General features: G+C 37.7%; 1 protein-coding gene across 1 annotated transcript; it reads right to left on the bottom strand.

Annotated features, from left to right (window-relative positions):
- Positions 1-24,766: 24,766 nt before the first annotated feature.
- Positions 24,767-56,304, bottom strand: CNST (consortin, connexin sorting protein). Its single transcript, XM_010004579.1, has 10 exons — positions 55,917-56,304; positions 48,254-48,459; positions 46,127-46,157; positions 42,203-42,289; positions 41,635-41,749; positions 39,090-39,111; positions 38,813-38,909; positions 33,980-34,854; positions 26,619-26,754; positions 24,767-24,972 (listed from the first exon to the last, which is right to left on the bottom strand). Exons 1-10 carry the CDS (start codon positions 56,302-56,304, stop codon positions 24,767-24,769), a joined length of 2,163 nt encoding a protein of 720 aa, XP_010002881.1.
- Between the last annotated feature and the right edge of the window lie 6,627 nt (positions 56,305-62,931).

Raw genomic sequence — 62,931 nt, forward strand, 5'->3', positions numbered from 1 at the left:
CTAACTAGCTTCTGTTCCACTTGGAGCCTCTGGCAGGATCTGAGGAACCCATGTAAGTGTTTGTAAGAGCACTTCCACGTCCTTTCAGAGAAGCCACTGTTCTGATAAAATAATTCCTATCAATAGATTTTTATTTTTATTGGACATCAATAAACCCTGTGGTGAAGTTTTTTATACTCATTAATAACTTTACAGTAATCTTTGTTTATTAGAGTGGAAATGCAGATGTTGCTCCATGACTACCTTTTAAATAAAATAAGGTAGCAGGACTAGTGCAATACCATGTCAATTGCACAATGCTTTATGAAGACAATTTTGTAAAATGCAGCATGGTAATTGTCTTGAACTCTGAAAGATGAAATAAGATCACTGGCTTGCATAATTGCAAAAGTTACTAAAGATCACAAGAAAAACAGAGCATATGTGTAGGCAGGGGTATTGGGAAATAAGGTTGATTAACAATGCATGGATAATTCACTGCAGGGTATGAAGAATTATGTGGGCGACTATGTAAGGGATTTAAAAAAAAAGCAAGCATCTATATACCTGCTACTATTAGTCAGTAGTGTAAAACCGTGAGAACAAGTATGTTTCTGGAAAATAGCCCACAATTCTTACTGACATTGTGTATTTTATCCTTAATTTATATGAAGAATATTACACTATAATCAAGAAACCATAGGGTCCAAAAAGCCATCCCATACAGAGCTTAAGAATTTCTAATAAACCAAACCATTTAGACTGGAACAAAAAGAGGAGACTGAAATGAAATGCTACAGGGAATCCAGCAGGCAGCTGCTTGCCACATGTGGCAATGTAGTAAGGCCTTATTATTTGTATTTTGTTTTACAATTAAAAAATAATTTAACCTTAAAAAAAAAGTAAGTCCAACTAAACAGAACACCTGCATGTCCTTCCATTTTATTTTTTAATAAGCTGTATACACATTCCCATTCATACACAACTCCAAACAGTCCCTTAAAAGATGAAACAAAGGCATCATGCCCCCTTAGATGTATAGTAGAGGTCAAAGCTTTAGATTGCCACTGGAGTTCAGGCTTGTCATGCAATGTTACTGTAGTTGTCACTTATCACACTGAATTTGAAACATGGGTATGAAAACACTGGTAGCTTTTTCTTATGACACTAAATATTAACCAATGTTACATTAGAATACACTATGATAAAAGTGGATGAGCAGTAAATTAATACATAAAGAATTGAACACCAGAGTGCTCTTACTGGGTATTACAGGGCTCTGCCCTTTATCTCCCAGCTCGATAGTCATTTTGATGACAACAATTAAAGATTTGAAACTTGTTCCCGTAGATTCAGGGAAATAATTTAAAGGCAGCTAAGAAATTAAAAGTGAAAGTTTGAATTCAGAAAATGCAAACTGATCTATACCAGAGAAGTAAAAATCTGGAATGCAGCCATGCTAGAAGAAACACGAATAGGTGTTTTGCCCAGTAGATGGCAAACGTAGGAGATACTAACAATGTAGATGCATCAGATTGCAAAGAAGGAAATAAAAATATGCCTCCATTTGACAGTCTGATCTAAAGCATTCTGGTTCAGCCACTTCACTACAATGAGTAAACTGACAAATTGCCAACACTTCCAAGAAAATAATCCAGAAAGCAATGAATTATCCTGGAGTTGGAATCAAGACACTTTACAGGAAAAATCAAAGCTCAAATTATGTATTACTAGCTACAGAGACATGATAATGCTTTGCAAATTTCTAAGGATGGAGGGTAAAGGGCTTGAAATACAGAAAGAGGTGCACACAACATGGCTGACAAGGGTGATTAGTGCAACCCAGTCCTGACAGCAAGGGAGGTGTCAACAGGCGAATGAGAGCAGTGATCTGATGAGTGCCAATGGGCAGGACATGTGAAACTGAGTGTATAAGCAGGTAGGACAAAGCACCAGAATGTTAACTGTGAGGAAGCCATACCTTGCAGCAAGAGTTAGTAGATGGCTATATTGACTGCCGGTTCTTTCCTGGCTGGAATTGTCAGTAATAGATTGAATTGTAAAATTCTCTAGCCACCTTTCCCTCAAAGGCAATCCAGTTCCTCAATAGTCTCTGTACTCTAATGACTTTAGTTGCCTACAGAATTTCTTGGGGGCCAAAACCTGGGCCCACACCCAGATGCCTCTGTTCAGTGCATTTGGATGCTCTGTCAGAGTTTGTGCAAAAAATCCTCAAGTATTTGTCTTCTTTCCTGTTGTATACTGTCTGCTCACACACAATGAAAAGCTCCAATTGTCCAGTTACACACATTGGTAAAACCACAACCACTCAATTTTGCCATATCTGTAAAGCACAGCTGAACTACACAGGTATCACTGTTCTCAAATCCTGTTTCCTTTATAGTAGGGGCAGTCCATAAAACTCTGATTTGCATTCCAGAAACTGTAGCAGCTGAGTGCAAAACACTCCCCACCACACATTCTGCAAGCAGACCACATAGCTATTGCTTTAGCAGTTTTAAAACTGTTGCACCACCATAACTTCCCTTGAAGCCACCTTTTCTCACTAATGCTACATCCTCATGACCTGAGAGCATAATGCCAAAAAACATGTGCTGTCAGCTGCCAAAACCCGCAGAGGTATTTCTATGCTGAAATACAGGTGAGAAGCAGCACTTCAAAGATGCTGCTTCTGTGTCTTCCATGTAGATACTATTCAATAGCCCATAATGGAGCTTCTCACAGGTTAGCTGCACCCGAATTTAGATTTGTTTGTGATACGGCAAAGTCAAGATATCATCATCCATCTTCCTCATAGGAAAGACCCTAACAGAACTCTAGTGTCTATAATGTCAGAATGAGGTACAGTTTCAAACATCTGCTGCTGCTCACAAACACATTTAATTAAGGAACTTTTCTGATCATTGGCACAAGAGTATCCTTTTGTTCATTCTGTAGAAAGTAGCAGTTTAGCTTTCAGACTGCTTGCCTAGGACTGACTTTAGAGCAGAGCAGTCAGCATATGTAGTAGCATTTACTGTGGGAATGGAATGAACAAAAACACATAATGTAATGCAGAGACAGCAAATTCCCCTCATTTTATAGGGCTGGCCTACTCAGCAGCGTGCAGGACCAGAAACTGAACTTGGAGAAATACTCAAGAACCAAGTGGTCCTATAATATGAGGGATATCTGCAGTGCAGCACATTTGGTTATGTTCTTTGACATACCTCCAACATCCCAGGTGACTCTTTGCAAGGCCTGTGTGAAGAGCCCTGTATCGGCTTGTGTCAAGACAGAGTGTCATTACCAACATGGAGACAATTCTCTTCCACCAAATACCTCCACATGAACAGAGTGTGAGACACTTGGAGTACTGCCTGATGGCTGATAACTACCTGACCACAAGGGAAGCACATTTATAAAGGTCTTTATTCATTAATCACTTCCTGAATGTTAGATAAACACTTTCACAACCGCACTTACAGCCAGTCAACAGAACATCACCGCTGTACATAGCACATTCAACTGCTCTTCTCAAAATGCCTCCAGCAGCAACCTGGTTGATGCCTGAACCTGCACTAGCAGCTCGGGATGATGGAGCACAGGGAGAGAAAGGGAAAGAATAAAGTAAATCACAGAGCACTAGTGAAACCTACTGTGCTTTAAGTCTGCAAGTGGATTGGGTCGGGCATGCAGTAGATGGGCAGAGGCGAAAGGTTGGGATCTGAGTGAGGTAGTAGAGCATCTGAGGTAGATACATTGGCTTGTAGGAGCAGGACACGCAACAGAAGGATGTCAGTACATGGATCTGAGGATGTAATAAAGGGGAAGGAATACATGAGGAGGAAAGGAAGGCAGGAGGGGAAGCAAATGTCTTCTGCCTAATTTTTATGATATGGAAAAAAGTATTCTGGTATTGTCTACAAAGGCAGACAAAGTTTGAGACCTTCCTGCCCCAGTTCAGTATTTAATTGCAAATTCTCTGCTACCGAAAGCTCAGTGTACTTTTCATAATGCAGGCTACGCAGATGCCTGCACAGAAGCTGCAAGTTAATCACCGGGAGATTTGCCGACAAGACACCGGGCAAGTAGCAGGGTGAGGTACAGTAGCGCCTTGCTAGGCTGAGCAGCTGTGTCTGAGCTCCCTCTAGTGAGTTGTGCCGGTTTTATGCGCTCGAAGATCACTGCCGGCTACCGCGTGCCTATTGATTGAAGAGCTAAGTTTAAACTCAGGTACTTTAAAACCAAACAGGCCAAAGTTCTTTTTACCTCTCTTGTAACAGTTCACATTAATTCTGCTAAGTTATTTTCGGATTTTTCCTGGAAAGGACAAAAGAAGAAATGGAGTGTTAATGGTGTTAAAGACAAACTGAAACTAGACTGTTTCCCAAACACTTGCAAAACAAAAGCAGCAGGCTTGTCTAACTTCTTACTGCAGGTAACAGAAATATTTTCTCAAACACAGAAGGACTTTTGCCATCATGACCATGAAACAACTGTCAGAAATAAGGCTGGCATATTGATCTTGATAGCTCGTGGAATAAGCAGATGGGTGAATCAATAACTTTTTAAAGAACTCAGGCTGCTTGATTTTCTACATGATGTATGATTTCCAAAACATGGCCACCGCAAGCTTCAAAATTCAAGTGTGAGAGTTTGGGGTCCTCCTCCAATAACATTCACTTTCCAAACTTTAAAAGACATCCAAGATTGTTCAGTTTTTAAGTAAATTTTTAAAAGAACTAAAACTGACTTTAAAAAAACCCAAACAAACAACACCCTCTCATGGAACATATGGCTTGAGACATGTACGTTCATCCTCAGGGCATTTCTCTGCCTGACAGTTTATTTCCTTCAGGAATGAGGAATGGAAGGGACATTTTTGTATGCAATAAGCTTAAGCTACAGAAGCTACAAAGTGTTGGCCCAGCTCCTTCATGCAGGCCCACACATCTACCCACAATGGGAGGAAAAAAGGAATACTTTTACCAAAACAATACTCAAGCGAGTTGTGGTCATCGTAAGGGTGCCCTTGAGCTCCACCGGTGATTTGCTGTGAGGCTGTACACAGTTCAGTTCTCCTGTGTGTGTAGCATTTGGGACCCCTTTTATTGGTTATAACCTCTTGTCCAGACACTGCTGCTACAGCAAGCTGTGGACATCAGCATTACTCTTTTCTGACATTGCTGTCCTCTGGCATGTTACCAGTTCTGCTGTTCTCATGGGAACTGCATTTTGTTGCATTGCTTAGCCATGATCACAAATTAACTTCTGTTCACATATTCATACTTTTTCAAAATTGGTGAGGTACAGTAGCGCCTTGCTAGGCTGAGCAGCTGTGTCTGAGCTCCCTCTAGTGAGTTGTGCCGGTTTTATGCGCTCGAAGATCACTGCCGGCTAACGCGTGCCTATTGATTGAAGAGCTAAGTTTAAACTCAGGTACTTTAAAACCAAACAGGCCAAAGTTCTTTTTACCTCTCTTGTAACAGTTCACATTAATTCTGCTAAGTTATTTTCGGATTTTTCCTGGAAAGGACAAAAGAAGAAATGGAGTGTTAATGGTGTTAGAGACAAACTGAAACTAGACTGTTTCCCAAACACTTGCAAAACAAAAGCAGCAGGCTTGTCTAACTTCTTACTGCAGGTAACAGAAATATTTTCTCAAACACAGAAGGACTTTTGCCATCATGACCATGAAACAACTGTCAGAAATAAGGCTGGCATATTGATCTTGATAGCTCGTGGAATAAGCAGATGGGTGAATCAATAACTTTTTAAAGAACTCAGGCTGCTTGATTTTCTACATGATGTATGATTTCCAAAACATGGCCACCGCAAGCTTCAAAATTCAAGTGTGAGAGTTTGGGGTCCTCCTCCAATAACATTCACTTTCCAAACTTTAAAAGACATCCAAGATTGTTCAGTTTTTAAGTAAATTTTTAAAAGAACTAAAACTGACTTTAAAAAAACCCAAACAAACAACACCCTCTCATGGAACATATGGCTTGAGACATGTACGTTCATCCTCAGGGCATTTCTCTGCCTGACAGTTTATTTCCTTCAGGAATGAGGAATGGAAGGGACATTTTTGTATGCAATAAGCTTAAGCTACAGAAGCTACAAAGTGTTGGCCCAGCTCCTTCATGCAGGCCCACACATCTACCCACAATGGGAGGAAAAAAGGAATACTTTTACCAAAACAATACTCAAGCGAGTTGTGGTCATCGTAAGGGTGCCCTTGAGCTCCACCGGTGATTTGCTGTGAGGCTGTACACAGTTCAGTTCTCCTGTGTGTGTAGCATTTGGGACCCCTTTTATTGGTTGTAACCTCTTGTCCAGACACTGCTGCTACAGCAAGCTGTGGTCATCAGCATCACTCTTTTCTGACATTGCTGTCCTCTGGCATGTTACCAGTTCTGCTGTTCTCATGGGAACTGCATTTTGTTGCATTGCTTAGCCATGATCACAAATTAACTTCTGTTCACATATTCATACTTTTTCAAAATTACAGTGCCACAATAACCCTCCCTGTCTCCTAGATACATGGCACTAACAAACTTGTGTTCCTACCCCTTTCTGGTTACAGTAGAGAAATTGTTCCCTCACAGTTCCTGTCCTCAGACTGCCCTGCCTCACTGAGTTCTGGAGTTTTCAAATCCAGGTACACATTGAGAAGTGGGCATGACAGCAGCCATACAGTTAATCAGAGCAGGGTTAGAAGTTGTTAACAGCCAAGAATGAATGAAAGCAGTAGAGGAAGTTAATTTACCCAAATGAGGAAGAGAACGAAGAAGTGGAGCTTTGCACTTAACATTATGGAAGAGCAATACTTCCCTGTCCACCACATCAGTCTCGTCATAGGTTCATCAACAGGAGGTTTGTTCACTTGTTTTTATGAAAGATCTCAGGAGAGGAAGCATCCAAAGGCTGTGGTAGTAGAAACCACTGTGCTGTCTCTCTTCCTCCCAAGCTAGTTCCCCATTGATCATGCACTAAGGGTGTGAATGGAATTGTGCTCTATCCTGTCCTACAAATCCTGTGGTACTTGAGGCTTTCAAGGAGAGTAACAGCCCCGTTGTGCTCAGTCACCAGCTCTCCATGCTGCCTACAACATGCAAAAGGTTCTAGGCTTAGTTTTATCGGAAGTGAGTAATGCTGGAGGCACTGTGACACCTAACAAGAAATGTAGCAAGTGGAATGAAAGGTACCTTTCAAGTAATTTGGAGCACTGTGGTCAGATTCCATATCAGAGGCAGCATATAATGCTGAAGCCATCTGGCCTGAGTCTGTAAAAGCGCAAGAGGCATAAAACCAAGTTAATGGCAGCATGCCAGGGTCTTGTTAAAAAACAACACATCACTAAAAGTAAGTGCTGATGTAGCACCACCCAAGTCTTTTTAATTGGACTGGAGACACGGTGCCCCTGTACTTTATGGTTTATGTAACAGTAATACATGCCTATGTAGAAGAAAAAGTGTTTTTAGTGATCACTCTCATATGTCTTATAGTGGTTCCATACCTGTGGTAAACATTAAGAGCTCTACTTCTCATTGCCCTTTTTTTTTTTTTTTTTAATACGACACACTGGAATTTGCCTTTTTGTGAGAAATGACCAATCTTTGTAGGCATAAATTAGAAGATCCACCAGGTGAAGCTGAAACTGAAAGTAGAGACATTTTAGCTTAAAAATAACTCATTGAGATTTTAGAGATTTAGCCATACATGCTCATCAGAAATACCAGTTAAAAAGACACTAAACCTGCCTGTCTGGTTCAAACATTACCAATAACCTGGTATTTACTCCTAAGCATTAATGAGATAAATTGTTGATCATATGGTTATGCACTGGAAACAGCCAGAGCAGAGAAATCACTAAGGATCACTTGGATCTGAGGAACAGACCCTCCCTATTTCCAGCTAATACAGCCCTGGACAGTGGACTCTAAGGACTTATTTTCCTCTTCTTAACACTTCAGTCTTTTTTTGTATTCCTGTGTGGCTGATTTGTAACATGTGCAGACAGAAAGAATGCATATCGTTACGTCAAACAGTTTTGCTTCAGCAGTAGCCATTAGTCTGCGTCACTAAATACAGGACATCTCGCTGGTTACTGATCCTGGAGGACACGGCTCCCGGCACCGCAGAACGGAGCCCGGCCGCGGCGGAGCCAGCAGGTGGCACCGCTCGCTTGTGCCATCCTTGGTTTTTGACCGTTTACCCTTTATGCTGCTGACGGTGGTGTGTGGACCGCACGTGTGTTCTGTCCTATTTAGGATAGCTTTCCCTCTTTGGGGTTAGGACTGCAGAGCTGTGGGTATTTATTTTGATGTAAGTAGGGAGGGAATTGGAAAACTCCAAAGAAGGGCAAAGTGTGTAAAAGATTCTATTTCTGAAGCAGCAATCTGGAAAGTACTAGCTGCACAGAAGTCAACATTTGTTTTGAAATACGAATCTGGATACTTGTTTGGTTTTGAGGTGTCTGCTTAAAACCAAGTGTTAGTGTTTTAGTTATCAGTCTTCTCAGAGATTATAGTTAACCTTATTTTTATAGGAGTTTCAATACTTTGCTCTCAAATAATCAGTCCACACATGTGCCCTGTTTTCTCTCTCTTGAAGGGACAGCAGAGAAGATGGGAGGAGAGAAAGTGAAAATAATAATTTCTGCCAAAAATAAGATTGAAGATCTACACACATCTAGACTACACACAATGAGGAGGCACTACTATATCTGGCCTCTTGCTTATATAAGATTGTTTCTATTTTTCCTCTCTTGCTTCCTGCCCAGAAGCCATTGAGCTGTGGTCAAAGCTCACTCCCTCTGTCTTCATCCACCACTTCTGTCCTCTTCTAATTTCCTTCCTCTTTGCATTCTCTCTGGTGCACCTGAGATCTCCACATTTGCAGATGGAGAATGGACCACATGACCTCACACATTTACCTGCATTTTACAGATGGATGAGGAGGGAGAGAACATCTCCTCAGTTTGATGTTGCAACATACTACGAAGAACTAATTTTGATTCTGCACAAGTGTCTGTTAAAAACTGGAAGCACGAATCTTTGCTTGCAAAACACTAAAAAGTCCTCCTGTGAGCATGGCTTTTATCTTCCTCAGATAATACTTGGAAGATTTCCCAAGAGCTTTGGTGTTAGGATTTGAAGCAAGACATCTTAATAACCTCTTAATCTGAGCAGTGTCTGTTAAATCAATCTGGGTGGTTGATTTAACACTATTTTATGGATATAAACAAGTAGTATCTGTGTACACTGTAATGTCAGTAAATATTGACTCTGAAATATTAAAATACAATTATTAGGTAGTAAAAACAATCAAATCTAGTGAAGGTGAGGAATTTTATATTAAACTTATAGTTTCTGAGTCTTTAACCTTCTTAAAACATTTGTTTCTCCATAGCCACAAAGGACAGAAATTTATATATTAAAAAATTCAGACTCCAATAAGAATATACACCCATTAGCTGAGACTACAAAAATACTGTTGGATCTGGGATAAACCTGAAGAGTTGGAAATACAACACACACAAAGGGGCCTTCAGCTCTGCTTATCAGTCTCCTAGAAGCAACTGATTACTAATATTGTGTAATTGCTTAGCAGCAGATGAGGATTCTGGGCTGCAAAAAGGATATCCCTAAATGACCCTTACAAGTAAGGCCCATGAGGGTTTTCTCTCTCATTCAATTCCAAAAGCCATAGTTGCAATGTTTTCGGTGTTACACCCTCCCATTCCCCTGGGCCCTTTTGCTTTCTTCCCAGGCTGAGCTAGCTTTACTGTAAGTACAGCTGCCTCTCTCACACTCACATGGTTCTCCCAGCTAAACAGAATAGGAAAGGATTCTCATAGGTATGGATGGCACAAGGGTCTCAATGGGCTGCTTCTAAATACATGCTTAGAAGGGAAAATAGCAGAAACATTTATAGTTAACATGTTATTACAAACTCCAACACTAATCACTAAGGGGATCCAGGAATGTTGGATCTTGCCACCCTAGAAACCTCCTGGAGGCACTTTGGGAATTTGTCCAAGATTCCACCAAACTTCTGGATAAGCAGCAATACCTTGGAGCTGCATTTAAATCTCAAGCATAGTCACAAAAAGCTGAACTTACCTTAAGTCCCTGGAATTTATAACTAGTAACAATTTAGCTTTCCTTACCTACCCCAGTGGTTTATGCTGGCTTAGCTGTCCAGGAAATGAGTCACATATTGATGGAACTGGGGCAAATTCCCATTATAGGTGGAACCAAAAAAATCCTAGGCATCACCCTTGCAGCTGCAACCTCTTGTCTAAGATCAGTTGGATCCAGCTCCTCCCCAAAACCTGTTAGGAGTCAGACAAATTGCCAAGAAACTTTGAGAGAACTGATGGCTCTTCCCAGGACTGCCAAGGTGAGAGCAAGCAAACAAGAATCAGTTGCCTAGAGGGGATGGCAGGACAGGCAGTGAACTAGCAGGAATCACTCAGATAACCTGTTTTTCTGTCTTCCACTTCTTTTAAAAGGGACATTCATTCTGTGCAGTGTAGCAGAACCAATTACACAACAGGTTTCAAAACTCTAATTACAGTGGATGCTTCTGTGTCAATATTGCTGGAGGGAAACATTAATGCAATGAAGCCATGGTATCTGTGACAACATCATGTGCCATGCTGATCAATTATTAGTTCATGGCTAATCTTTAGTGTCATCCTTCCTGGTGCTAATAACACCTTACAATTAAAAAAGAATAATCATCAAGGCTGTGTACAGACAAAACATTTCCATATGAAACAAGGAACTCTCTAAGCAAAATATCATAACATTATTAATAATATATAGCTTATACTTCCAAGAAGTCTAATTATTCTACGTGACAAAGGAGGAAACTTCTGTGATAATGAATAGTCTAATCTTTCATAACTGGAACTAGGTCAACAACAAATTATATTACCCAGACAGCAGGAAAAAGATGAATTGCAGGAAAATTAAAAACTGCTATTATTTCCAGCTTCTCTTGCTAGCCCACCTGGAAGGGAAAAACCAGTAACATCAGGAAGTCAGTGAAAAGGAATGTCATTAAAAGGAATTAGGCAATATCATGCTGCTTTCCAGCTTCTGAACTGTAGTGTTTTAAGAATCAGAGATAAAATTTACACCAGGATAGTAAGATATAGAAACAACAGGAAACACATTGAGTTACAGAATTCTTTCAGTATGTCTTTTATTGAAAAAATATGAGCTATAGAGCTTGAAATTAATTAATATTCATGTCAAATCATAACAGTAAAACCTTTTCCTCTTTTTTAGCACTTTTTAAAGTCGGGAGTGTCTCAAAGCATTTTACTAGTTTTCAGTAGGTTTCAAACCTACTGGAAATGAAATTCCTCTGAAGGGCTGCACTGCAATGGTGGGAGGGAAATTAACCACCCTTAAACCCCAGTCACGTCCTGTCAAGGTATGATTCAGAAGTGCAGTGCCTGTGGAGCAGGGTGGCTCTTACCCAAGTATTCCCTGTAGGCAAGTAAAATGTACCAGGGAGGTGGAAAAAAGAGGGAGCAAGGTGTGTCTGTGTACTCAGTGGCTCTGGTTTATGGAGATGTAGACATGAACTAGAAGCAAAGCATAGACAGGAGCCTTGTGATACCAGGACTTCTTCACTGCCAGGTAGTATGACACCTTATGTGCTTTAAATGCTAATTGTAATAGTAATAACATGCATACCTCCAAGGTTAGAAGAACAATAACAAATATGTAGAAGAATTTCTGTGCAAGAACAGTTGTGAGAATATAAAAATCTGGCTTTAGCTAGAGTTGATGTTGCAAGACAATGAAAAGGCTTTTTCCCATTTTGTTTTGCAAGAAAACAGCTTAATACTCAAAGTGTTCTAATTCAATGCCACAAATCCCAGAAATAAGGCTGCTTGTACTTTGTGATTTGGGCTTTTGGTACCTATGTATTACGAAGTTGTCTTTAATTACATTAACATATCCTGTTGTCTCCAAGGATTCCTGTTCATGCAGTCACTAGGAAGCTACTCAGTATTCTTTTTGTCTTCCTTATGCAATGAGTGGATTAAGGTCTTAGTTAAAATGCCTCCTCCACATCAGGTTCTGCTTATGAAACTATTCACTTGAAGTGATGGATTAGGACTAATTTAACTGCAGTGTTTGAAGACTTTCTTGTAAATATTGAGGTATTGCCTTAAAAAAGATAGAAGACATGATCTCTGCCAACAAGTTTGCATAATTTGAGAGAAGGCTGCTCTGCAATGCACATTAAACTAATGCAAGTTGGGCCATGTACTGATAGCACACATGGGCCATTATTTGATTTGAAGATTATTTTGAAATTTGAATGTAGTTACACTGGAAATTTGCAGTACATCTAAATAAAATTCTTCTTCCTAAGGAGAAAAACTAAAAATGAAGCAAGTTCTTTTGATAATACCCAGTCCTTGTGACACTTCAAGCCTAGTCTATCAGTAATTTGCTTTAAAAAAGCAACATTTCTCACAGTAACAGAAGCAGCAGCAGCAGGAGTCTGAGACTGTTTTGTAGAATGAGACATTTGAGGTCAAGAGACAATGAGAAACAAGAAATAGCCTGAAGAAAGGACAATACAGTTACATCCCTTCCTCCTCCCTCCTCAGTTTGAATGAATTGGCAGCAAGAAGTCTTTCATCACAAGGAGAATCCTAGTCATACGACCTATTTTCATTTAATTACATGACCTACCCTTCCCCTCCTCCTACTAAAGAGGTTTTTTTACCATTTACTCACATGTGCCTTGGAAATCATGACACGTGCTGAAAAGCTCACTGAGATATGCTGAGATAAGTACCTCAGCTCATGAAGATTTAACAATGAATTTTAATAGGGCCTGATAGGATTATTAATCCAATGTCCATTTCTGGTTTTCCTATGTGACACAGGGACAGGTAGTGTTAAATGGAGGCTTCTCTGTATTCAGTACTCCCAACATTAACTGAAAAGAACAGGACATGCATGGCTCTAAAAAATGGGTGCACAGAAATGTAATGATAGCACTGACAAATGGTGCTACCTGCTGTGACCATATTCTTTTTCTATTTAAGTAAGAGATTATGATGACATCATTTTTCTCTGCCACCACCTGGGTATGAGCTATAACCTCTACCTTCTGCACAAAAGGAACTTCCACCAGGGAAAATACACAGAACCAGCAGGCAAGATCCCCAAATCTTTCTTCAGGGCAGTTTCTGCAGCTGGTGTCTATGACAGAAGTGGGCTTCTGGAGGTGGCTGCACTAGGGAATTTCTAGGTTGTGTTTGGACCAGACACTGTACTTAAATTTTTCCTTTATGTCAGCCTTCCCACATTATTTTCAAGATTTCTAGTGAATAGCTTGTGTTGGGCAATTTCTCAGTGAACTTGAGATTCTAAATCACTAAATATATCTAAATCACTAAATCCCCAGTAATCCTGTTCTGCACTGAGTCACACAGTAGCAAAAAGCTTAATTGCTATAAATGCTAATAGTATGGAGTTCAGACTTTCAGATTTTCTCTCAAAGCTTCTAGTATGAACACTTTAAAAAACAACCTGGTCTGAATCTATTCCTGGCCAAGTCCCATTCCAGAGGTAACCATTGGTAATATTATAAAAGCTCTGCTCTATGAACTTGGGAGTACTAACAAGCTCATACAGTGCAGACACCAGATACTCAAATCCATCAGGCAATTGGTTTTACCCCTCACTTCCATAGGGCAATGCTAGATGCAAAAGCAGTTTATAATTCTATAGCTAGATTAAAATAGCTGTAAAATCTCACTCCTTATAATCTCAGTCATTATGATGTTAAAAAAAACCAAACAAAAACAAAAAAAAAACCCCAACAACCAGATGCAATTTCTTCACCTGATAGCACATCACAAAAACTGGCAGGAATACTACATGCATCTTCCTGTTTTTCAATACTTCTTTCCTACAGCCCCTCTGAAACGGCTATCATGCCAAGAGAAGACTCGAAGGGTTTTCTTCACTTTTTTTTTTTTTTTTTTAAATTACTTGTGACAATGCAGGGTAACCATTTCAGGCACAGTGTAACAAAAAATTACTGATATTGCTTAAAATGTTTTACTTCTGTGATTACCACGACCCCATTCACTGTAAGGAACATTAGAATGTGTATTGCTGTATCACCACAGGAACATCAAAGGAGATTTGTCCCTGTTATGCAAGCGGGGTGCTGAAACACAGGAGAATTAATTGATGTCATTAAGACCACATAGGAAATTTGTGGGAGAGCAGGCAATTAAATCAAACCCTCCCAAGTTCCAGTTTTGTGTTCTTACCACTTAATCAACTCTCTCTCCCAACTACTTTAAACCATGTCACAGCACAGCCATTTTCAGCCACAGCCAATTTTTTTTCCTGATCATATGAAAAAGAAAATACTGAGCCAATTGGTTCAAGAGTTGTCATTCAGAGGCAGGAATTAAGGTTTGAGGAATATAATAATAAAACAGTCAATAAATTATAAAATAGAAGTTAAACTTGCCCTGTCTCTAATGTAACCTGTTGAACTATATTTGAATTAATGAATGTGATGTCAAGTGCTCTGTGATGGTGTCACAGAACATAGTCTTTTTTCCTTAAGAAACTGTTTGAAGTCTGCCACTCTTGTTCACATTTGAATGCTCTTGAAATCCTGAGGTGGTCCCAGCAGCACTTCTTCCATTCAAAACTTTCTGCAAGTATTTTTGTGGTTTCCATGATGCTTTTGCTGTGGGATCCTAAAGCCTTCAGACCCTCATACTACATATTTCTTTCTAAGGAAAATCAACATGTTTAGATTCTCAACACTACTTTTTTTTTTTTTTTTTTTTTTTTAATGCTCAGGATAGCAATTACTTTGATATACTTCTGAAAGGACTACAGGACATACTGTGCAGTCTTTACACTGTAGGCAGTATGATCTCAGGCTCAATCCTGAAGGACATTGCTTGAACCTCTGCTAGCAGAACATTTGACTTGCAATCATGGCTGCTGTTCTCCTGCAGAGAGAATTATGTGGTGAAGAGCATCTCCTCCAGACTTGCATGGATATGGACTCGTTACAGACACCCACTGCCTACCTCATTTCTAGCTGCAGGAAGTGTATGAAGAGACAGGCTGTTTCGGAGTTTCTCAACTGAAACTTTAGAGGTCTTCACAGAAAACTCATGGCTGTTCTGCTTGGTTTTGAGAGCTCTACAGATGCTGGTCATCTCAGTGGTCAGAGGAGCAAAGAGAAGAACACTTGCCTCCCTGTCTGCTCTGTACTGGGCAATGGTAGCTGTGAAAGGTCCCAGAACAAAGAGGAACACAGTGCCAGGCTGATCTGTCAGCACGGGTGGGCTGTGCAAGGCTTGCTGTGTGTTGCAAAATTCAGCCAGTTCACTGAAAATACTGTTGCATCATCCTACTGCACAAATTGATAGAGATGGTTCTTTTTAATGTTTTATAATACATAAGTCACTTATTGCTAATGCTTATTGCTTAATGCTATTCTGCCTTTGTAGGTAAACCATGAACTATTGCCAGCAGTGAATTGGCTCAGAAAAGCAATGTTCTATTTATAGAAGAATTCAAGAGACAGTATATGCCAAATTAAAAAAATAAAATAAAATAAATGTATTTACCCTTGCTTAATTTTCTTCTTTGCCTTCAACTAACGGAAAGCTTTTGATTTTACAAAATTGAAAGGAAAAAAGGATTATAAAAGGCATTGCTAGGTATGCCAAGAACGTTTGAAATTATTTTAATCTTTCACATTTACAGACAATGACACCAACATCCACTTTATGGTCTAAACATTTCTGTGCCTCACTTTATTTTTACTGGGAGGCAGAATCTGGTGACCACTTCTTTCCACATCACTTTGTTTCCTCACTCTTGGCACAGTAATAGGTATTGTGTGAAGCCCAGCAGAGCTGTAATATTGTGCCTGGAGTTTTAAAATAGGATTCTCAATAGAGCCTGCTCTGCTGGGCATTGTTCCTTTCCTGGTAGTTAACAGAGCATGAGTAGTAAGAGTTAGACGGTGAAACACAAGGTGACTACAGACAGCTTGAGCCTCATTTTCTGACTATAGAAGTTGCTATTACACTAGATATATTATATTGCCTTGTGGTCTGCTGATACAATTTGCTTTAATACATGTAAGCAGCAAGCAGCTACCATGGGTATGATAATATCAACTACTAAAAATATGCTGAAATGCCATTTGGTCTTAATTCTGCATCCTAGACAGGAAATTCACTTCTTGAATCAATTTTATTCCTTAAGATCACAAAATTTATTAGAATAAAAAAATATCATTAAAGAAAGTCTTCAAAGCTGTGTGAAGTCAAAGATCATATGAACAGGTACTCATTTATCTTCCCTAATCTGTGTGGTCCTAGTGGGAACTGGGACCAGACAAAAGATCAGAAGATAGGATTTATAAGCTCTGGTCCTGCTTTGCTTCTTGCCACTACTTGACCTTGTACAAACCACTTGAACTCCTCCTAAGGAGTCCTACAAACAATTCAACATTATTTTAATTGTTAGTCTCTCTCTTCTCTGATGTCATTAACTCTTGTGCATATTTTTTTTCTGTTTCTGATTGGAAGAAAAACCCATCACTGAAGGCTATCATTATCTGAAAGAGTTGTCATCCATGACAAATAAAAATTTCTATCATCTTTGATCAAAGATGTTTATTGTATTCTCTCTGCAGCCCTTTCACCCATAAAAGCTCAGTCTTTACTCTTGTACAACCTTGAGAATGTTTCCCTTTCATTTACTAACTTGTACATAAAGCCTCAGATCTTTGAATACTTGCAGAGAAACCTCAGTATGTCTTTTTTTATATTTGTAACTCTTTACAAATATACTCTTGTCTATTATTTATAGTGAGCGTTTTTTGGAGCAACATTGCTAGTTTCTATTATGGTCGATACATTTTTCTTGCTGAAATTGACTGTATAGATCCTTAGTGATTGAAACCTTTTGCTCTCTTCTGCACCGAATGCAGCTAGTTCAGGAAAAGTAGTGTGAAAATATTCTTGCTACTTGCATAGCCTCTGAGACTATATATCAATTTAATTAGAAATCCTAGCAGAAAAGCCAGAAGTATTAAAGTTTTACAAGCATGAGGACTCTCAGCATCATATACAAGTGGCAAAATTCATGTTATCTCTGGCAAAAAGCATCAATTCTGATTTCTGGAGAAGAAGCAGAGGAATAGGCTTAATGCTGTCTCTCTTTAATAAAAGATGCCAAAGAAAACGGATGAATGGTTCCTAAATTAAAGGAAAACCAAAATGTACATTTTTAGATGTAGGATTTATGTGGAAGTAATACTACCCTCATGTTCCAGTGCCTGTATGCTTTCCCCACCACTTCTGGTGTAACCACTACCTTCTCGTGCAAGGCTGCCTGTTTGGGAGAACAGAAGAAATACTGACCAGCAGAGAGGGCCACTACAGGAAACACTGCACCTGTGCTGATTCCATGCACTACCAACAGCAATTGTGGAATCTGGTCATGTTTTGGCCAAACTGTGAAAGCTGGCAAGTTTTCTCATTGCAGTACTTGGCACATGGCACTTTCTGGAAAAAAAAGCAAACAACCCAAAGTAAACCAACAACCAAACCCCTATAGCTCTCACTCTGAAAGTTGGTTTTGGTAACAGCTTTCATCAGTCTATGAATGCACAATAGTGGGGTTTAAACTAATTTTCAATGCCAGGCAATGAAATGGGACAAAATCATTAATTGTCATTTCATGGAAGTGTTACTGGAAACTTCCCCAACAGCTGAACAAATGAATCCTGCATCAGGGACTCATCTTGGCTAAAAGATGACACTTTGCCAGGCAGTTTATTGGCAAAACACAAACAGCAAAATGGGAGAGCTGACTGATCTATTGTTGTGTGAAGCTGGATCGAAACATATTTTCAAGAAAGGGCATGTTTTTGAAATTTTGGATGTGCTTCAGTGCTGTCTCCAATTTTTTATTTTAGCCTGTTTGCCATTAAACACAAGCTCAGAATGAACCCAAGTGCAGAATCAGACCTTTGGCTGAAATTCACTAATACCAATTCTGTAACATCTTGGCTGTCACAAAACATCTCTGTGAAACATCATGCATCTGTGCCCCATCACCATTTTCTTCAAGGGATGACTACAATTTTTGAACATTACTGAATGGAGTAAACTCCAGGCTCATGTTGTGCCAAAGAATTACCATGACATTTAATTCAAAGTAATATGCATCACAAATTATACAAAGGAGCAGTGTCTAAAAAAAATAATTTTTAAACAAGGGACTTTGTAGTTAAATATTTTAGGCTTCCTTGAGTAGCTGTTTTAGAGAAAAAAGATTTAGATTATTTCATTAAGGCATCTGGAAGTCAGTATGTGATCCTTCAAACACCAGCTGTTTAAGAATAGTACAAAATCAGCCTAAGTTTTGAAACGGCTGCAACACACTAAGAAATCAGTGAGAGCCATCAGTAGTTTTTAATGTAATAGTAGCTGCCATTGCTATTTCAGTTTTGCCTGTGACCTCATTACTGATTTCAAAATCTTGATATTGAATTTGAGAGTGTAAGGGTGGAAGAGGAAAGGGAGAAGCTGTGAACAAAATAGTGAGAGGGATCAGAAGAACACTGCTAGAAAATACAATGTTACCGTGAAGAAGGAATCACAGAATGGTTTGGGGACCTTTAAAGATCATCCAGTTCCAACCTCTCTGCATGGGCAGGGACACCTCCCACTAGACCAGGTTGCTTCAAGCCCCATCCAACCTGGCTTTGAACACTTCCAGGGATGGGACATCCACAACTTCCCTGGGCAGTGTCTCACCACCTTCACACTAAATAATTTCTTCCTAATGTCTAACCTAAATCTCCCCTCTTCCAGTTTAAAGCTATTACCCCCTTGTCCTCTCTCCATGCACTTGCAAAAAGTCCCCAATTTTCCTCTAGACCCCTTTAGGTACTGGAAATCTGCTATGACATCTCCTTGGAGCGTTCTCTCTTCCGGGCTGACCAACCCCAACTTTCTCAAATGGCTTTGAGTAGCCACCTACCAGTAACTATGAAGAAGTTACTAAGAAGCTCTTCACCACAGTGCATGTCAGGAGGATCAGAGGCAGGGACACCTCCCACTAGACCAGGTTGCTTCAAGCCCCATCCAACCTGGCTTTGAACACTTCCAGGGATGGGACATCCACAACTTCCCTGGGCAGTGTCTCACCACCTTCACACTAAATAATTTCTTCCTAATGTCTAACCTAAATCTCCCCTCTTCCAGTTTAAAGCTATTACCCCCTTGTCCTCTCTCCATGCACTTGCAAAAAGTCCCCAATTTTCCTCTAGACCCCTTTAGGTACTGGAAATCTGCTATGACATCTCCTTGGAGCGTTCTCTCTTCCGGGCTGACCAACCCCAACTTTCTCAAATGGCTTTGAGTAGCCACCTACCAGTAACTATGAAGAAGTTACTAAGAAGCTCTTCACCACAGTGCATGTCAGGAGGATCAGACAACAGACTGAAACAGAGATTCAGACTGAGTATAAAGAACTCTTTCACCCTGAGGACAGCCAAGCAGTGAAACATGCTCAGGGAGGTTGTGCAGTCTCCAAGGGTTACAAGATCCGAGTGGATAAAGCCCTGAGCAATTTGGTCTGATCTCAGTTGACTCTGCCTTCAGCAGAAGGTTGAACTGGAGACTTTCTGAGGTCCCTTCCTAATTCAGTTACCTTATGCTTCTATGAAGGACATACACATAGCACAGCTGTGTCTACAAAGCCAAAGCCTAAGGCAAAGCCTGTCCTTTGGACAAGAGTTTATTAACCAGTTCTGGAAGCCCATTGAGGTTTCTCAAGATTATCAGTGTGTCTGGTCAGGAGTCAGATTAAGACTCAGAAGTGGAAGATGAACTGTTTCTCTTCTTGAAGCCAGATGGCAGTCCTTCCAGAAGAACTGTTTACAACAGCAATTTACTTCTACACATAAAGACCACTCTTATGGCATGCCTCCAGGTTGCCAGATATTATGGTATGATTTTGTTTTTCACAAGTTTCAATTAACTTATATGAAGATCTCTTATTTCTTCTGCTTTTTCATTGTAGTTCTCACTTTTTCTGACTGTGAAGAACAACTTCCAAACAACACAAAAATAACAAAACCAAACCAAAATGCCTTAATGGAATTCTTGTAGAACTTCACTACTTTTTTAGCAGCCTAAATTCTAGTTGACCTTATTCCATGGCTTTTGGGGAAAAGCCATGAAAGAGAGGGGAGGATGTTGCAAAGTGTAGTAGTGTTGGCATGCTCCTGTTCAAGTCAGAGGCTGCTGACTTGGAATTGTTTTGGGTTTTAAAATTTTATTTATTTAATTGAACTCAAAGAGGAGACTGGCCAATGACCATTATCCAGGTTACTCACCCAGTTACTAGGAATTCTGAAACTTACCACCCTTCAATTTGTTTTCAGAATGATGTAGTAAGACAACATTTTAGTACTTTAAGCGCAACTGTCTAGTGGAACCACCCTCTGTGAAGAAGCTGGGCTTTTGTTTAGCTATTAAAGCAAAGACAAACCAACCCGCCCAGGAAAATGACATTACACCAAAACCCAAACCAAACCTTATGCGTTTTATCCTCATTTTCTATTCTGGTTTGGGTTTGACTGTGAAATTCCCTTTGGAAGTACTGCTCATTTACTTGTGTTTCAAAGAAAATCTCAGGTTTTAAAATATATTTAGAAATCACAGTACCCAAAAAGGTTAACATATTTTCTTTGGGATGGCTTTTATTTTTTTTTGCTACAGTATTTAATTACAAGCTTGGGTGATGGTTTCAAACACAATAATTTACTCCTTTTGCTAAAGGAAGCTTAAGTTAAATTTGTTACAAATAGTTATTAGTCCTTCCAAATGGTCTTGGTTTTGAATTACAGTACAAAGTAGGCAAACGTTTTCTTAGGAGGGTAACATCCCTTTAGGCTATTGAGAGGAACAATACCCAGTCAAAGAAGAATCTGGACTTCCAATCTACTCTGCTTACTCAGTAGTTCAAGCTTTCCCTTTACACCCTAAAACTCTAAACAAGAGTTTCCCTTTTTGTTATACTACTTCCTACTGCTTCTCACCAGGGCTATGCATTTTTCAAGTATGAAAGCAAAGATATAGGAAACATTTTAAAATACAGGCTTTGTTTAGATTACAAACTTCTGCTGGCATATCTGGGCCATGGGCTATCTGCTTCCTTACTGACATGATTTAGAAAACAAACCTGTAGTACAGAGTGGCTAGGCTACAGCAACGGTGCTTTTCTTGATGTAGTCTGTGCTTTTTGGGGTGTGGGTACTAATTACATAATCAGAAAGCTTTTTTTGGCAAAGTATGTTAAATCTACATCAAAAGTCTTGGTTTTGCTCTATCACAAGAATGAGTTGAAAATAATTACACTCAAAGAATGAACTGGAAGGTGGGAGTTTCTAGTAGTGCTGCAAGGGATTAATTTGCCACAACTTCATAAAAAGTACACTATCAGCCTGAAATCCAGTCATATTTTAAGAAACGATTTTTAACTACTCTCAAGCACTGAACCATTCCCTGGATTTACCTACCAATTACAACTGGTTTTATGCTGGCATGTTTTCCTCACTGCCAAGCAGAACAGCCATAAAGAGTGGCAGGGAAGGAAAAAGAATAAACAAAAACTTACATGCAAGTGTTTCTCTTTTTTCTTCCTACTCATAACAATCTTTGCTGTTGCTCAGTACTATTTTACCTCAAAACAGTCAGACGAGCAGTAACTGTTCAAATCAACTATTCCTTTTAGCTTGGATTTACCTGACAACAAGATCCTAACCATTCAGGTAGAAGCAATATCATCAGCACTCGGTAAAGAACAGAGAATACAGGAAGGTCAACATTAGTCCTTCCCTCCCACTCTTTGGAGTTCAACACAAAGCAAATTTTGCTACATTGGTAGCTGGGAGTTCGATAATGTACTACAGACCATGCTAACTCTTTGTACTAACAGAATTGCCACACATAGCAAAGATTAGTACCATCAGTTTTTTAAAAAGGAATGCCACCAGAAATTAGATCCAGATTTAACCACTTGGTTGGAACTGAGAAGTGAACAGCTCAGATCAGGAGCTGGGCAGCCTCTGTACATGTGCCCCTTCTGCTCCCTCAAATCCTGAGAGACCTTGCAGGTGTGGTACCTTGGCATAGGCTGGGAAGGCTCGAGAGATGCTGCAAGTTACACCACAAGTGTAAGTTAACTGAGTTACACAGAATGCCTGGCTGCTCATTTTTCATCAGGAATGTGTTGGTCAAGTGTTGCCCAACGTCTTAATGATTTTCTTGTAGGCAGTTCTGCTGACAGTAATGAGTCTTTGCACCGGGAGTACAGCATAAATCAGACATACCAGGATTTGGACCACTGATTTAAAACTGAAATGCTTATTAAAAATTGCTTTGACTTTAAATAGCTTTACAGTTTTAAATAAAATAATTATTTAAAAATAGTTTTAATTAAATGAACCTAGAAGTAGAAGATCTTTGATCTCCATTTCTGATATACTTTTGAATAAATACTTCTATATTTACCTCTTGATCTTTTTGGTGATGAAGTGCACAAAAACTTAAAAAGATTTTTTTTTTTAAAGCTGAAATCAATAGTTGTCTCTATTTAGGAATGAACTTAATATCTTGAAACACTTGATACAAAGTTACAGAAACTCAAAATATAACTACATAGTCATGATAAATACATATTTTAACTGAATGCATGCTTTAGTCCGTGAGTAAATTACCAAAAAAGAAAATAAAGATTCTCTTTAAAAGAAAAACTAAATAAATAGACAAACTCAAGCTTCAAACAATAAACTGAACCAGCCAGTAACACTTTAAAATATAAAAGTGTCTTTCCCTTTCTCCTTTAGATTAGTCCAGCATTATAATGCTCGGAGGATGACAAACAAAATATATAATAAACTATTGTTCTCTAGTTTCTTTCTGAAAGTAAAAGTGTTCATTAATTTGGGCATTTTAAATAGCTCCCTAAGGTATAGATAAACTAAGCCTCTGCAGTGAAAACAAAAAGATAAATCACACATGCAATTTATTCTAGAAAAAAAGGTGATTTTAACTTTCACTTAAAAACACCCGTGAAGTATAACAGTGCATTAGGAACAATGAAGCTCACTAGAGGGACAATTTGCTTGCAAATGCCAGAAAGCGTGATCATTTAATGTTATAATTCTGAGCAAAATCTTGAAGATTTCATTTCATAGTATTTTACATACAACAGTAGTAAGCAGAAAATCACAGAGTGGAGTGAAGTGGACCCCTCAAAAATGCTGCTTCCTGAGGTGTAAAGGAATAATTTCACACTAACACCTTTGGCAGGGCTAGGCCATTGTGCTCTGTGCAAGAACAGTTGCCACATGTTGACCAGTACAGGCCAAAGGCCTGTATATCTAATTCTCACCTTCACAGTTATGTCAGTGTTTTTCTCACATACCACACTAGGAGGGCTGAGCACCAAGCAGTAGAAATATCCATTTAAAAATTACTCTTTGTACTGATTTCAATGTGTTTGATAGAAAAAGAACAGATTGTGCAATACAGTCTCAGAACCGCAGGGCAAATAGCTGCAAATGTGCTCTATCTGCTGGCACTAATGCCCTGGAGTACTGCTGTGCTGTGAGTCTGCAGTGAGCCTCAGTCTCTTCTGTTGGATCAGTCCCACTTCACATAAGCATTCAGGCATTGAGAGAGGCTCCAGCCACACAGTTCAGTGCTCCTATGCACTCATCTGGGATGACTCAGACACAAGCCCTAATTGCAATGCACTTTCACAGACAAAGGCAAGGATCATTATTCCTCATTTATGGAGGAGAAACTGAGGCACAAAGTGATTTCTGCAAGTCAGTAACGTAGCTGGAAAGAAAATCCAGTTAGCCCAACACCTGCTACCAGGTGCTTTAAAACTGGCCAAAGCCACTTTACTATTTAACATGAATCATTTACTAAACACCTTACTTTTGTTTCTGTGTTTAGTGAGAACAATGATTTCTTTTTTAACCTTCCATTTCTCAAACAGCCCACACAATAGTGGAATTTCCAGGAAATTTAGTGAAATCTGCCAGCAGATTTATCCCACTCATGATATTCACTGTAAGCAATAAGACAGAGGGTCAGCTGTTAATCACTGCATGAGGGCTCCACGAACGTTGCTGCATTCTTCTCACTCCACTCAAACAAATACATGGCTTACCAGGAGAATTAAGATGGAGAAAACCAGTGAGACTTAAAAATGTTTCCATAAAACACAGACTTATTGCATGATAGCTGGAGGCAACACCTTTGCACAAACAGCTGTAAATTAAAGCTGTCCTTTTACTAAGCTTCCAGAGATTGCTTACACAATGTGTGGCAATGGGAGAGCATACAGAAGACAGTTTATTTTCTTCTTTATTCTTCACTTGCTCAAGCTGTCAAAACACTACTTGCCTACTCTCAAAAGGCTGAAGAGTAACTTTTTATTCTCCTATACCACACTGCTACAGCTTCAGATGTGACCATTTTGCCACCTGATTGCTAAACTAGAATTTCTTGATTTCTAAGTAAATGTATATCATCAAATACACATCATCTGCAGGTGGCAAGTGTTGGAGAACTTGAAATCACAAGTTTTTTCTACCCTCTCCAGTAACCGTTGACGAGCTCTCAATGTGCCGTGTCCACTCATTTCAACTATGAAAAGGCTATCCAGTGTTTGAGTTCTTCCATACGTTGCAATATGTAGGTATAATAGAAATCCATGTTGGTTGCAAAATCAGAACACACAGGGGATTCCATGTCACCAAAGGTGCAGTACAATGCAGTTCCTCCAATGCTAAGGAAAACAGTTGCTACGCACAGCAGGATCAGCAAAACACAGGAGCCACCAGCTACTTCATCTGTAAATACAAGAGCAGAAAAGGTGAAAAACGACAGTATTACAAAGCAGTGTGAATGCACGTGAGAAAATCTGAGATAGATTTTTACCATGAGTGGGTCAGGAGGTAAACACAATAATGCTCACTGTATCAAAGTGACCATAGCAGGAACAGTATTCTCCATCTAGTCTTTTCAGAGACCTAAATTATTATGTAGCTTCATTTCTGCAACGTGTACCTGTCCTTGCTAATACCATCTGGGGAGTCATTCCACACTGAAACAAAATATACCTAACTATGAGAATGTCAGAAAACAATGCCTTCCTTCATGGAAATAGTCGAAATGCAACCTAAGCTTTGAAACTAAAACCAATGGAAATTTTCTTGCTTCATTTGAACCTGCACTACCATTCTTGCTTTGTTTGTACTGACACTGACTGAGCTACCATGAACTGTTTGTGTTCATTCTCACATTTTGACTGTAAGCATCGAAACAAAACCTTGAGGGAGGCTAACGTGAAGCGTTATTTTACATCTCAGTTATTCTGTGGGAACTCTGCATATTGTTTTTATTTCAGAGTAAGAGCAATAAAGAGGTTGCAGAGGTGCTGCTACATCCTCACAACCTCATGTGTCCTTGGTAATTTGTATGCATGAACAACATCTACACTTTCTGTCAGATTGAAGAGGCTCTAAGAAAATTTCTGGACTCCCTTCACTCTACATTAGGGAGAAGAAACAAGGGAAAAGAAGAAAAGAAGAAGAAATGTTCAAGAATTTCTGGAATCAGATTTAAAATATTAATAATAAACAACTTGCCTTTTGAATCACTAAATCCCTGGGGAAAAAAAAAAATCAAAGATAAACTCTAATTGACATTTTATTTAAAACATAAATTGTTTTAAAATAATGTCAAGAAAAAATGTTCCTTTCTGGGCAGTGAATGGATTTTATTTTCAGTGTATGAGATACACTTAATACACTTTTAAGCACTAAGGATGTCCATTAATACCAATTAGTGGTTGGCACACACAGTAGATATAGAAAGTACTATCATCAGTAACAAAAAATATTTTTCTTAACACCTCTTTAGTTTGAATAAAAGAGATCTTAAATGTCAAGGAAAGCATAACAAAATAATGTATTTCTTCTGAGGCTACTTAGCCCATCAGAAGGGCAGTAATGTGTTTAGCCAAATTTAATGACAGCTAGCAAATTTATATATGGATGTTTAATTATAAATCAAGGTTAATATCTGACAACCTCCAAACCCACAGTGTACTAGAAAGGGCTGGAAAGTTACCTGTGGACAAAGCACAACAGACTTGTTTCTCTCCTTTACCTACAAGGATTAGATTTAGGCAGAAAGCCTACACCTCCCACCTCTAAGCTCTAAACATTAGATACCATTCACAAATCATTCAGCAGCAGAAAAAAACTGTGACTTCAGTTTCAACAAAGCTTTAAAATAGAAATGTACTTATTGTATCCTTCTGTAGTTGTTACCCAAACCTGGTACAGAATAATTTTTAATCACCTTCACTTATTACTTGATTGACTTTTAAAAAGTGAACAGACACCCTACTTTGCCCTACTCTTGTGAACAAATATTTCAACATCATTTGCACTCCAAGAGTGCAACCCATGAATCAACAGCTTTAAATTACCTTGATCCAGTGTGTCTTCTGTTTCTTGGAATCGCACTCTTCTCTTTGTTTGCCTTTGCTGGACTTGAGCAATTGTTTTTCCTTCCCTGTCATCTCTCTTCTTTAATATAGACACCAATCCCTCTGCTGGGGCAATCTATCAGGAAAGACAGTGGGTAGCACAAGAGATGTGAGAACCATGAGCTCTATTTAACTATGACTTTTAGGAGGAAATGAGCTAAACAATTAATAAATGGTTTGCACTCTACTTTTCTTAAACATGGCAGCACTTGAGAAATCTCCTTTTTGGATATAACAATTTCATAGCATGTAAATCAGCTGCAGAATCATTCTGCTGTCTACTGACTGCTTGCCCTTAATTGAAAAGTTAAATACACATACATTTCACTGTTTGGATCAAACTTTGTATTCACTGCAACAGTTCTTTTGTAAGCTCACTTCATTAAATCACATGGGTTGGGGCAGTGGTGAGGAGGGTTTGTGTCATAAACACAATCATCCAAGGGCAATAAGAAGCCAGTGACACAGCTGTGGCCTCTTCAAAGATATAATCCTGCAGAGACTATCAAATATTTATCGTGAAATTAATCTTCCAGCATTTCAATTGTTTTTTCAGGGTGAATCACAAGCTACAGTGGGGCCACAAAACCAAAAAGAGAACCCTGGTGAAGAAGAAAGCTTCAGTACTCTGGGTAGATTCCAGCTCTGTATCACAATAAGCTCTCTGGATACAGTGGCAGTTAAAAAATCCTTCCCTACAGGCTGATCACCCAAACAGCTTGCACAAACAGCAATGCAGTCCACAAGTCAACAAACCATAACTTCTCTTTCCTTTGCTACAGCATTTGGCTTAGCTGCAAGAGTATATAGTAAGCCATACTAGGATGTTACAGCAGCCTAAACAGCCTGTAATTTCCTAGTTATTAGAAAAGTCAAAGTAGGGGAAGTATCAGGAGAAAAATGCTTTCCTAAGCAAGTAGCTATTGGTGTTCTAGTAATAAACAGAAATGAAAATAGGAAGCATATTTAGACATGTCCTTTTTTATCCTGAGATCATCTTTACCTGAAAAAAGTCTCAGTCATCTTCATAAATCTGAGTACAACTTTTAAAAACTTATTCTGTAGACCAGCGATAATATTTGTGAAATTGAAAATCTGTATGCATTTGTGCTACAGATAAGAAAACATACCGACTCCTTAACTCCCTCCATAATCTAATCAAGTTAGAAGACCATGCATAAAAACTCATTTGCATTGCAATTACAAGAGCTGTAGAAAAACAAAACCCAAATTACTTCATGACTTATGCCCCTAAACTTGCTTCATGCTTATATAATACATCAATGCATGCTGTAATAGGGGAGATGGTGCATTGAACACAGTGAAACACAGAGCACAATCCAATAGGCACTGTATCAATTACTGTGTTTGGCATTTGCAACATTTTAACTGGTAAATGTGGCAATTGTATACGCAGGTCCCTAGTCCAGCAGTATTTTACAGCCCTCAACTGGACAAATAACGCTGCCCAACTCAGAGTAGACCACTGTGGGTGTAGGCTTAGAGTCTTAAAATTTTTCCCAAAATCACAACTGAGAAGATCAAATTGATCTCTGCCAAACATTTTCCCTTTTGATATTCACTTTCCCTCTTGATTACCCGCTCAGGAGCTTGAATGGATAATTTAATGAAACAATATACTTACAAAGTAGTGGAGGGTGGAGACAGCGGAAAGAAATTCTTAGGTGGAGACAGTGGAAAGTAATTCTTAAGTCAACATATGAAGGACCACTATTTGGCAAAAACGAACCAGAAATAATAGCCCACAAGTGTCATACCACAATAGACAAGTACACTGCAGTGAAGCTTCTACTGGTAATGTTACGTTAGCCTCACAGAATTTATCAGGCCAGCCAGAAAATGAACAGTTACGTTTCCTTGTTGTGATAAGGAACGGGGATCATGTAGGAGTGCATTAATTTGACTTATTTATTTGGAAGGATGGAGATGAAATTATGTCCTTTAAAAGAGTAGATTATTTTAAGCTTCTGTGTGTGGCACTGCTTTCATAAAGAGGATCAATGGTTCCTCTGGCACCACCCACGCAGCAGACTGGCTGTCACCTCACATGATGTTTGCAAGGGGATTGGACTGCACTTGGCGCGAATGTAACTGAGGGAGGGTGGGGTGTTTCTACCAGGCTGCCCTAAGATTAATATGTGGTGGTCTGTTCTGTGAGCAGTCATTTCAAACTGACATATTTAATTTTGTCTGTTGACCCTTGGTAGTTTTTGAATGACTGTCTCACAAGTTCTGTCTTCTCCAGGCTTAAAACCAGAGGACTATCCTTGACAGGATTATGTGGAAATGTGTGCCTCAGTGATTACAGTTATGTAAAAGCTTGCAAAGGAAAATCTTGCTACAATGAGGTTCACTTACTTTCTGTGTCAGCCTACATGGCTATGTTTCAGGATTTACTTCTAAATATATTAAGAACTAATTGACAGAGCACAAGTTTCTCTACTCTGAACACAATCTTTTGCTTAAAAAGGAGGAACAAGGGCTTTTAATTTTGCAATAAAATCAGTGTGGCTGGTGTTATTCTCCTGTCCCAACAAAAGCCCTTGACTGTATTTTAAGAATTTCCCCTTTAAATGACACATAACTCATACCTATAAGGTTTCGTCTGCCTTTGAATTTCACAAGTTACATAACTCGGGCTTATGTTTTGTTTTGCAAAGGACCTACAAAACTATGCCTCTTTATCAGGATACAGTTTATTGTTAAAATACAAACATATGTAATACTGCATAAAGCAATATTTACACCTTGTTTTTTACCATATTTCCTGCTACCTCTCAAAAATATTTATTGTAAAAATCACATTTTATTTTCCTTAATTTTCAGTCACAAAAATTACAGTAAGTTTCTCATATCGGGTCCATCTTGCTACAAGTAAAGTCTCAGCTACATTAAAACAATTGTATATGTATTTTTCTACCTTTAATTTAGAAAGATTTCAAAGCAATATACGAACTGATTGTATTTGATCCATCTCCCCTTAATCCAAGGAGAGGGAAGTAGCTGCCATGCAAGACTTGAAGTTCTCCATCCATTCTTTAGGAGGCAGGAGGAATTTAAAAAGGCAGAACATATTATGGAAATTGGAAGTTAATGAGGGAACTGTGGCAAATACAGTTAACCACAAGTCAAGCCTCTGCCTGACTTGAACCACACAAGCAAAAACATAGGCTAGGCTGCACAGCGAACAGCTCTGTGTTACACAAAGGAGCTTCATAAAGGACCCTATTGAAACATCAAACATTTTCCTAATTTTAAGTTAGATAATTAACAAAATATGCTCTTGGAGCATCTATGTAACTGAGCTTGCTCACTCAACTCTGGTGGCCTTCACAAAATCTTTTGACTGGAGCTTTTATAATTACTGTATAGGAACTGTACATGGCATATAGGTATGTAGTGGCATTTTGACCAACAGTCAAAATGTAAAGCAGCAATGACTTTTAATTGAAACTTTGCTAAATATTTTAGCTTTTCTCTTTTTACCACTATTAATACTAGGTGATTCTGCTGAAGTTTAATATCCTGGCTTCAGAATAAGAAAAAATAAGTTCTATTTACACTACCTGTCTCTTCTCAGTTTTAAAGAACATGCACAAATAAAATATTAAAACACCTTTTTACATTATGCATATTTTTTTCAAAAAGTGCTGTGTATATAAACACCTAAAAAAAATGACTATGAAAATAAGGTCCTGCACTTCAAGCTTTTAGAGAAAACAGACTAAAATTGACTACTGGAATAATTTGTAGTATACAGAACTAAATAAAATCCCCCAAACAAGAGACACTGCAAGAAAATTTCATTTTATGAAGTATTTTTGTCTGAATGCAGAGAACTACTCAAGGAGGAATTTTGTTTGTCTATTTTTCTGTGGGCTGTGTTCCTTGTTCAGTTACTTGGCAAAGGCCTACAGTTCTGTTTCTAGCAATACCAGATTTTTTTTAAAGCAGTAATGCTTAACTATGTCCAACTGACAAAAAGCAAGACTGCCCTGGTGTGAGCTGTAAGCAAACACCTTTGCTAATAAAATACATTTGCTATGTGAATAGTTTGACTTTGAAAAGGAGCTAACTTAGCAGATTCAGTATTTATACCACAGCATCAGACTCAAACCATTTTTCTACTAATACATTTCCTGTGTAGGTACCAGGGCTTCTTTATGCAGCAATAAATAGCTCAGATACCCTGTAAGCATTTCACATGGAAGCGTAAGTCCTGCGAGCTCGGAACTACAGAAGCCAAACTACGCAAAAAGACAGGGATGTCAGCAAGGCATTGTCTCCATATCCAGCAGATAGGCAGGCACTTAATTTCTGCAGCTCCTAGTTAGTACATACTCAGCATGACTTTAGAAGTCTTGGTGTACAAACAGAACCAACCAAAAGCTACTACTACCTTATGTTGTGGCAGAGAGTCCAACTATATTTGCTTTCAAATAGATTTCAAATTACAATTTTTGAAGAACAATGGATATCTGTTGCTGCCAACCGTTGACTGTGCTTCAAAGCTCTCTGTTCCCTGTATGAATCTAGTTTCTATAAAATGAGAGTGATTTCCATCATTTGCACGTTGCTGTGCATGGTTTGTACTAGTGAAGAAATGCCCAGTATAAGGAATTGTACAATATGTAAAGCACTGTTTTAGTTTTGCAATTATTTTAAGCCAGAGTTAGAATTTAGTGTATTTTCAGATTTGTAATTAGTTATTGTAAATGGTAGCCCACATAAAAGCTAAATCAGAGAACTACATGATTCTTTTTCTGTCATTATGAGTGAAATGAAACTTTCTAACTGTAAATTCTACACAAATGCTTTTCTCCATTTTCAGTAAATTAGTATTACACCTCTATTGAAAAATATTAATGAGTTTATCCTACCATATGAGTTTTGTACCTAGGTTATGAGAAATAACCTTTATTTCTGCCTTCCATTCTAACTTATTTGTGGCAATTTTGTAAATACTCTATGACAAGTTTTATCACAGTTGATGACTGATGTATTTTTTTTTTTACTATCACACTGTTACACTTCATGTAATTAATTTAATTCATGTGGCTACTGATGCACTATCTAGGTATTTCTTTCACAACTACTGTATGAAAACATTGTCACATAATTACATGGCCACAGCCTGAACAATGCAACTTCAAAGGCTTCAGGATCAGTCTGCTTGTCTAAACATCAGTAGTCTTATTTTAGCACAAAAACAAGATCAGCGAAAGCAAGTTAACAGTGCTGTTTTCTCAGGGGTGCCAAACTCTCTCAATTCCTGGTATTTTCAAGTGAAGATGCAGGTGCCCACCACTTCTGAGAAGCAAACCCTAGGGTAATGATAAGTGGTAAGATTAGCTGGAAAAAGAAAATAGAAGTGTATAATGAAACAATACAAGCTACTGTGCTGTCCTTAGCTCACCCTGCTGCACCTAGACTTTTCAGGTAGTGCAAAACAGCCCCAGATGCTGTATAATACAGATTTTAATCAGTATTGAGATTAATTCTTCTCTTCTCCTGGATTTAAACCTTCTGCCTCACATAAAACTCAGGCCTCTTGCTAAGAATGATTCAAAAAAAGCTCCCACCAGTGCTGGACAGCATTATGCCTTATTTGGCCAGAAAAAGTACTATGGAAAAACTCAAGGTGCTTTGACCTCTCCAGAGACTCAACACTGCCATCAGAGTACTGGCAGTCCTAGCATTGGGGTAGCAAACTAGGAATAAACCTAGATTCCCTGTAAAGCATCAGCATTGCTCACTGGCCCAATTAATACGAGTGTAATTTTTCAATCATTATCAATTTGCTGCTTTCTATCCCATCCTCTAAAATGCAAATGGCACAAACATAACAATTTAAAAATAGTTGGTAGAGGATTAATTTAGGAATTTTCTACATGAAACAGAACAGCTCTCTCATGTAGCATAAAATGCTGAACTTTCAGTGGGCTCAAAAAAACATGCAATCCTGAGGCTTGATATTTAAAATACTCTTGTTATACATGCATATGGGCTTAGCACTGTCAATAAAATGCTTTTTTTCAAAACCATCCTCCAAGTGAACACAAGCCAATGGATTTAGTGCAAAAGTTCGATTACATATATGAAAATGTATGTGGGTTTGCACATCTGCATGCTGTCGAGAGCTTGTGTACAGCTCTGTACACATGGCCCTCAGTCCTGGTATGTGGCATGCTTCCTGACACCCCACAGAAACAAGTAACAGGGTGTTATAGGGACAGGGTAGGATGAATGATCTTGGAAAGCAAAGAAGCTGTTTAGGTGGGCAGAAAAAACAAAATGCTCCATTTACAGCTCTGGAGATTTTTGCCAAACATGTAATAACATCAGCATGGGTTGCCAGTATTCAGTTCCCTTGGCTGCTGTCCCTGAGTGATTATGGGTTCTTGGTCTCTGCCATTAGCTTCTGAGCTTTAGAGAAGTACTGTTACTTTATTGCCAAGGGATGTTGCATTGTTAAATGCACTAAAAATAGAGATGAACTAAGAAGATACCTTTTTACAAGTCTTCCCCCTCCAGCATCTGGAATCACATCATTTCACAATAATCTCATTTTTTCATTTAAAGAATAAGCTTTTAAGGTCCTATGGTTGTAAATGCACCAAAACCAGAAGACAAATAAAGCAAAGATGTCCTCACGTAGCTTGCCAAAAAAGTCCAAAGCAATAAATCTTCTGTATTTTTGGAACAGCAAGTCAGCTTATGAAGCACATATCCTTGTTGCAGCCTATCAGCAGTGCTTCAGAGAGGTGGGTTGAGGCTTCGAAGCTCCTTCTGAGCTTTGGTTGAACAACAAAACTGCCTAAACTTGGCAAAATAAGTCCATACAATCATATACAGAATTTATTACATATGTAGTGCTCACCTATATGGAATAGAAAACCAAATTTTATTCTATGAATAAAAACAAACCACATTACAGCATAGGCATTATGTAGATCTTGGATATTAAATTGTGATTTAACAGGAATTGTTAACAGCCCATCTCCTAAAAGTCTCTGCCAGAATAAATAAGTGTTCAGACTCATACGTAAAAATCAATCTAATTTATAGAAACACAGAGTACTGCTGGTCTAGGAGGCAAGCAGGCAAAAAGAAACTTTTTTCTGAATTAACTCAGAACAATTAAATAAGTATAGACTTCCTTTCAGATTAAAAAAAGTGATATATGAAAGAGTATTTAACACATTTTGAAGTTGGGAATATCTAAAATATTTCAACTGAGATATAAACATGGTTGATTTTATAGGATTCACAGTATTTACCTCAGCAATCTCTATCCTTCTTGCAAGCTCATCAAGAGAAGAAAAGCTGTCATCTAGTGATAAATCTTCCAGAGAGTTGTAAGATGCTTGTTCAGGTGAAATATCTGAAACAGTGTCCAAGTCCTCTTGGTTTGTTAAGTTTGCAAATGATTCTTCGGTGTCTATTATGTTACCATTTAAAAATCTGAGAAATAAATCTTCTTGTTCTTCATTATTTATCTTCTGCTCCTGTCCTGCAGTTCTCTGTACTTCCTTGCATACTTGTGAATGGGCAGCACTCTCAGGCTCAGACACTTTATTGCACCCAGTGCACACACTTGATGCAGTTCTGTCCTGCAAAGTTTTTTCGTCATCATCAGGCTGTTCCTGTTGCTGCTCTAAATCACTATTTCCAAGCTGGCCACTGGCAATTTCTGATGAGCCAGGAGCATATTTTGACCTGAGCAGATTTCTATTCGTTTGCACATCTTTATCAGTAGGAACCAAATTAGTAGGCATATAATCAGCATCTGTTAAAACCAAAGCATCGACCATTGGCTGCGGAGGGAGTTTCACTCCAGGCTCCCCAGCTGTGCCTTCTAGTTGTTCTGCATCCTTAGAGAGCTGTCCTTCTCTCAGCTGCAAACTGTTATCTTTACTGGCATCCCCAGATGATAAACAGCCTAAAGAAGGCCTGCCCACTGTCCCTGTGGACTGGGTGTGTGGCTCCAACGTAGATTCAGCACTGCAGTGCTGCTCCTCCATGTGGTCCTTTCCTGCAGCTACCCAAAGGCTTGCTGCCTCTGTCTCTCTCTCAGTTTTGTTTTCCCCTGGAGAGCTAGTGCTCAGCTGTTTATCTTCTTTCTTTGGTCCAACGCCAGGACAAGTTTCAGTACCTATGTGCAACAGGAAAAACAGTTCCAGTGTTTTTAAATGATTCAAAGGATCAGCCCAGGGGGGAAAGAGTATACTGTGATTTGATAACATTGTAACCTAATGCTTTAAAATGCACTCCCATAAAGGGCAGGTATTTTATGCTCGAGTCAGAAGAAAGGTTTTGTTAGTAGTCTGAAAAGCTGACTCCTGATTCAATGAAGTATTTGGGCACATTCCTGCAGGCAAAGTACATACTTTAGTGCCCTACTGAAAAGAGTTACTCCCATACTTCAATTACAGTATGTATGTATCTTTCTGAACAGCCATGTTCCTCCTAAAGCATGTTTTCTGTGAGTTACCTCATGGAAGCCTGGAGTTCAGACAAATGCACTTTATTACAGAAAACTATTTAAGTGCTAGTGTATCTACCACACAGAGAGACAGCTGCATTTTCTTTAACAAAGCTGAAAACATACTAACTTAAAAGAATTGCAATTAAAAATTATTAAGTGGGTAACAATCTCCTTTGGCTAACACTAAATTAAATATCCAGTTACAATATTTTACATAAAAGACCACACCAGAAGTTGCTTTTTGGATAAATTAGTTTACATATAAAAAAATGCAACTGGATGCAGTTTATCTCTGTATACACATTTACAATACAAAAGAAGCCTGATTTTTCTTATCTGAAATTTCAGAGAGAAACAAGGGGAATTCTACATAGCTTGTGAGTTTACCTACTATTGGTGTGATCTGCTGATGAAGGAGTAGATGGTTAGCCCAAGTTCTCAATAAAGTTATTAGCCATTGTGAAAAGCTCAGAGCCAAATCTCCCTTTTTAGGCTTATGAAGAGACAAAGGGGGTGTTTAGAATTAGAATACCAAATAAAGCTAGCTAGGACAGAAACTGTCATTTATTTCATACTTTAATAAAAACTAAGTTAAGACTATGTTATAGTAGGACCACTGTTACAGTAAGAGCAATAACCTCAAACAACAAATTAATAACTCTAGAAAACCTGCATTTGCATTTTTTTGTTATAGTGAAAAGCAGAAAGGTCTTATGAATAGATGAATGAAAAGATCAAACAATGCCCTTATTAACTGTATATGTTCTCACAAGAATGACTGAATATCTCTATACCAACCTTATCCTTTCTCACTTGTTAAAATTTCATTTAAAATCTAAGCAATTTCCTGAAGTTGTTACATGAAACAGGGTCACATTTGATTGCCTTTTAAAAAAACATTTCTATTAATTCATCGTATTGAACCACTTTATTAAACTATCCCCATTTTAAAGGATAATGAAATATAAGGTAGCACAGAAAAGACCAGTTTGGAATCTGGAAAAGAGAATATTGAAATATATCAAAATGCAGGAAAAAAAACAGAACAACATTAACAGATAGAAGGGGTATGGGGAACCTAACTTCCGTGAAACATTCAAAGAAGAAATGGCAAGGAGACAAGGACTTTTTGAAAATAGACACAGATGAGTAGATAGCTCAAGGGATTTGTAACAGGATACTGAGCCCTTCACATACAGGTCACGAGTTCAAACACAGCTTAGATCATTGGTGCAAGATTTTGTTACCATCTGTCAATTTTTCCTAGTGGATACATCCACATCACAACAGGCACCTTTATTGGCAGCCCAAATAGCAACAAAGATTAAATGGAATAGGAAATTACATTCTTGACCATGAAAAGTGGCCATTGAGCTCTGGGTTCTATTCCTAAGAAAGTAATAAAATGATCCTGGCATTGTTAACTACAGATATAGAGGAACTGAGGTGCAATGATCATTGTAACATTCCACATCAAATTTTCAGCTGCTTTCAATATTTTCTTTATACCTATTTCAAAACACCTGCTTTAGACAACCCATGCACATTATAGACTCAAGGCAAATTAAGACAAATACTTGAATGCTTAATCAGAAAAGATGCTTTTTCCTACTTCTTATTGATAATTCCTAGATAAATTCTTATTTTGGGTATATGAGTTCACATTAAGGATTCTTCAAACCACTTGAGAATCCCCTTTTCCGTCTCAGACTTGTACTACTAGCAGCTGATTGAGTGAAGTAGTTCTCGCCACAGATTGACAGATATATTTCCAAGAAAAGAGGAAAAAGCTTATACACTTCTCATTTTTTATGATGTAGAGAAAAAACCCCATCCAAAAAGCAGAAAACAAGCATTCTAAATTTTCAGTGGGAAGGCCATTTGGGCTAATGCTGAACAGGAAAGTTGAAATATTAGGAACTATAGTTACTATAGTATAGGATTCTGCTGTGGTTCAGGCAAAATCAAGAGATAGCCCCAAATGACCATATTGCTTTTAGTCCCGAGCTGGATCCCTCAGCCACAGCTTAACTATTTTTTGCCAGCACTGGGCGATGTACACAAATTCAGAGTTTCAGACCCTCTTTCTCCCATTTCTGTGTCAGTTCATACCAATGCCTTCCCTACCCAAAACCTTCAAACTGCAACAAGAATGTTTAGCTCCTCTCTGCTGATGCATTGACTCAGTGAGAGGCAGCAGTAGCTAACTGACCACACACTACCTGAACAGACAAAACATTAATCTGGAAAATTCTCAGCAGAAATGCTAATTTACAAACATATCACAGGAAGCAAAAGATTTTGATGACATTTTGACAAGAATTACATTAAGAGAAAAGCATGAAAAAATTCCACAATTTATACCATTAATTCCACACTAAGTTTAATATGTCTAGATGTTGTACTACAGTATTTTAACATTAACACAAAATGCTCCTTAATTCAGAAGTTTCAAACGTGCAGAAATTCTGCTCTCCAAAAAGCTTTTGATCCCACTTGGCATAAAAACAATGGAAAAATTTTAAGTCCCTATTTTTTTTTTTTTCTATGGGAATTTCCAACCATCCAAAAATAAAAAGCATTGGGTTCTTTTGATCTGCTTCCTAAGCTGTAGAACATGTTTGTTTCATGTTTTCAGTGTTTTGGGTTTAGTTAGGTTACAAGAACAAAGACCAAGAAAAGACAACATAGGAGCTACAGTAAAAAAGGATGAAGATGAGGAGGATCCACACATGTAGAGAATTGTGGTTCTGTATCTTTGTTAAATCCTGATTCTCCTGAACATCCTGACTGATACACACTTTGTTCAATAGTTTAGGTTGAAAGGGACCTCCTGAGGTCACTTAGGCTGACCCTCATCTTGTAAGAAATTCTAGCTTTTTTTGAGGAAAGGTACTCAGTTTGGGCCAATTTTGGTAACCGGAACATGGCAGAAAAAAACTTTTTGCTCAAAGGAGAGGAGAGAAAAAGCACAACCTGGTAGCCTACCAGTGCTCTATTCCCCATCTCTATTTTAACAATTCAGTAATTTGCAAATGTTTCATAAGAACCCAATGATTCTAAAAAAAACACCCTAACCAGCCACTGCCCCAAAAGCTGGAGGAGGAAAATGAAACTGACATAAAAGTGTGTACTGAAAAAAATCAAATGAAGTATGTTTTTCTCTTTAATGCCCCCCCGCTTCCTAATTTTCTGTGCTGTTACAGAAAAACGTATCTCAAAATCAGAATATCACATGTAATTTAGAATACGCCACAAGTCAGAATATCTGTCATCAGATTGTTTACCCTGTATTTTATACATACAAATAGTGTATCTACTCTCTATGTAGCTCATGTAGGCTGCTGTACATGCATGCATATTTAAGAGACATGGTTGGACTTGATCTTTAAGGTCTTTTCCAACCAGCATGATTCTGTGATTCCTTTAATTACAATCCTGAATATTCTGAATGACAATTGAAATTGCATAGTACATCCACTGGGCAGTTGTGAAAAAAAACTAAAATTTGCACAAATGGATGAATCTGTGAAGATCCAGCAAATGAGTTAGCTTCAAATGAAACAGCTTCACAGTCATTAAAGTATAATAGTTAAAACATCTAGGTATACACACATATACATACCTGGTTTGAAAGCAGTAGCTTCTCTTCCCTTCAAATTTTCTGATTCCATTAACTGAAGCAAACAAACACGTTCCCATGTATTTTCTGCAGCTATTAGCTGTAAAATATGATAGTATTTCCTGTAATTTTTGGAATTAAACAGGAGCACTGTGACTTTTGAGACATCCAAAATTCCAACAGTTGCTATACTAACCTGGAAAGATTATTGCTAATTAGTATCTTTTTAATATTATTAGATCTCTTTGACAAAGCAGAATTCAATTAAATAGCTGCTTACCTTACTTTTGGGTGCTTGTGGCCTGTAGCAATAAAGAAGAAAATGATAAATTAAACAACTTGGTAGCAACATTCTTCATAACAAATGTCATGGAAATCTTTTAAGCCTTTTGCTCTGCTCTAATACTGGCCCAGAACTTTTTTTACATTGCAACAGTGAAGCATGCTAGCATACACAGATCTGAACCATATGTGAATATCATCGGAAGACCAATTATCCCAAACATTGCTCCACCTAATTGAGAAACCAGTAAAAAAAATAATTACTGCAACTTATCAAGCTATGTAATATCCTGTAAAACTTTACGCTCAGAGGGAACTTTACCAACTTTAAAAATCATGTAAGGACTCAGCCTGTACCAGTATTAAAAAATACAGATCACTCTGACAGAGACTGAGGAATAAAAAAAAAACCCACAAAACTTATTTCCCTCTCCACAGACCTGCTTGTACTGGGACATATTTTCTAGGAACTGTAAGATACAGCAGCTTCCACTGATTCCACTGGGATTCACAGGTGAGTCAGCACCACTAACAGTCTGAGTGGACCCTGCAAACTGTGTAAAAATTAATGCACAATGTGTTTTATCATGCACGATCTGGCTTGCAGCCTTTCATACAGCAATGAAGAATGTTGAGAATTCTGTTTAAAGCTACTGAAAAAAACCCAATAGAAGTAGGAGATGAGGGAAAAGTACTGATGTTCATATTCCAACAAAAACTTTTAAAGTTGCCTTGTCTTTTAAATTTTATTGTTTAAACTTCAAATATGGGACACTCAAAACTCTTCTTAAAGAACAAACATACCCAGTATGTAGCTGTAAACCTTGAATATAAGAAAAAATTACATTACTTTCAATTACAAAAGCAAATTGCTCACATTTTCCAATACTTGCATGTTATTAATTAAAAATTATAGTTTTATTTACAAAATAAATTGGGATTAAATTTTAGGGAAAACATATATGATACAAAAAAAGCAAACAGGCTCTAGCCTGAAGAATTTGGAAGAGTAATGATATTAAATACAGACAACTAATCATGGCAAATGAACACAAACTTTAAGTTTTATTAAATTGCAGGATTTCTCAGGACTAGGAACTGAAGGAAGAAACTAACTGAAATTTTGAATTTTAAAATGAGGCTGCACAGAAGAATTAGACTGATAAAGCAGTTACTCTCAACAAGGTGACAATTGAGGGGACAACAGGGAGGTGATGCCAGTTGCAGCATATAAATTGCAATAGTCTTAAGTCTTAATCTTTCTGTGGGCTTGTGAGGTCATGGAAGGAAATGTAGGCTGAGGAACCCTGCAGGCACTTGGAGTACAACCTCTTGGTAGCGGCAGGCTGCAGGTGTAAACATGCAGCTACGGTGCTACAGTTGCCTCCTCTTCCTGTGTAAATGCAGGCGTACATTTCAAGGGGCTCCCGCCCAAATGTGTTCAGGCTACAAATAAAGCAGCCCCTGCCTGGGTTCTGGCAGTCAGCACATGTGTTTTCAAAATTCTGTAATGGTCACCCAGAAGGAAAAATGCAGGACTGAAATCATACTCTCTATGAACAACTGGAACATTTTGGCCTTTGTTACATCCAGACTGACTAAGCAAATGTAAATGTACTTGAAATCTCCCCATCTGATTGAGAGCATCTCCCCTGTCACAGGCTGTTCTTTTCATAGCCTTTGAACATGGTTAGTTGCCTTATTACTGTTGGCTGATATTTTTTCAGTAGCAGCTGGTATAATATTTTTCCATCTGTCTGTTAAACTCAATGTCTAGTAGGTAGGCATTCACCTACGAATAACAGATCATCTTCTTCCCCATGGTTGCAATCCTGTACGTGATACTGCCCAGAAGAGCATCCTGGGCACTGACAAAAGCTTGTGATACTTTGATATACTGATTCAGGAGGCTGCTGATTCAGACAAAGCAGGTACAAACAGATTTCACAATTTTTCAGAATACTGCCACACTGAGGAACTACAGGATCACTGCTTAATAATGTTTATGCAACTTATACAAAATCAACAGAAGTTAACAAAAATGACTTGTAGCATTAGGGGAGTATCCTAAAATGTTGAGAATTTGGGAATAAAATCCTATAGGGTAGATGTGAGTGCTGGAGTCTGCTGGGCAATTGCATTTAAAAACAATGATTAAAAGAATAGGTATAGAAACAATCAGCATCATCACTTCTACAGTCTCTCTCTTGCTAAATGAACACCATTTGGTTTTTACTTTCCCTAAGAAGACTTAAAAATTAACTCAAAATTCCATTTTTAGCAAGCTAATAAATTGTAGTAACAGTTCAGACCTAGTTCATATAGATCCCTCAAACCACAGTGAAATACTGAAAAGTGACAATAAGGGAAACATTTCAGTTACTTAACAAAAAGAACCACCACTTTATAACCAAATTGACTGAAGTCAACGGGATGCACCTTATATTTTGAGACTGACTATTTTAAAACATCTATACTGGCGAGTAGATAATGACTGTGCTAACATATTAGTACTGGAAAAGTAATAATATTCTTATACTCACTGCTGATGTGAAGAGCAAACTCTCGTAAGCTTTTCCAACTCTTCACCACTTAGTTCCTTACTTGAATTCCTCAGTGTTGTAATTGAACTTGGAACTGCTGTTTTCCATTTTCTTTCTAAATTAAATCAAAGTAAGATTTACCTGAAGTATTATAAAAGTAGTGTTTGCTTAACATAAAACCTATACTTGAAACGAGAGAAATATTGACAACTCTTCTGCATAATCTCTCTAATTTTGTTTCAGACTATGCAAAAAAGCATTGTATTTCTTCACTACACGCTTTATTTTCACCACATCATATTCACCAACCCTAAAGCAAAAATAAGGTCAAAACACCTGCTGATCAAAGTCTCAATAGAATAAAAAATGACAAACTATTTGGACCTTTTTCATGAAATGGAAGAAGAAATCTAAAGCAGGAATACTTTTCTTGTAACAAGCTCAGAGAAATTCTGATGTAAATGCTGCTTTTGCAATGCAATATCTTTAAGCTGGCAAAAATGTATTCAATTATTTAGAAATACAAATCAACTCTTTCTTCTACCATATTACTGTAGCCTGTACTCACCCCACTGCTCCTGTATGGAAGAAAGATTTGCAAGCAGTTGCTCATGATATAGTCGTTCAAGTTGAATGAACTTCATCGCCTTCTCATCTGAATGGAAGGTTAAAGAAAAATGCACACATACATAGATGTGTTATCATTTATTAATATTTGTCACCATATTTGAAAGTGCAATCATTGTGTATTTGACATTTGACATAACTGAGCCAAAGTGAATAATGGCTAGCATCCAGATTTCTGCTCAAGGAAGAAAATATAGCAGACATTAAAAAAGCAAGTAAGCAGTTAAAGATGTTCATGAAAGTTCCAAAAATGAAAATCCCATTCTCTTCAGCAGGTAACTTGATGCCTTAAGTCTACTAAATTTTTTTGTAGAAAAGAAACAAGTGTTACTATGCTGAAAACTCTTATCAGCATATTCAATAAATGGAAATGAAAAGCAAACCAATTATACAAATACCAGCACGTATTTACCAAGAAATACAATTATATGCAAATAACCATAAGTAACAAAAAATATGGCTCCTTTCTACTGACCAACTCGAGACAGTATTCAAGAAATTTCCTCATCTCCAACTTTCCAAAAATACCCTCCTGCTTTTCAACCATTCTGCTTCCTTTTCTTCTATATGAACAACTCTTTCCTCTCCCTTGGGGTTATCAATATATTCACAAAGGTACACTGGTAATTATAGATTTTTGTAACAGACAGGATAATTCTAGTTTCATCAAGTTTGAGTTGTTAGTTGTTCTTTTAAAAGCCATATTATGCCAGCTATTTGAAAATTAATTATACAGTACAATAAGGATGGATATACAGTGAATGAAGTTCTTAGTAATACAGAAAAAATTTTCCATTATTAATGCTAATTAGAATATTGGAGAAATTATTACAAACACACAACCAGTACTTGTTATTCTTGTTAGCCTCATGCAACATATACATAGCTTGGCTTAAGAACAACAATATTAATGGAAAGAATATTCCCTGCCTTTAAGAAATTTACTTGAAACAGAATTACAGATCACAGAGACAGCCTTAGAGGATCACAGCAACAAACCCTGAATTATTGTTAATATGAAGTTCTACAATGGATGAATTAAAATGCCCGTCATGAATAATTAATACAGTGCAACATGATCAAGTTCTTTATTAACCTCAGGAAACTGATGGATGCAAGTACAGAGGAAATATCCTTCATAAATATGTATTATATAGCGGTGTTGAATTCCACACATCAGGTGTGCATTGCAGTAAAAGATTTCCTTTGATCAGCTTTAAATACAGTGCCCGTCGATTAAAGCAACTTCTATGAAACAGAAACTGTCTTTCTTTCATACTTTTGAATACATTTCAAATTGACTGCATTTCCCCCTGCAGAGCCATAATTCACTACAGAATTTTTCCATGGCTTTAATCTATGCTGAGTATTTTGGATTTTTTGATGGGTGCTTTTGAACTAGGATGACCAACACAGAAGTAAAGTCTTCTAAGACAGTGATGGATATTTTATTTTACATGTTGCTTTATTAATATTGCAACAGTTCTTTCTCTGGTTTTGTACTACAGGCTAATATAATTTGGCTAGGTCTCTTGTGCTTTGTTATTTAAGCATTACAATTGCCAATGTGCTGTTATTTTGTTTGTAACAAATTACATAATAAAGAAACAATCTGTATGCACAGATGCTGTAATTTATGACACATCTTAGTGAATCACATAGACCTTAAGGGCTTACCACTCTTGCCTCTTGTTTTATAGTCTGATCATTTTCCCTAAAAAGCAAACAGAGGAAAACTCAGCCTTACGTTTTCTAAAAATACAATTTCACCTTAAGGTTTAATATGATTATTCTGTCCCACAATTACTGAAAGATATCAGAGTAATTTGCAGCAGTTCAACTATTATAACTTTTTGATTAAACTTATTTGTATTATCAAGGAACAAATCAGTGTAAACTGGACCACCAAACTAGCTGTTCCCAGAAGCAATTACCCATATTTTCCTACAACAGTTTCTCAGACCACCTACCTGGATGTGATTTTTGACTGATTAGCATTTGCCAAATCACCGAATGACAGAATTGTCAGAGTTGGAAGGGACCTCTAGAGATCATCTAGTCCAACCCATCTGCGAAAGCAGGATCCCCCAGAGCACATCACTCAGGACTACATCCAGGAGGGTCCTGAATATCTCCAGAGAAGGGGACTCCACAACCTCTTTGGGCAGCATGTTCCAGTGCTTTGTCAACCTCACCATAAAGAAGTTTTTCCTCATATTTAAATGGAACTTCCTGTGTTCTAGCATGTGCCCATTGCCTCTTGTCCTGTCACTGGGAACTACTGAAAAGAGTCTGGCTAAGGTCTCCCCTCAGCCTTCTCCAGACTAAAGAGGCCCAGCTCTCTCAGCCTTTCCTTATAAGAGAGATTATTCCTTAGTCATCTTTGTTGCCCTCCACTGGACTGTCTCTAGTAGTTCCATGTCTCTCTTGAACTGGGGAGCCCAGAACTGGATGCAGTGTTCCACATGTGGCCTCGCCAGGACAGAGGAGATGGGGAGAATGACCTCTCTTGACCTACGGGCCACACTCTTCCTCATGCAACCCAGGATTCCACTGGTCTTCTTGGCAACAAGGGCTCCTTGCTGTCTCATGGATAATTTACTATCTTCCTGGACTCCCAAATTCTTCATCTCAGAACTGCTTTCCAGCAGGTCCACCCCTAACCTACATTGGTGCATGGGGTTGTTTCTCCCCATGTGATTCTGTGAAGAGGCTAATGAAGAAACTTCTCTTGCTGAAGGTAGCCTTACTGCTTCTGCTACTTCCAAAACGACTAGAGGAGGAAAAAGTTCATCAGGAGGTCAAGAAACTGGCCAGGTTGACACTGATCATAAGCTAAAAACAGCAGTTAGTCCCAGCAGAAGTGCAAGAAAACTAAAAAATACCAATTTACAGGTCACTGAAAATGTTGTCAAGGATCAAGAGGTGCAGCCTAGCGACCAACTCCTTTCACTTACGCCAACTAGAAGAGGCAGAAGTTTCAGAAATATCTGACCTTGATCTGTCTAAATCATTGCCTCTTCAAACAGAATTTAAACTTCCTGTCACTCCTAGAAGAAGTGCTAGGAAAGCAGCACAAAACCTCTTGGCAGACACAGGATCTCTGTCTACTCAGGAAGACACACATGCAGGTGAGAAAGTGGAAACCCTTGATACTCCTAGGAGAAGAGGAAGAGTTACACATACTAAATCAGAAACAACAGATGCTCATGAGCTAACACCTGCACAGCCAGAGGAGGAGCCAACTACACCCAGGACTGCAGTAAGGACAGGGTGTCGGGGCAGAAAGAGATGACCAGTATTGGAAGATGACACAGGGCAGGAGGCATTCCCACAAGGACCTGATGGCAGCACTTTGCTGCTTGAAGACATAAACCCACCAGGACATAACAAGTTGTTATTGTTTGCAGGTTGCTGATCTCCCATAGTAGTTTGCTTGGTATTTTTATTCTAGACTCTTGTAGTACATATTCTAATCAACTGTTGTAATAATTTTTTTCTTACTATAACAGTGCCCTATTTGATAAAACAGAATACATACCCTATCTGGATTGGACACATTCCCAGTTACTAATACTTAGAACAGAACTATAAAAACAGAAGTTCATAGAAAATATTTTTTTTACTTCCTTGTTTGTGCACAGCTACTAATGATTATATCAGTACCACTTTTGGAAGTGGTTTTATTACTTTACTCATTCTAGCTGTCTGATTAAGAAGGACTTGGTAACATATTGTATATTCACTCATGAATAAATTAAGGCTCTTCACTTGATTCTAACACTGACTCACAACCTGTCTTTTATGTTTTATAATGCCAGATTATTTTAATATTGTGTAACAATTTCTACAAGTAAAAGGATACATTCCTCCTCTTGAAAATAGGTCTCAGCTATCTGCAAAAGTAAAAAGAGAAAAATTAGGATTCTATAATTTTATAATATATGTATTAGGATTTAATTTTATCATTAGGGTTATATAATTTTCATTATAGTGGGAAGAATATAACTTGAACCTTTTTGTCATAGTCTTAAACATGTTTTGCAGGTTCGTATTTATTTTGGGTACGAATGTTCAGACTGAGTAGATGTATTCTTATTCTATAAAATACGCTTAAAAATAATATAAAACAGAAAAGAAATATTAAGTTCTATTCAGACAAATGGATTTACCCGAATGTTTGTTGGGTTTTATCTTGTTACAACAACAAGCAATTATTTTAGAAATTTTTTAAACACCATAGTAAAAAAATTAGCTAGAACAGAAGTACTGTGTTTACTGATTTGACTTGAAGAGTTTTGAGTTCTGTTACTGACATTGTGTCCTTATGTCTGACCAAATTAAGGTCATTGCTGAGCTCTCCCAAGCATTACAGTGCTAAGTGACAGAACAGAGAAACCGAGGTTTCCTACCTGATGAGAAAAGAGCAATCTATGGAAAAGACAAAAAATACTGCCTCTCACAATGACCTTCCTGTTTGTATCCTATTTACAGTAAATACTTACAATAAACATTTACAACAAGGATTTCAAATATGTAGAATTTGAAATATTTACAGTATGAATATTTGAAATTCACTGGACAAAAGGACTCCAGTTGTTAGGTTTTTTTTGAATGCTACCTTTAAAATTCCTTATTTTTTTTTCCCCAGATTAAAAAGTGTGTCATGATTGTTGTAAATTCTGCTAGCTTTCATTCAAACACAATTCAGAATGCTTGATATTTCCTAGGAAAAAAGAGATGGGTGTTTGATTACATGTCTGAATCTGGAAATGGAGATTCTGTTTTCAGTTCTGTCACAGTTCCAGTGTGACTTTCAAAAGGTTGTACCCTTAGGTAACAACCTAAGGCTTAGCCAACAACCTTGGATTCCTCATCTAAAAAGCAGCAATCAAATTTCACCTCCATCACATTCAACAACACTCATCAATGTTTGTAAAGAGTTTTGAAATTTTTGCCCTGTGTTGTTTTCCAAACCAGACCTTTGTACTGACTCATGAACAGCCACCAAATTTGGCGTGGCTTAAAGCAGAAATGGTTAACTCTCATGCTAAATTTCAAATAAATTAACAAACAATATCAAACATCTTCACTCAAATGCAGAGTAAAAAAAATAATTTAAAATTCTGTGTCAAGTGTAAAATATCTATAATTTCAAATACTAAAGAAGACCTCTTTGCTTATTTATATCAGAGAATAAAAATGCAGGAATGTCATCACCTTTCAGAAGTTTAACATATGACAATCATTCAATTTTGCACAATACAGATAATGGAACTAAATGAAACGCGACACTGTATAGTGTCTATATATAGCCTATATTAGACACTCCAGCCAAACAAAAAAATCTTCTAGTCCACTGGTAGTGTGACACAACTAAACTATAAACTATTACTGCATCAAGTCAAATCAACACATTCATCTTGTGTCATAGTCACCAGAAAGAAAAACACACCAGCCAGTTACTAAAAAAGATTGCATTTCAAATCACAGAGTATTTCCTTCGGTCTTTCATGTGTGGCAACTGTGCTGTAGAAAAAAATACACTAAGAAGCCTTGAATTGTAGCATTCATGCATGGAGTTAATGCTAGAAATCAGTCTGCAACAGTAAAAATAACTCCAGATTCAAAATATTATTTAGACACTAGCTGTCTTGTATCTGTATCACTCACAAACCATATTTAAAGTATGTTGAAGAGTGATTTTTTCCTAGATCTTCCTGCCAAAGTAGAATTTCATCATTTGAGGAATGAAAAACCAATAATCTTTAAGTGTTTCCTTTAATTGCACAATATACTTTCATGGCAATTTATAATTTAATGTATATTAGAAAACCTTAGAGGAGATTTGTCTTGACCATCTGTTACACAGCAGAACACTCTGTCTACATAGGCATATTGGCATATGTTGAATTAATGCATTTTTTCCTAATGAATAAATGTCTCAAATAAAACAAAATTGTGTGTAACACTCCAGAATTTAAAAGAATACCTGATGGAGACACAGGGGCAGTATCTTTGAATCCAACTGCTCAACCTCTTCACGGAGCAAAGAGAAAAGAGACTGCAACTTTTGGTTTTGTTCTTTTTGGTGAAAGTTTTCATTTGCTTCAACAGCACCTTCAGCATGCACAGATTCTGTGTCTGTAATAAGAGTGTTTTCCTCCTTGATTGCTGTGGTTCCTGCTGGAGGAACTCCTTTAAAAAGAACAAGTAACTAGGTTAGGATTCAAAAAATACATTGAGTTGCTTTTTTAGGAAATTCCAATACGGAAGCCATGAATAAAACCCTGGTATCTTAAATAACATCCCTGCAAGTAAATAAAATACTGGTCTTGCCAAAATTAGTTGTGATAGTATCAGCTCACCTGCTTGAAAAAAAACAGTAACATACACCAGGTATTTTTGTACACTTCTCACTGGGACCTGACTTTAACTTGGGGTAAAAAAAACCTCCACCTATTCTAAACTGTTCTAAGGAGTTATTAGGAAGAGACCAGGATGACCTAAAATAAAAAGTGTTGTGACTGGTGTTTCAATTTCAGCTAAAAAAACCAACCAACCAACAATATCCAATTGGACAATCTTCTATGTTAAGAGTGAATTGTAATACGGCAGAGACAGAAAGCAGGGTTGTTTGCAACACAATTTTGCTCAAAAAGGAGGTAGGTGAGGAGAGTGTGAATGAGGTTCCCAGTTTGTCTCTTCATTCCTGACCAAAGACCTTGTACAGGGAGATGTGCTGGGAAAGGTACCTGCTATTCAGATTATAACACAGTGGCTTCTCACAGTGACACCAGGATCTTAAATGTTAGAAAGAAGCAAATAATGACAGTGGAGAACAAATGTCGAGGTGGACTGTCCTGCTGACTGAAAAGGAAAATGCAGTTGTATAGTTTATTTGAGAGTTCAGGGAATAAGCTAGCTGTGGTGATTGATGTTGGTAACAATGATACAAGGAACTGTAAACTGAATTTAGCCTCCAGAGCTTCTTGCTGGGCAGAAACCTACATTCACCATGGTGCATTCCCTGGCAGTCCACAGATACCTGGCTCTAATTTGACAGAAGTGAAAAAAGACATGCAGGTGGAGGACTGGCAACCTCTATGAAGGATAATGTCAATCATAACAGTATAAAAACATTACAAGAAAAAATTTGTGGGTGAAAATCCCACATTTTGTTAGAAATGCAGTATTTTTAGTATGTTGCTGATAATGAATATGATTATTTTCAGAAAATGCTAAATAAGATTAGGGAAAAAGTACAGAACAGGCAGTAGTAGTGGGAGAAATCAACCATCTATATATAGACTTGGCCAGTTTCTCACAAATATCAGAGAATAAAAGCAATAAATGATGGCTTCCTATAATGCATATTCTTAGAGGTAATCAGAAAACTGCAGTTTATTCTATCAGTTAATGAACAATATTTTTTTCTTCATAAAACATCAAATTTGATACATTTACATAGGTCTGAACTTGTTTTTTTTTAATAAATCCTGTTATGTAGAGAGTTTGGCCACTGAAATGTGCACAGTAAACTTTTATAAACTTAAAGTTTGATGAACATGTTATTCTTCCCCAGCTACACCCATTTCTGAAAATCATGTTATTACTTAAAAGCAGCACAGGTGGGGGCACTGCTTCAAGTAACCATCACACTTTGTTTCTACAGCTTGAGCACTCTAGCATATATATTTCACACCCCCTTTCAGGTGTGTATTCATCGCACCTGAAAATGTACAGTGGTGATTCAGGTTTAAAATTCAGGGCTTAAGAAAGGCATTAGCTTGTCCACTGAAGGCTCCACCATTCTATTTTTGGTTATTTTAAACTCTTTATTAAGAAAACCATCCAGGTCAGGAGTACTAACAAGCTCTGTGGGTGGTTATTTTCACAGAGCTTAGAGCTAGGCAAAATGGGTGTAACTGAAAATTGCTTTTTCAATATTAATGCATGTCTTTGCTTTTCCAGTATTTATTTGGGCTTGCTGTGAGCCAACAGCAACAAGATACAAAGAGGATGTAAGACAAACCAGGAAATACTTTTAGAGATGAAATTAAGGCTGTCTTTAAAAATACAGCTTTCTGTTCAGCACATGTTCATGAATCCAGAAAAGAGGGTCCATATATTCTGGCAAAAAACTTTTCTCCCGGGGGAAAAAAAGAAATAAACAAAGTTTCTGCAAATTATACTTGATTAAGCGGTTAGTAATCACCTGTCATATCAAAACATGAAAGTTGACTGAAATGTTCGCAAGAGCAACTATAATGAAAAAAATCTTCATTTTAATTTTATTGTGGTAACTGTTGCTAACACAGTTTATAAACTGCGTATTATGCCTACATACATCGTTGAGCTGTCGCTCATTTGGACTCAAATTCTGCCCTCAAATAACCCCCAATTCTAAAACAAGGCCTTACAGCCATTTCGGTTAATTCTACCTAATTTTATTTTAAACACCAAGGCACAAACGCTGTCTTGCAACACTATAACCAAGAACTTTTCTGCAAGCAATAACATTTAGTAATGCTGTTTCATCATAAAGGTGCTATGGCCTAAGATCTCTATTTTTTCTGTTTTCCCCTTCCATATTTGTGAAAAGGGCATACAACACAGTTTTTTCCTTGAATCAATCTTACTCTCCAAAGCAGATAATTATTTCTTTTATTTACTAAAGACTGGCATTTTACATATATTTCTGGTATTTTAAGAAGCTGATTGTTTTTTCACTTTGCAAAGCACTGATATTATAGTCCACACATTTATACATTGTTCCATAATAGGATGGAATGAAAAAAAAAAAATACAGAAGATACCAACTCTCCAATGGCTAGAGCACTCACTAGGAACATGGCAGAGAACTGCTAGACTCACAAAGATTTTAATTGACATCCTCTTTGCCCAGCGGGGTGTGTCAGTGTTTCCTAAGACATTGGGAGATGTAAACTTTCTCCAAATTTGCAGCCCCATGTTTGCAAAACAATCCAATTTTGACAGACCTCGTGAATAAAAATGACAAACCCATTTTTCAAAGTCTCACCCTTTTTTGTTTTGTCAGTACTACAAAGTATATGAAATTAAGCTGCTTTTGCTACCTGCCTGAGAATGAGTCAGAGGTGCAAGTATTAGGCATTTGCTCTCTAATTAAAGTTATGGATGTTTTCCTTTTTTAATTTAATTTTTATTTTCACATGCAGTAGCATTAGCTTAAGTCACCAGCAACAGAAGTTTCTAGTACAGAAAACATATAGTAATGTCTTTTTTAAAACATTCTTTGGTACTCAATACCAGAAAGCTGCTTCAGGCTGTTTCACTCAAGAAATGTAAAACAAACAAATAAACAAAAAAACAAAACCAAGAAACCAAAACCAAAACACCAGTAAGTATTAAAAAACCTCCACAACACTTCATTTTAAACAGAATACATTTTAAGACAGGTATGTTGGTGGTAAAGGTGTAACTTTAACTGAGCAAGTTCAGAATCATCCGGCCTATATTCAGATATTTCATTTCTCACAACACTAAATCCATCCCAAGCACTCTTTCTTCCCCCACCTTTAAGCTGCTTCAAGAAATACGCTGAATACAGGAAGTGTATGTTGCAGAATTTAAAGATGACATTATTTCCAGAGAACACAGATAATTTGAAGTTTAAAAAAAAATACATCGCAGGAGATGACACTTTATGAATCACAATCTCTACTGCACTTAAGTTAGTGTGATTCATTACAAGGAATCCAAGTATAAATAATCACCAAAGTTTAAATTTGTCAATTAAAATGTACATCACTTGTTTCATCACCAGTGTCCTTCTTAGATATAATCATAGTCTATTCAAAACTATTACTAGTATACAAAAAGACCGTTGAGAGAAATTTGGGATCTGGAAGATCTTGTCAATTCACTCTAATCAGTCTATGGTGGCATCAAGACAGCTGTAAAGAGGTGATTCTGCAAACATTGCCTAGGTGAAATTTTAAAAGTTCTTATTCCAGGACACCAAAATAGACTCAAAAAATCAACTGCAAGTCAGGTCACAAATTCACTGTAAGCTATTACAGTCCATCAATTCCCACCTGGGGAAGTCCTGAATGGATAATTGCTCACAGCAAGGAGAACACACAAACAAATCATTGCCTCTGTGCCTTGTCCTTATACTCTTATCAAGCCATCCTCTGTTGACCACTGTTTGGAGAAGGGTATTGAACCAGGTGAACCTTCAACCACATACAGTAATTCTTAACTTTGAATTCCAGTCTACTGATTGTAGGAGCTCGGACAACTCTAGCTCCATTACATTCCAAGCATATAAATAAACTTAATAATAAAATACTTACAGCTGTTTATGATTTATAAGCAAATCTTTAGAAGGCTTCAAACACACTGCAAGTACTTGCTCTTTCTTCTAAAGAATAAAAATGACCCAAGTGGAAGATATAGTAGTACCTAGAAAGGTTGGACCAGGTGATCCTTTAGGTCCCTTCCAACCTGGCATTCTATGATTCTATGATACTTAAAGGTTTTCTGTATAATTTAAGGATAACTCATTCTCTCTATAATGACCGATTTCAGTTTCCTTTTTACTAGAAAACATTTTTTCTCTTCTAGATTTTGCATATATCTACAAGATATGGAATCTAAGGTTTCCTTCTTTTCTTTATTTTATAGTCTTTTAAGATCATTACAAGTTTTCAGAGTAGATAGTATAAGAATTGCTATTTAGCAGGAAAACTGCATTTTAAAATTCTCTCTTTAAAGTAGTCAAATTTTCTGCCTTCTCAGTCTTCAGATGAAAAAAAATACACGGAAAAAAGCAGGCATGATTCAGTTGTTCCAAGTTCAAAGATATCTATGAGATGAAACACACTGATTTTAATTAATATGCTTGCAGCACTATGACATGAGCTTTATGATTTAGAGCAACACCTGGATATAGTAACACATTGTATTGATGTAGATAAAATTCGACTCATTCAGAAAGGGAAGAAGCCTTTCAAATAACATACAATGAAAATTTACATGTTTCTTATCCTATTCATATGCAAAAGATCTGCAAAAATTAATACAAACATTTTAGAACAGCTCATTATCCAAAAAGCACATTGTAGGACTCTATTAAGCTTTGAAAAACTGAAGTACATTTTGACAACAGCAGACTAAGGTCAAGCTATTTAATATTCCTACCAAGATTTCAAATCTTGACATTGGATCAAGACAATAAAATATTGCACTGTTGAAGTGAACAAAATCATAGAATCATAAAATGTCTTGGGTTAGAAGGGAACTGCTAAAGGTCATCTAGTCCAACCCCCCTGCAATAAGCAGGGATATCTCACACTAAAACAGATTGCTCAGAGCCCCATCAAGCCTGACCTTGATTGTCTCCAGGGATGGGGCCCCCACCACCTCTCTAGGCAACCTGTTCCAGTGATCCACCACCCTCAGATTAAAGAACTTTTTCCTAAATGTCCAACCTAAATCTACCCTTCTCTAGCTTGAAAACATTACCACTTGTCCTATCATTACATGCCCTAGTGAATAGGTCTTTCCCAGACTTCTTATAGGCTCCTTTTAGGTATTGGAAGGTCACTATAAGGTCCCCCTGGAGTCTTCTCTTCAGGCTGAAGAACCCCACCTTCCCCAGCCTGTCTTCATAAGCGAGGTGCTCCAGCCCCCTGATAAATTTTTGTGGCCCTCCTCTGGACACATTCCAACAGGTCCACATCCTTCTTGTGTTGGGGGCTCCAGAGCTGGACACAGTACTCCAGGTGGGGTCTCACCAGGGCAGAATCACCTCTCTCAATCTGCTGGCCACAGTTCTGATGCAGCCCAGGATGTAGTTGGCCCTCTGGGCTGCAATTGCACATTGGTGGCTCATGTCCAGCTTTTGATCCACTAGTACCCCCAGGTCTTTTTCCACAGGGCTGCTCTCTAGCATATCTTCCCTCAGCCTGTATTTGTATCTATTTGCTCCAGCCCAGGTACAAGACTCTGCACATGGCCTTGCTGAACCTCATGAGGTTCACCTGGACCTACTTCTCCAGCTTGATCTCCTGGACCAGCTTGTCCAGGTTCCTCTGGAAGGCAAAAATAGGCAAATCATATTGCCCGAATTTCTGGCTATTGTGATGTCAAAGTCAGCCCAATTCCCATACTGAAATTCTGAACTTCCTTCTACTTGTGCTTTCTTGGTATGTTCCATTTGCTACATAGCCAACATTTAAATACAGAAGATGAAAACATCTAGATTTGAATCTGATTTAGGACTATTGACAGTTCTGAAAAAACCCAACCATTTAGTGAAAGTTTAGAAATAATTACTATGACAATTAAAATATATCTTTCTTACTAGTTCACAGATTAGAACTAGAGTGTTATTATTTTAAGTCAACAGAACAAAACCATTTATTTATCAAGTACCTTTGGATTTTTTACTTTTCCCAGACTTCTTATAGGCTCCTTTTAGGTATTGGAAGGTCACTATAAGGTCCCCCTGGAGTCTTCTCTTCAGGCTGAAGAACCCCACCTTCCCCAGCCTGTCTTCATAAGCGAGGTGCTCCAGCCCCCTGATAAATTTTTGTGGCCCTCCTCTGGACACATTCCAACAGGTCCACATCCTTCTTGTGTTGGGGGCTCCAGAGCTGGACACAGTACTCCAGGTGGGGTCTCACCAGGGCAGAATCACCTCTCTCAATCTGCTGGCCACAGTTCTGATGCAGCCCAGGATGTAGTTGGCCCTCTGGGCTGCAATTGCACATTGGTGGCTCATGTCCAGCTTTTGATCCACTAGTACCCCCAGGTCTTTTTCCACAGGGCTGCTCTCTAGCATATCTTCCCTCAGCCTGTATTTGTATCTATTTGCTCCAGCCCAGGTACAAGACTCTGCACATGGCCTTGCTGAACCTCATGAGGTTCACCTGGACCTACTTCTCCAGCTTGATCTCCTGGACCAGCTTGTCCAGGTTCCTCTGGAAGGCAAAAATAGGCAAATCATATTGCCCGAATTTCTGGCTATTGTGATGTCAAAGTCAGCCCAATTCCCATACTGAAATTCTGAACTTCCTTCTACTTGTGCTTTCTTGGTATGTTCCATTTGCTACATAGCCAACATTTAAATACAGAAGATGAAAACATCTAGATTTGAATCTGATTTAGGACTATTGACAGTTCTGAAAAAACCCAACCATTTAGTGAAAGTTTAGAAATAATTACTATGACAATTAAAATATATCTTTCTTACTAGTTCACAGATTAGAACTAGAGTGTTATTATTTTAAGTCAACAGAACAAAACCATTTATTTATCAAGTACCTTTGGATTTTTTACTGGAGCTTCTTTTGCTTCTTGGACTTCTTTTTCCACTTGGCTGTTTTTCTGTGATAGGATTTTCCTCCAGCTGGGGATCCATATGGACATTTACAGGTCTCCTCTCAGTCTCACTTCCCATACAGCTTGGGGTGCAGTCACCACTGTCCATATTCTCATTATTATTGATGCTGTCCTGCTCACCTCTATCCTGTCGCCCCATGGCAATGCTACTACCGGTCAGAACCTCATTCCCATCACTGTCAAGTTGATTTTCATTTTCGTCAGCTGAAGAAACCAAATGTGATGCCAAACTTTCCACTCTGTAGTCAGCAGGAATCAAGTACCTTTGGATTTTTTACTGGAGCTTCTTTTGCTTCTTGGACTTCTTTTTCCACTTGGCTGTTTTTCTGTGATAGGATTTTCCTCCAGCTGGGGATCCATATGGACATTTACAGGTCTCCTCTCAGTCTCACTTCCCATACAGCTTGGGGTGCAGTCACCACTGTCCATATTCTCATTATTATTGATGCTGTCCTGCTCACCTCTATCCTGTCGCCCCATGGCAATGCTACTACCGGTCAGAACCTCATTCCCATCACTGTCAAGTTGATTTTCATTTTCGTCAGCTGAAGAAACCAAATGTGATGCCAAACTTTCCACTCTATAGTTAGCAGGAAGACTGTCCTTTGAGTCTATTTGTAGATCATTTGGTGGAAATTCTCTTTCATCCATTAGAACGTTACTTGTTGAACCACTTAAGTCTCCCTTCAAATATTTTTAAACCTAAAATATAAAACCAGAAGAAGCATTTATAATATGCATTTTATAATGGATAAATAACCTTGTACTTAATGCCAGCCAATAGATAATCACATCAGCCAAATTATACAGTTTAAAAATATAGGGAAATATCTGCAAACAGTAATCCACTGCTCCACTCTAATTCTTAAAGCAAAGTTTAATTACATTAGAAAAAGAACAACACAAAAATCTCCCCATCTAAAAAATTCCCCTAACTAAGAACTTGTATTTTTATGCAATTATAATCAGTTGCAGTTACCTGACCAATAGCACAGCTGATCTTTACAGCAGTGCTTAGTGTTACAGTTGAGGAAAACAAAATGATAAACAGAAGCCACCCCCACCACCCTCCCTTTAAAACCATGGCTAAAACAAAAGCATTCTTGTCACATAAGATCAGGGTTTGCCTGACATAAAAATAAACCAGGGAGGAATAAAAGCAAAACACCTTTTAATTCTCTCAGTGATGGTATCCCATTGGATATTGAGATAGATAAACTGTAACAAAACTGTTAAGAACTCTGTTACAAAAATTAGACACAAGTAGAACCTGTTTATTGACTCAGATTGTCACTTTATTTTCAAGAAAACATTCAACATGTCTTCAGTATACACAGAAACAGATGGTTTGTTAATGAAAAAAACATAATCCCCCACCTACTCTCAGCAGGGGCCAGGTTTTCCCTTTTTGTGAACATGCAGCTCTAGTCAATGCTGCAATTAGATGCATATTCACAGGAAAAAAAGGGTAATTCTTAACAGCAGGGTTACATGGTACTACCACAGGGCTGTTACTATAGCAGTTCCTATCTTTAGTTTTTAAAAGCATGGCAATACTGCTGGTTTAACTTAGCAACTATACAGATGAAATACAGCTCCATTATGTACCTCGTTAGATTTAGCTCATATATTTAAAATAGTGAGGCCAAATACCAGCAAGCACTCTTGTATTACAGAAGAGCTTAGACAAGCCTCCTAAAGCAGCTTCCTATCCTTTCCATTAGATGACAAAGCATTTTAGCAAACCTGTCTTCACCAAAAGCTTTCTTTGGTCTTATGTCCTGATATATACAACTGAAAAACACACTTGCCAAATATCACAGAATATGCAAGATAATGTTTCAATTTATATGCTAGAAAAATTCACATTGCAGAAAAATGGAAAAAAATGCCTTAGAGAATAAGTAGGTTTTCCTTCATACATGGAAACATGCTTCTTTTAAAGATAGCTAAAAAGATTTTTCCAAAATTATTTCTTCACAACCTTTGTAGTTGCTAAAAGGACAGGAAAAAAAGAATATGTCGCTTCCATCTCAGAGGAGGACAAGAGGCAGGCCTGAGGGAGCTACAGACTGCTCAGCCTCACCTCAGTCCCTTGAAGCTGATATAGCAAGTAATCCTAGAAACTATTTTCAAACATATGAAGGAGTAGTCAGCACGAACTTGTGAGGGTAAATAGTGCTTAATCAACTTGATAGGCTTCTACAAAGAGGTGACTGCCTCAGTAGAAGAGAGAACAATGAATGCTGTTTACTTTGACTTCGGTAAGGCTTCTGATGCTTTCTCCAACAACATTCTCACAGACAAGCATTAAAAGTACAGGCTAGAAAACGTGAGAAGTTCCAGGGAAGCATGCAGACGTTGACAAGCCACCACCAAGTGGGCATCACAAATGTACCAACTAGGACAACTCCATCTCTGCTTCCAACCTGAAGAACTTTATATCCATGTCCAGCCATACCAGTCTAACAAAAAATACTATCATGTAACATACAAGCTGTGCCAGGGGAGGTTTAGACTGGACATTAGAAAGCATTTCTTTACCAAGAGACTTGTCAAACACTGGAACCAGCTTCCTAGAGAGGTGGTCAATAGCCCAAGCCTTTCAGTGTTTAAGAGTCATTTGGACAATGCCCTTAATGACATGTTTTAACTTCAGGTCAGTCCTGAATCGGTCAGGCAGTTGAACTAGGTGATCGTTGTATTGTACCAACTGAAATATTCTGTTCTATCCTAGAACGATAAATAATTGTACATGCTAGAGATGCAAGTCAGATTGTTCTTTGGCAATGAAGTAACTGGCTTTCCTTAAACACTAGAAAGACAAAGAAGGGAACTCAAGATATGTTTCTAGAGAATGAATCTATTAATTAGAAGGATGCTCCTTAATCAAGCTCTTTTCTCTCAAAGAGAATTAACCACAACATGAAAGGTTAAAAGGAGGACAGAATCTCAATCAGACCAGCAAGAATCAGAACTAGAAGATACTCTTTACAGATGCCCACACTGTAAATTATGTCGATTTATTGATATAACTGTCCTAAAGCATTACAAAAAATAATCCCAAATACCATGTGAAACTTGAAAGGTTCACTTCTTACTATTCCTAGCATATGAAATAATTACTGCTGCCTGCTCCACCTCATAGATTAAACAATACATCAAACAAAAGAGGTTGAAATAAATTACCCAAAGCCAATTAGGAATTAGTTCTAACAGCAATAATTAAAAATCAGGATGTCCAACCACCACTCTCTTGCTCCTATCAGTAGACAACACTTTATTCTTTCAACAGCTATCAAAGGGAAACAGAAATGTGAATGTATCCAAGCAAGGTGTTTCCTACTAGATTATGCAAAACAAGTAAAAGATGCTTTTGACAAGTGACATTTTCTATAGAGGAAGCTAACATTTTGATAAATAGTAACTAATTTCCTTAACATGTGGCTCTCTAGCCGAGAAGAGCTTCGGCAGCTATTACAAATCAACATTTCTTGATTTACTATTTGAAATTCAGTATCTCTCCAAATAAAAGTAGCCCTGAAAATCTATTCCTTTTACAACTCTTATGATTCCTTAGAGAATGAAAATCCAGAAAGAGCTGATTTAAAGAAGTTAGAACAGTCTTGCTTTTGATCTTTGAAAAGCTTATTTTTTTTTCCCCCACAGATGAAACATTTTCCTTCTTGGCTTTCCATGTTTCTATCAGCTACTACTTTTGACTTTACCAAGGCACCAGCCAGGTACTGAAGCGAAGCTAAATCTTTTAAGAATCAATTTTAGCTCTGTCTAAAAATGCAAGTAGAAACACATTTATAAACACAAAATTAATTAAAAGTACTAGTGATTTGAACTATATGTAACAGACCATTAACATGCAGTTACTGTAGTTACTGTTTTGCCATTGAAATTAATTGTATACACAAACACTATGCTAAGAAAAAAATTCTTGCTTCTTCCTAGGCACATCTTTCCTCCTTTCACTGGTTGCTCAAAATGGAAATTAGAGACAAGACTAAATAGAACTGTGCTGACCTCTATTAAAAGGTTTTCCATGTTTCTATCAGCTACTACTTTTGACTTTACCAAGGCACCAGCCAGGTACTGAAGCGAAGCTAAATCTTTTAAGAATCAATTTTAGCTCTGTCTAAAAATGCAAGTAGAAACACATTTATAAACACAAAATTAATTAAAAGTACTAGTGATTTGAACTATATGTAACAGACCATTAACATGCAGTTACTGTAGTTACTGTTTTGCCATTGAAATTAATTGTATACACAAACACTATGCTAAGAAAAAAATTCTTGCTTCTTCCTAGGCACATCTTTCCTCCTTTCACTGGTTGCTCAAAATGGAAATTAGAGACAAGACTAAATAGAACTGTGCTGACCTCTATTAAAAGGTGCCAGCGAATAAAAGTACTTCAGTTCCACTTGCCACACAGATTCATGCAACTGGCATATATAGTTGTGGTGATTATAGCACAAATCAAAACCAAGACAGAAAATACTTCCTCAGAGGTTAAAAGAAACTCTGTATTGAAGAAATTAATTGTATGTTTGTTTGCTATAGAACAAACAGTATTTACATTACAGAAACATCATGGTACTCACTTTTAGTTTAGGTCAATTTCAATTTTAAAAAGCTCATGCTCTTCAGTGTTCTTTTTCATACACTTCATATAGCTTCATAATTTCAATAACTTCTTTAGTTGCTCATTTTTGTGCATGTATGGTGCCTTTCTTTCATCTATCCTTACTAAGGAATCATAACCTTAAGTGCAGTTGTTTGGATTGTATTCTGAAAAAAAGTGAAGAACTGGGATCTTTCCTGACCTGGCACAGCCAAAATTTGAATAGGATATTAAGAAAAGCTCAGACTCAAACCATAAACAAAGAAATAGCCCCCCCAGACCCTCATACTAATGCAGCTCCTCTATCCTGGAGAGCTGGTGGCTTTCATGTATGTTTACTGAATATATGGCATCGTATTTAAATGTATTTATCTCAGAAGTCTTTTGCAGAACAGATCAGGATTCTAACACTCTATCTGGCAAAAGGCTAAAAAGGTTTGAACATTCAAAAAGTTTATGGCAAATTATCTTCTTATTCCATTTGACTACATTCAGAGAGCTCCTCTGCCCATGACACCATTTTCCCTCTCATTCTCGTGCCACTTAATTATTCTACGTTAATTACGGAGACTTAGGTATTCTACTTCTTTGAAAGTCAGTTTCCCTGTTCTATCACCTATATTGCTCTATTCAAATTGAATGGGCATTGCAGATTGATTAGAAGCAACACTGGGAACCAATCTTTTAATTAACTTTGATAATTAAACACAATAGCTGTATAAAAACCTGCAGTTAGAAGAAGTCGTAAGTATTTTTGAGGATTTAATCCAAAATTAGGTGTAGCAATAAGTGCTCCAAAAGCAATAACATGAAATTCACCAAGACAAACAGAACATACGGTATCTTTTAGAATAAATGAAGCATTTTCACATGAAATAGGGATTAACCAGCCATTGTGTTCAGGTGAAAAGCATCTCAAAGAGATACCAAACAGAAAACTGACTTCAAGTAGTTTTCTCCTGAGACATAATACAGCAAGTGTTACAGGCACAAGAGAATTCATTAAGTCCTACTAATCAATTACAGCTGTATATTTTTTGTTCTGTATACAATATACACAAAACAAGATGTACACAAATAAAGAGAACCTTGATCACAGTGAAGTAAGAGTTCGAGAGGAAAGGACAGTACTACATTTGCTATCAGTTATTATTAAACCTAGAAAAGGCTGCAATATTAACAGCAAAACAGGATGTCTAGAGGTGTGGTAGAATCCCCTTCCTTGTGAAGAAGAAATTAAACAAGTCTCAAGTTTAAGGTAAAAAACAGTACCTCAGATGAAGGGAATTTAACTTTCTTTATTGTTGCAGGATTTTTGTACTTTTAAATTTTTTAATACAAGCAGCTTAACAATTCTAGAGAAAAAAAATGTACACTGATTCTGTGAAATGGAAACAATTTTTTTTTTTTTTTTAAAAACTATTACCTTTAGAGTGTTGGTGCTTCTACCACTAGAAGAAAAAAGAAAAACTGCAGAAACACTAATATTTAAAGAATGACTAAACCTAACTCAAACATTTTTTAAAAAGAAAAAAATAGGTTGAACATTTTGGTAGCTGCTGTAAGGATACATTACAAGACCACACTTAAATGTTAGTATTCTATTTCATATCAATAATCTTTAAGAATTAATACAAGCCAACATGAAAACTATCATGGCCTTACAAAAAAATCAAAACATGTATTGCAAATTCTTATTATTGCACATGATTTTCCACATACAAGGACAACATTGATCTCATTTTATGAAAAAGTACATTTACTACCAAAATGAAGATGCAGCAATGAAGAGGAAGCCCTAGATGACAGAGTAGTTACATAGCACTGTCTAAAAACTACAGGCACCATACACCTTTGAGTTCATCAGCTTGAAAGAATAAGGACAATGCCTACCACGCTGTTACAGGAGCTAATGAACAAAAAGCCAGTATGTTCATTTGATAAAGTGCAAGTGCAATTTCTCTACTACTGTTTGCTGCTTCTGCTAATGTGGAATCCAAGATACACCTAAAGAAACTTGGAATATTATGATCAGATTGCTGCAGAGTGCCCTTGCCTCACCACAACCAAGGAAAAAAACAACCGAGACAAGTACTAGCTCTTGAAGACATACTTGACTATCACACAATTTGCTGCAGAAGGAAAGAGACAGTAGTTAAAGGAGGTAGGAATTTATGTGTATGCTTCCATTATTCAACCTGACCTCTCAGTAGAAAAAAAATTATGCTGTTGTGCTGTCTTATAGCATAGAATCATTAGTAGTTTATAATTTCGCAAGACACTCTTAGGTACAATCCCATTACTGGATAGCCTCACTATGAGAGAATCGCATTAACATCCTCTTGGCTGTTCAGTTTGACCTATGTTTCCCTTTGAAGTCATGGTCTAGGGGTAAAAATATCTCTACACGTTTTCTGCTTCTATGTCAGATACATGGTTTAGGAAGTCTATCTTTTTGAACACATTAAGTCTGCTGTCCTCCAAGTAGTATTTAGACATGAGTGGTTTATCTAATTTCACTGAATTTACAAAAAAGTCTGATGAACACTTTGGTGGTTTGACAATTTCTGACACGTAAGTGACATTTCTCAAGTGTCAGTGGCATTTAAAGGCATGATGGTCTTTAAAAATATAAACAGCAG

The sequence above is a fragment of the Chaetura pelagica genome, unplaced genomic scaffold, assembly GCF_000747805.2.
Source record: "Chaetura pelagica isolate M959 unplaced genomic scaffold, ChaPel_1.0 scaffold278, whole genome shotgun sequence".
Taxonomy (NCBI): domain Eukaryota; kingdom Metazoa; phylum Chordata; class Aves; order Apodiformes; family Apodidae; genus Chaetura; species Chaetura pelagica.

What these genes read in the sequence shown, in the direction of transcription:
- CNST (XM_010004579.1), bottom strand. Translation starts at nt 56,304, where the DNA reads ATGGATGAAAGAGAATTTCCACCAAATGATCTACAAATAGACTCAAAG. An exon ending in CTATTTTCAAGAGGAGGAAT is followed by an intron (nt 42,290 to 46,126) that starts GTATCCTTTTAC and finishes CCTTCCATTCAG; the next exon opens with ATGAGAAGGCGATGAAGTTC. An exon ending in AGAAGACACACTGGATCAAG is followed by an intron (nt 24,973 to 26,618) that starts GTAATTTAAAGC and finishes TTGTATTTACAG; the next exon opens with ATGAAGTAGCTGGTGGCTCC.